Raw genomic sequence first — 72089 nt, 5'->3', positions numbered from 1 at the left:
CTGCATTTGTTTTGAATGTATTTGATTTATTTTTTACAAAAATAGCACGGTTCATTTTGTTTGCAGTTTGTATTTTCAAATCGAACTAAATCAAACCAAATCGCGTTATGTTACAAAATCTGTAGATGCTTTTATGTTGGCTGCATTTTGTGGTAAAACATTCTTGTGTGTATGTGATGTATTGACTAATGTCATGACACACTATGTGTGAAATTGTGTAGGAATGGATGGTTGAGTTAATACATGTTTTGTTTGGATGTCATGCTCGATGTCTTGACATCAGTGTCTAACATCAGTAGCTGTTATATTTTAGCTGTTATGTTTCCTTATTTATCTCAGGCTACAATTTAGGAAACTATATATTTTGTGCTGTATGATTTGCGCTAAAATATCTCGTACTATAGCATATGAGAACACCCTGATGATGTGGAAATTAGGTTAATTTGGTTAACCCTAATTTATATTTGGAAGGCCCAAGGCCCAAGTGCTGCCTATAAGAAGATTGTTAATCCTACTTTCAAAGGCAGAGATTTTGAGCGTGAAGATTATTGTGCTTTCTGTGTATTCACGTGTGTCTTAGTGTTTTCTTGTAATCCAAGCAATTATCACGTTGATGATTGTATTGGAGTAGGGTGTTTTTGAGTTGTAATTGTTTTGTCACTCTAAGCTTTTAAGCACGAGTGGTGTGTCTCTTGATTGAAGCTTTGAAACAAAATCAAGATTTGTTTGAAGTGTGTCTTCATCCTGTTTTATTTGTCGTTGTTGTTATCACTGTTGTGGTTGAGGGGGAGTGAGTAGGGACTCAGATCTAGCACTAGATTGAAATTACATTGGGTAGGTCTTAAGTGAAGAGTTGTACACGAGGGAGTTTAGCTCTGAATTAATACTGCTTATAGTGGATTTTCTCCCTGGCTTGGTAGCCCCCAGAGTAGGTGTTGTTGTACACCGAACTGGGTAAACAATCATCTGTGTTCTTTACTGTTTTTGTTTACTTTATGCATAAATTTTATAATCAGTTCTGAAGTGGATGTCATAACATCCAACACGACATCGATCGTGTGTTGCTAAAATTTTCAATTGGCATTAGAGCAGACACCCTGCCTGTTTATTTCTTGGTGAGATCTAGGGACAATAAATTCTGGTACTATGGACAAGGATGTAATTGTTTTTGGGAATAGACCACCCATTCTAGATGGGTCTAACCATGAATATTGGAAACCTCGTATGGTAGCCGTTCTGAAGTCTATGGACAGCAAGGCCTGGAGAGCTGCGAGCAAAGGATGGGAACATCCTACGAAGAAAGATAAAGATGGAATAACTGTGTTAATACCCGAAGAAGAATGGAGCAAGAACTGGCTTTGGGCAACTCCAAGGCACTAAATGTTTTGTTCAATAATAATATATTCAGACTTGTGCAGCACTGTGAATTGGCCAAAGATGTTTGGGATATTCTCAAAACAACGCATGAAGGTACATCGAAGATGAAGATGTCCAGACTTCAGATGTTAACTACTAAGTTTGAAAATCTTAGGATGAAAGAGGATGAGACCATCCATGACTTTTACATGAATATTCTTGAAATTGCCAATACCTCTGAAGCCTTAGGAGAAAAAATGTCTGAAGAAAAGCTGGTGAGAAAGATCCTCAGATCACTACCTAAGAGATTTTCTATGAAGGTTACTGCCATAGAAGAAGCTCAGGACATCAGCAAAATGAAGGTAGATGAACTCATTGGTTTCCTTCAAACCTTTGAGATGACTATATGTGACAATGTTGAAGAGGACTCAGAAGAAAACAATGGTGGAAGTGATGAAAATCTGCCAGAAGCCATAGCCATGCTTGGAAAATAATTCAACAAATTTATTAAAACATTTAATCAGAAGTTCAGACCCAATGTAAAGAACATCCCCTCTAACAACAGCAGAACCTATGACCCTGGCAGGAAATCAAAAATTGAAGAAAAGCCCAACCAAGGCAAGGGAATGCAATGTCATGAATGTGAAAGGTATGGGCACGTTAGAACTGAATGTCCCACCTATCACCAGAAGCAAAAGAAAGGGCTATCTGTCGCTTGGTTTGATGGAGATTCTGAGAATGATGCTGAAGAGGAATGTGAAAAACAGGTCACAACACTAACCAGTGTATGTGCATCTAATAATGATTCAAGTTTAGATGAGCTCACCCTTGATGAACTTGCTATCTCTTACAAAGAGCTATGTATCAGGAGTGCTGAAGTGTGTAAGCTAGGGGAGAAGCAGAGAAAACTCATAAAAGAGTTGGAAGCTAAGAAGAAAGAACACATTGCAACCATAGACTTACTCACTAGTGAAATCAGTATATTAAACTCCAAACTGGATCAAATGTCGAAATCTATCAGAATGTTGAACAATGGAACTGAATATTTGGAAGACATTCTGCAAGCTGGACAAAGAACAGGAGACATGTCTGGAATAGGATTTGTGGGTAAATCAAAATCAAAGTTAGGGTTCAAAAGGTCAAAGCCTGAAGCTCACATGACTAAATAAATGTCAAGATCAATGTCACAACATCGTGGAAACAGGGAGCTGAACCAGACAAAAAGGAAATTTCAAAGATGGAGATGTCACTACTGTGGAAGATTTGGACACATAAAACCATTCTGCTTCAGACTGAATGATTATACTAATCAGACAACTCCGGAAAACCTAAGCACAATGTCCCTATCAAGAAACAACAATGTGTTTCAAAAGCTTCTGCCTTAATAGCGCACATCTCATTGAGGGTGCAGCCAAAGAAGACTGGTACTTTGATAGTGGCTGCTCAAAACATATGACTGGAATAAAGAACCTGTTGGAAGATATCAAACCTCATTCCACTAGCTATGTGACCTTTGGAGATGGAGCAAAAGGAGAGATCAAAGGGGTTGGAAAACTAGAATGTCCTAGAGTTCCAAAACTGGACAATGTATTGCTAGTAAAAGGGCTGACTGCAAATCTAATCAGCATCAGTCAACTATGTGATCAAGGCTTCAATGTCAGATTTACAAAAGATGAATGTGTAGTCACAAATAAAGACAATATTGAAGTTATGAAGGGATTCAGATCCAAAGAGAATTGCTACTTGTGGGAGCCTAAAACCACAAGTTATCCCTCTGTATGCTCTATGGCAAAAGAAGAAAAAGAGGTCAAACTGTGACATCAAAAACTTGGTCATCTACATCTAAGAGGGATGAAGAAAATCATATCCAAGGAAGCTGTAAGAGGAATCCCTAAGCTACAAATTGTTGAAGGAAAAGTCTGTGGAGAATGTCAGGTTGGCAAGCAAACCAAGATATCACATCCAAAGATCAAGCAACTTACTACTTCCAAAACTTTGGAACTGTTGCATATGGATCTGATGGGACCAATGCAGGTAGAAAGTCTTGGTGGGAAAAAGTATGCCTATGTGGTAGTTGATGATTACTCTAGGTATACCTGGATAAGCTTTATCATAGAAAAATCAGATGTGTTTGAGGTGTTCAAGGACTTATGCACAAGACTTCAAAGAGAGAAGGAAAGTGGTGTGATCAAAATCAGGAGTGATCATGGGAAGGAGTTTTAGAATGCCAAATTTGCTGAATTCTACTCTTCTGAAGGAATCAGACATGAATTTTCCTCACCTATCACTCCTCAGCAAAATGGAGTAGTAGAAAGGAAAAACAGGACCATTCAAGAATCTTTCAGAGCTATGATCCATGCAAAGAAGCTACCTATGTACTTTTGGGCTGAGGCAATGAACACCGCCTGCTATGTCCATAATAGAGTCACATTAAGGAAAGGGACTTCCTCCACTTTATATGAAGTATGGAAAGGAAGGAAACCTACTGTAAAGTACTTTCATGTATTTGGAAGAAAGTTCTATATCTTGACAGATCACGAGCAAAGAAGGAAAATGGACCCCAAAAGTGATGAAGGTATATTTCTGGGATATTCTACTAACAATAGAGCATATAGAGTATTCAACTCCAGAACTCAAGTCTTGATGGAATCCATCAATGTTATTATTGATGATTGTAACACCCTTCTAAACCCCGCGGCAAATTAAATAAGTTTATTCAGAGTACATGAAAAGGGTGTCACAATTCAAAATAAATTAAAAACATCGTTCAGTCATGTCATGCATTCACTGAGGCAATTCTCATTAATTAAAACAATTCATGTCAACACGGCGGAATTAAATCAAACATATTAAGTTTAACATCTTTCAAACTAATCCTTCAAACATCAAAACATAACTAGAGTTATCAAAACTTAAACTCTAAACATTCACGTCCCCAGTGTTACAACTATCAGAGCATGACACCTGACGCTACCTAAACAACTAACTCATGAGCTAATCCTCACCGAGTCGAACAGCCGCTATCCTCAATCTGAAAATGATCAACAGTAAGGGTGAGTCTCATTCACAATTAAACAATGTTATCAGTTCATAAACGACAGAACATCAACAATATAATATTCACCCAACATCAACATATATTCAGGCAAGTTTCATCATCATAAACAACCAACACATCATCAATATTTATAACACTGGAAAACCTCCAATCATGTTATAAAATCATGCATATGAATGCAACTGACACTATGCATGTGGTACCAACATCATCAAATGGGAATAACCCATGACCGATCCAACATCATCAAGATACGGCCCTGCCGGCACAGATTCCACACAATGGGAATCATGCCCTTCACTGATCCAACACACCCTTATGGATACAGTATCACCAATGAACATGAATGAATGCAAACATATATGAACATACTTATACCATCGTCAAGTCTATGAGTAACATCATCTAATACTCATTTCATCATCATCATCATCATCATCATCATCATCAAGTATGTTTATATATATGCATCATTCAATCACAATAACATCATTAGACATCAAAACAATCACCACATGATCACATTATCAATATTATAATGATCTTATCACAACACCGCCACTTCAATCATATGAACAACATTATCATATCTCGACTCATCACACAATGCATACAACAATAATACATTCCACAATTATGTACTAAGTACGTCAAATCCACACAACGACAACATGAGATTTACATCATCATAATACTACGTCTAACACATTCATCACAATTCAACATATTGAATTATCCACCATTGGTATAACATACATTCATCATGTAACAATCACAACAATACATAGAAATTATCATTCTTCAATTCCATGTATCACAATTAGCACATAATACACAATCTCCATACATGTTATTCTTAAATAACATTAATCCATGGCATACACAGATACAATTACATGTCATTTTCAAAATCACACAATAATTAAATTATCTAGTGCTAATTAATTTATTTTAATCATAAAGAGCATTCCGTTAGCTTTCTAACGCTTCGAACGACACCCAAAACGGACTTACGGATCAAAAGTTATGAGTTTTATAAAAATAAGTATTTTTCAAAAACGTACAGCGGTAACCGATTACCCAAACACCAGTAATCGGTTACTGAAGTTCAAAATCCCATATTTGCTGTTTTTACTATGGGTAATCGATTACACCCCTTTCGGTAACCGATTACTTCGTACCTGCAACCCAAAAACCAGTTTTCAGCACCTTGAATCCCCCCAAACATCCCCCAATCGAACCAATACGATTGTATACGAAAAACAGAGGGATTTCACATGCAATATGAGTTATATCATCAATCAAACAACACTTTTAACATCAACAATCACTACCAACAAGTAATTACACAAAGTTCACAAAATTGAACCTAAATACCAAAACCCCAACCTAGAACATATTCTCTATCGAATCAATAGTATATGATTTCAATCCTCACGCCTACGACCCGATAATAGAGGTTAACCGGAAGAGTCCCCCCTTACCTTAGAGTTTGGGATCCTTGAAGCTCTCTTCCTCTTCTTCTCCCCTGTCGCACTTTCACGTTCTCTGTGTTCTCCCAAATGCACTTGTGTTTCCCTTCTTTCAAAAAATCTTGTTTTATGAAAAACACAACATAGCTTTAGTAAAGGCCTTATTTCTTGCACCCCCTTTCTCACTAACTACAACACTGGCCCATTACTACATATTCCAATTTTATCATTTTAATCACCGCATAATTACATAAACCCAATTAATTCCAATAAATAATTTAAATTCTAATTAAATTAATTTAAGGAAAAATACGGATGTTACAACTCTCCCCCACTAAAAGAGTTTTCGTCCTCGAAAACATACTACAAATGAAAAGTTTCGGATATGAGTCCTTCATCTGACTCTCCAGTTCCCAGGTAACATTTCCCTAGTCGATCCTCAAAATTCATCTAACATAAACAACATAAAGCATGTCTCATGCATTCAATCTCAACTCTTACGTCGCATATGACCCTCCAAAAGGTTAACAACAATGGAATAATTGAGGTACAACCCACACAATACGCCCAATGACTGAATAAGACATGAATAGTCAACCAAACGCGTACTCATAGTTGTACACTATCCTTCATCTTACCATCTCAAAATCAAATTCATTTTCAAACCGAAAGAGAAACCAACGTCCACGTCCGCAAGATGTGTAGTATTTATTTAACCTCTCCATCATAGAAATTATACATACGCACTAGGATCCCATCCTAGAAAGCGAGATCAAAACCTCATTTAGGACAAGGATCTTTCCACAATCCTATCCGCCCTTCTCAATATTCCACTACTTAATAGCACTGTCATCATGACATTAACTTATCTGCATCTGTCAATAAGGTCGTCACTCAACACTAATATAGATTTTCGCTACACACGTCTGTGTAATATCATTCCTTATCCATAGCATGATTACACCTGTTCGACACTGCAGTAATGCATTCCATCTACCGAACGTACCATCCTTAAACATACCTTCCCGTCTGAACGATAAAAATTTTCACCAACTGCTTCCTTCAAGAACTCAATAAGCATATCCCTATACCATTTAATTTCCACTATCTGACTCCTCACGAGTCACACCAGCAATTATCTAACCCGTTATAGTCCGCTTTCGCTGCACTACTCTGGTTACTCGTTACAACTATCATTACCAATTAGATTTCTGAGTTTTACCCAATTCCGACTCTCTTTACTCATTCGTTTAAAATCTTCCTTTACCATACATGGTACTAATTTACCACTTAGCAATATTTGCACGCACTCAAAATAAATTCCCGAGTTACTACATCTATTAAAATATTCCAACCATCGGAACGAGCACACACAAGTAGTTATAATTACACTCATCTGCCTCAATATACTGTTGCTTACAAAATAGCTCAAACTGAGTCCCACTCTCTTTTAAGAATCAAATCAACTTCGTCCTTCATAAAGTATAATTCCTCATTATATCTGGAATCTACAATATCACCTCAATAACAGCACAAAATTATTATAGTACCATATAGTATCAACTCACCGTTTTAACTTCGCCGAATACATACTCGTTAACTACGTACAACCACAATAACATACTCATCATCTTGGAAATTATTCAAAAGAGTCATAATCTTCCGGCACGGCATCCTTACATCCACTAGATTCTAAATCCAACATATAGATTAATTCATGTTCTCTACGTAGGCTTTAGACATATTATTTCCTCACTGTCTACTAGTAGTACCCATAACACTACTCCACATCACACTTTCATTGTGCGACTCCGATTACCTGTCTTAAGTCATCGTCCAATATGTCGCACTCTTTCACATTCATTTCTTCATAAGTTCACACAACATGGTGAGTGATTATTCTCACGGCTTAGTATTCATCACAACATATACCATTAAGGTAACAAAACAAGCTTATCTTATCGATATGATTTCTTCTACTATCAACAAGAGATTAAGGGTGATCAAGTCCTCAATTTGTCAATAGATAGCCGACAACCATATGTAAGCATAAACCGTCGTTACTACATAATAGTGTCCTTTTCGAGTTTGCACTCAAACTCATTAACATCGTCATAGTTCAATAATTCACTTTGAGTCTTTACAACTCGTGCACTTCCCTCTTATTAGATCTTATCGGTGAGACACCGACGTCCAAAAATTTAACACAATCCGCTTCACAGTCACTTAGCATCACACACTTGTTAAGTACTTCCAAACTTCATAATCACTAATATACTTGTACATTACTATTCATCTCGTTCCAAATCAAAATCCTCCTCTTAGCAAAAGACCGCGACAAAATTCATAACTCGTGGTTTTACTCTAAATTCCATGACATCTTTCGCGCCCAATGTCATTCCACTCGACATCTCAACAAAGTCTTCCTCACATCAATAGGTGTTAAAAGTTCTCTACAATTCTTCTTTTATACTTGTCGTTACTTTGGCCTCCCAAATACGACTCCAAGAGTTCTAAAGTTTATTTTATCTTTACTACTAAGTCTCTTCTCACTAAAATCCATCGGCACTCAAATCATCTTTATTACCGAACATCTCATCAACTTATTCATCAACCATGTTCCACTCAACTTCGTTTCAAATGATTGCGGTAGTAGGCATTCCTATTCAACAAGTTTCACTCTTCCTTAACCGACTTCACAATATCTCCTTATAGGATCAATCTACTGTATTTATAACTCTCCCATAAGGTAGAACATAATTTCACCTCTTCGTAGGTTCAAACGACACATTAATCCGACACTCGGAACTCAAGATATGAATTTTCCAATCGTTATCCAAAAATGCAACATCGACATCATGCAGCGACGCTCTATACGGTATTCCCAAAACTTTTCAAATGGTACATTCAATTCTAAAAATTAATTCTCAACAAACCTTCTAATTATTCCTTCAATCCGTTCCACTCTGACACTGACATCCCGTGCAGTACCAATAAACAAATCTAGTTATAAGAACAAGAGTAACCGTAACTTCACCTCTTTCCAACTTCATCCCGTCACAATTAATTATGTTACAGCTGCTGCAACTATTTTTATAACAAAGTTCATCTCGTTAGCTTTCCTTCGCTTCAAACGGAACTCAAATCGGATGTCCAGAACTCCAGTTATGAATTTTCGAAGTTATGCAGCTATTCAACAATTTTCCTGCGTTTTGCTTACGAAAATCTCACTTCAAAACTCATCCTCTTCAACTCAATCACGTTCCAAACAGTCCCTTATCATATCTCTTCACTTCCAAACATTCTTATAACTTGAGCAACACATCACATCGCCGAAGTGCGATTTCCGGAACATTAAGACAGCAATCCTCTTTGCAAACTTGCAGCTGAACCTCTTCCGAGTCGTACGGCTACTCAACTGACAACTTTGCAGTACACCAGCAGAGCTGATACATTGCAACTTTCTAATTTCCTCTCCTACAAATAATCATCAATTACCTCTAATCATCTTCCTTCAGGATGTTCCAACTCGATTATCAGTCAAGTCTTAATTTTAAGTCACCTTCGATTCGGGAAACAACAACTCCAACAACGCTTGCATTATTGCCCATAACAATCTACTGAACCAATCATATTACAACTGAAACGTAACCGAGAAGTGAATCCTCTCCCCCACTTGTTTCAATCCAACACCTGCAACAAACAACCAAGTACCAACAGTGATTCACTCACATGTCGCGTACCAAGGGATAATATGCCGACAGTATTCAACTGTCGCGCAACTCAACTGACTCGACAATTGGCCGGACGGACCGACCTGCTCTGATACCACTATTGTAACACCCTTCTAAACCCCGCGGCAAATTAAATAAGTTTATTCAGAGTACATGAAAAGGGTGTCACAATTCAAAATAAATTAAAAACATCGTTCAGTCATGTCATGCATTCACTGAGGCAATTCTCATTAATTAAAACAATTCATGTCAACACAGCGGAATTAAATCAAACAGATTAAGTTTAACATCTTTCAAACTAATCCTTCAAACATCAAAACATAACTAGAGTTATCAAAACTTAAACTCTAAACATTCACGTCCCCAGTGTTACAACTATCAGAGCATGACACCTGACGCTACCTAAACAACTGACTCATGAGCTAATCCTCACCGAGTCGAACAGCCGCTATCCTCAATCTGAAAATGATCAACAGTAAGGGTGAGTCTCATTCACAATTAAACAATGTTATCAGTTCATAAACGACAGAACATCAACAATATAATATTCACCCAACATCAACATATATTCAGGCAAGTTTCATCATCATAAACAACCAACACATCATCAATATTTATAACACTGGAAAACCTCCAATCATGTTATAAAATCATGCATATGAATGCAACTGACACTATGCATGTGGTACCAACATCATCAAATGGGAATAACCCATGACCGATCCAACATCATCAAGATATGGCCCTGCCGGCACAGATTCCACACAATGGGAATCATGCCCTTCACTGATCCAACACACCCTTATGGATACAGTATCACCAATGAACATGAATGAATGCAAACATATATGAACATACTTATACCATCGTTAACATCATCTAATACTCATTTCATCATCATCATCATCATCATCATCATCATCATCAAGTATGTTTATATATATGCATCATTCAATCACAATAACATCATTAGACATCAAAACAATCACCACATGATCACATTATCAATATTATAATGATCTTATCACAACATCGCCACTTCAATCATATGAACAACATTATCATATCTCGACTCATCACACAATGCATACAACAATAATACATTCCACAATTATGTACTAAGTACGTCAAACCCACACAACGACAACATGAGATTTACATCATCATAATACTACGTCTAACACATTCATCACAATTCAACATATTGAATTATCCACCATTGGTATAACATACATTCATCATGTAACAATCACAACAATACATAGAAATTATCATTCTTCAATTCCATGTATCACAATTAGCACATAATACACAATCTCCATACATGTTATTCTTAAATAACATTAATCCATGGCATACACAGATACAATTACATGTCATTTTCAAAATCACACAATAATTAAATTATCTAGTGCTAATTAATTTATTTTAATCATAAAGAGCATTCCGTTAGCTTTCTAACGCTTCGAACGGCACCCAAAACGGACTTACGGATCAAAAGTTATGAGTTTTATAAAAATAAGTATTTTTCAAAAATGTACAGCGGTAACCGATTACCCAAACACCAGTAATCGGTTACTGAAGTTCAAAATCCCATATTTGCTGTTTTTACTATGGGTAATCGATTACACCCCTTTCGGTAACCGATTACTTCGTACCTGCAACCCCAAAACCAGTTTTCAGCACCTTGAATCCCCCTAAACATCCCCCAATCGAACCAATACGATTGTATACGAAAAACAGAGGGATTTCACATGCAATATGAGTTATATCATCAATCAAACAACACTTTTAACATCAACAATCACTACCAACAAGTAATTACACAAAGTTCACAAAATTGAACCTAAATACCAAAACCCCAACCTAGAACATATTCTCTATCGAATCAATAGTATATGATTTCAATCCTAACGCCTACGACCCGATAATAGAGGTTAACCGGAAGAGTCCCCCCTTACCTTAGAGTTTGGGATCCTTGAAGCTCTCTTCCTCTTCTTCTCCTCTGTCGCACTTTCACGTTCTCTGTGTTCTCCCAAATGCACTTGTGTTTCCCTTCTTTCAAAAAATCTTGTTTTATGAAAAACACAACATAGCTTTAGTAAAGGCCTTATTTCTTGCACCCCCTTTCTCACTAACTACAACACTGGCCCATTACTACATATTCCAATTTTATCATTTTAATCACCGCATAATTACATAAACCCAATTAATTCCAATAAATAATTTAAATTCTAATTAAATTAATTTAAGGAAAAATACTGATGTTACAATGATCAACATGAAGACTTCAATGTCACAGAGGATGTTGGAACATTCTTTGAAACTCAAGCTGAAGGATCAGGCATAACTGAAAACAGAAATGACTCTCCACCAGAATCTGAACCTGAAAAAATCAACAAAGATCCCTCTATTAGAATTCAGAAAGATCATCCCAAAGAACTTATCATAGGAGATCCCAGGAGTGGTGTAATTACTAAATCTAGAGAGGTTAGTGCCAACTCATGTTTTGTATCCAAAATTGAACCAAAAAATGTGAAGGAAGCTTTGACAGATGAGTTTTGGATCAATGCCATGCAAGATGAACTGGAACAGTTCAAAAGAAATGAAGTATGGGAATTGGTCCCTAGGCCTGAAGGAACAAACATTATTGGTACCAAGTGGATATTACAAGAACAAGTCTGATGAAAAGGAAGTTATAACTAGAAACAAAGCAAGGCTGGTGGCTCATGGATATACTCAAATTGAAGGGGTATATTTTGATAAAAATTTTGCACCTATTGCAAGACTTGAGTCAATCAGATTACTGTTAGGAGTAGTCTGCATCTTAAAGTTCAAGATATGCCAGATGGATGTAAAAAGTGTCTTTCTGAATGGTTACTTAAATGAGGAAGTGTATGTGGAACAACCTAAAGGCTTTGCTGATTCAAATCTCCCTAACCATGTCTACAATTTAAAAAAGGCTCTATATGGATTAAAACAATCCCCTAGAGCTTGGTATGAGAGATTGACTGAGTTATTGACCACAAATGGCTATAGAAAAGGGGGGATAGACAAAACCCTCTTTGTGATGAAGGTGGAAAAATCATGATTGCTCATATATATGTGGATGATATAGTATTTGGTGGGATGTCAGACCTGATGGTTAAACACTTTGTCAATCAAATGCAAACGGAGTTTGAAATGAGTATGGATATAGAATTGACATATTTTCTTGGGCTACAAATTAAACAAATGGAATACTCCATCTTCCTCTCTCAAAGCAAATATGCTAAGAATATTGTAAAAAAGTTTGGAATGGATAATTCTAGTCACAAAAGAACCCCTGCACCTAGTCATTTAAAGTTATCAAAAGATGAAGGTGGCACTAGTGTTGACCAGAGTTTGTACAAAAGCATGATTGGAAGTCTGCTATATATAACAGCTAGTAGACCAGATATTGCCTTTGCAGTTGGAGTGTGTGCTAGATATCAAGCAGAACCCAAAGTAAGTCAAATAAATCAAGTCAAGAGAATTCTCAAATATGTGAATGGAACTTGCGACTATGGTATATTGTAATTTCATGAGTGTGAACCTATCTTATCTGGGTATTGTGATGCTGATTGGGTTGGGAGTGATAATGATAGAAAAAGCACATCAGGAGGGTGCTTTTTCTTGGGAAACAATGTCATATCATGGTTCAGCGAGAAACAAAATTGTGTCTCTTTATCTACTGCTGAAGCTGAGTACATAGCAGGTGGTAGCAGCTGTTCTCAATTAATGTGGATGAAGCAAATGCTAATTGAATACAATGTCACTCAGAATGTCATGACATTGTACTATGATAATCTCAATTCTATCAACATATCCAAGAATCCTATTCAGCATAGCAGATCCAAGCATATTGATATCAGACATCACTTCATAAGAGAACTTGTAGAAGACAAAGTGATTTGCTTGGAACATGTATCAACTGAACTTCAGCTAGCAGACATATTTTCCAAAGCTCTTGATGCTACACAATTTGAAAACTTGAGAAGCAAGTTAGGAATATGTATCCATGAGGAAGTATAACAATCAAAGCAGCTGGGAAATAAGGGGTTGGTCAAGACAAACTTAGTGACGTGGATGCTGAGTGGGAAAGACTTTAAATTCCCTCCTCATTTGCAAATTCACCTCTACAGTTTCTGTGTTCATCACAAGTTCAAATCTTACTCTCTCACTTGTTTCATCTCCTCTGCTCTCAACCACTTTCAAGGAACTCATGTTCCTGACATTGTCATAACATCTGCTGAGAAACCCCATGGGAGCTCTAAAGCCAGTAAGTCAAAGATTATAGCTGTGCTAAAAGAAACCTGTAAAGAGCTTGAAGCAAGGAAGCTGAGCCTAGAGAAATTGATCAGCTCTCTTGAATCTGATGCTGAGCTTGTAGACAATACTAATGAAGAAGATGTAGATGGATCTGAGGAAGGAGGAGATGTTGAACCTGAAGGGGAAGAGGATGAAGATGCCAGTCCTAATGATGGCACTGAGGAAGAAGAAGAGGATGCTGCTGAAGGCTCTGAGTCAGATGACTAGAGTTCTGTTTGTCTTTTGATATCATTTATTTTGATTTGTCTTGAATATGGGCCTGTACTTACAATGTGTTGATATGTTGCTTTGGCAACATTTATGGCTAAATAGGGGGAGTAGAACTGTCACCCCAGAACTAAATGTCTTTTGTTTAATGATCAAGCCAGTTGCTGCCTATTTATGTGTGCTTGAGTAGTGTAGCTATCATGTGGAGTTCTGAAATATGTGCTTGAGTAGTGTAGATTTCTGAGATGAGTGTGCTGGCTGCATGTTGTGCAGACTTAGTATGTGGTGTTGTTCCTGCCTCTACTTTTTATGTGTGTCAGTATTAGCCATTCTGCTTCTCTGGTTGTATGCTAGTTATTTTCTGTTGCTGTGTTTCTCTGATTGTGACCAGATTGTTTTAGCCAAAAATTTTCCAAAGGGGGAATTTGTAGATGCTTTTATGTTGGCTGCATTTTATAGTAAAACAATCCTATGTGTATGTGATGTATTGACTAATGTCATGACACACTATGTGTGGAATTGTGCATGATTGTATGGTTGAGCTAATACAGGTTTTGTTTGGATGTCATGCTCGATGTCATGATATCAGTGTCTGACAGCAATAGCTGTTATATTTTAGTTGCTATGTTTCCTTATTTATCTCAGGCTACAATTTAGGAAACTATATATTATGTGCTGTATGATTTGCGCTAAAATATCTCGTACTACAGTATATGAGAACACCTCGATGATGTGGAAATTAGGTTAACTTGGTTAACCCTAATTTATGTTTGGAAGGCCCAAGGCGAAAGTGCTGCCTATAAGAAGATTGCTAATCCTACTTTCAGAGGTAGAGATTTTGAGTGTGAAGATTATTGTGCTTTCTGTGTATTCACGTGTGTCTTAGTGTTTTCTTGTAATCCAAGCAATTATCACGTTGATTATTGTATTGGAGTAGGGTGTTTTTGAGTTGTAATTGTTTTGTCACTCTAAGCTTTTAAGCATGAGTGATGTGTCTCTTGATTGAAGCTTAGAAACAAAATTAAGATTTGTTTGAAGTATGTCTTCATCCTGTTTTACTTGTCGTTGTTGTTATCACTGATGTGATTGAGGGGGAGTGAGTAGGGACTCAGGTCTAGCACTAGATTGAAATTGCATTGGGTAGGTCTTAAGTGAAGAGTTGTAAACGGGGGAGTTTAGCTCTAAATTAATACTGCTTATAGTGGATTTCCTCCCTGACTTGGTAGCCCCCAAAGTAGGTGTTGTAACACCCCATTTCTGCCCAGCAATTATAATGCGGAAAGTATCAGAGTATTTAAAATTTTCTCGACAAATAAATGAGGCGTCACATATTCATTTAACAATAAATCACATCATTGCATTTAGCGGATACATAGCACTTTCTTTAATCAATCAAACAAATACTCAACATATAATACTTTTCAAAACAGAACAACTTCTTTCATTAGAACAAGGCGGAATCATAGTTCTCAATCTTTAAAATCAATAACATCTTATTCAGCTCAGATAAAATAATAAACAACAACAATCATAAACATCATAAATCATCCCCCCCGAGTGCTACGTATCAGAGCGACAACCGACTCAAATAACATCAACTAAATCTTCATACTCGAACACATGCACATTACCAATATAAAGGCAACGGCGAACAAGAGAAAAGGGTGAGATATCAAATCATATAAGTGAGCGCATGATAAATTGTATATTACGATCCAGGCATATATAGTTATCATATCACCAGTGTTAATATTGCTATATACTTCATACTTCCACTAACACACAAATCTCACATACTTCTCATTGCATCATAAGTCACACTACTTCACATTCGCATCAATTATATATAAACATATCAGTCATTCACTTGCAAGTAAAATCATGATACATCGCGAGTATAAATCACAATTTTAGTCTCAAAACATCACAGCATATAAGTCACTCATCTAGTCACAAAACATCACATATACATTTAATTACAAAACATCACATATACGGCTAAACACAAAACATCACATATAAGTCACACCAGACATATTCTGTTAATTGCATTCACAAACATCGATATCATCATACTATTCACAAAATCATCAATTCACATCTTCACATACTTCCATCATTTAACAAGTCACAATATACAGTCATGATGTAGTCACAAAACGTCACAACTATGAATCACATAAGACACATGGGACATGACTCATGTATATGCATGTGGTACCAATCGGAGCTTCAGCCCCCGTCACCAATTGCCCGAATCTGAGGCACAAGGCATAAGCCTTCGTCACTAATTTGCCAATCCAGGCCGTCACAGAGTATGCATATGAAATGTGACTCGACAAACAAAACATACACAACATACTCATCACAATCACTAGGCACACGCCCACGTCACTTATAATTACCAATTATTAGAGGTAATTCAACGTCACAATTAATCATTCATCTTCACTTAGTCACAAAATTATCATCACAAATATATACAACATCACATATTATCAATCATCACAAACATCGTCATATTTCGACACATCGTCGCAATTATACAACTTCTTATATAAACAAGATCATAACAACATCATCATGTTTCGGTATATCACAACAATTCGACACATTGAGTCAATTCACATTAGTCTCATAATTCTCTATAAATTAGTCGTTTAATCAACTCACTAACCCACTATCAACTAATCAAAATTATTCACAAAGCATACTTCAATTAATTGTGCAAATTTCGCATCGCTACCGGTTATCTAATTTTCGGTTATATTCTTAATATTCATGACTTTATGAGTCTTCGGGTTACACTTCCAAGTCACCAAAAACACAAATCAACCGGTTAATTTGAATACAATTCTATTCTCTACCGGTTACTCGATTCGTTCGGTTAAACTCTCAAGATACGATTATTTACCGACAAACCGAATAATTAATCTAAGTCTAAGTGTTTTTTTTCCAATTAAATAGACTAATGGAGATTAATTCAACCATTAATTTAATCGACCGATTAACATCACAATTTAGACAAAAGAACACTACCACGTTAATGTACTAATTAAACTTAGCTACCACATAAATTTTCATCAAATTCCGGACAACTAATTATATCGCTTAATTCGACTATTTCGATCAAACGGGACTGTTTGTATTTTATTAGTCCTATAACTGTGCTACTGTAAACCACCAAGTATATAATTTCCATTCTTATAATCAATCATGTTAAGTTATAATTCTCAATTTCTAATAGTTCACTTATATTGTATCATTATATATACATGTATCTTAAAGAACAATAAGCATGCATGGAACAATATATCATCACACATATAAGAACAAAACAGAATAACAGAACAAATAGGAACACCTTTACATTATCCTAATGTATGCCCCGTTTTTATTTTTCATTAGATTCCTAATATATGAACAAAACAGAATTTGTGCATTAAACAGTAGAATAAATATTTATGGACTTCACATGATATCTTTATCAAACTTTATGTCATATCTCACCAAACATTCTATCCAAAACATGAGTTATTTATGTACTAGTATATAGCATACTGCGTTGGATTTAGCAAGTGCCAAATGGGTGCCGCCTGTGACATTGTGGGAGGTGGGTGAGACGCCCTTCATGGGCTAAGTACAAGTGACAACCGTCACTGTCTATTGCCACCCGATATAGCACCACATTTCCTTATTTCTTCCTTCGAGCAGCATTAACATAATCAAAGCAACGGCAAAATACATAATTCCAGGTTTCAAAATAATTTAAAACAGCAACCACAAAAACTAAATCCCTAATTTCCAGCAATAATTAGCACAAGCAAATGCAATAAATCTACACACCCAATTTCATCACATACAATTGTTCATGAGCCCTATTATAGGAAGAGAACCCCACCCTTACCTTATTCAATGGATGCAACTCAATGGGTCTCCGATTCACACTTCCGATTGGGCACCATAGATGGAAATCTTCAAGCTTTGTTCATCTTCTTCAAAACTTGCCTTTCTCTTCTATTCTTGTTTTCTCCAAAATGACAACTACTCATTCTCATCTCTAAAACCCTAATTTTATCATTCTAATTGGGCTTAGTCTTTCACTTCTTTTTCACAAACTAATTTAGGCCCAATAAGAATAATAACTCAAATAATCAATTATATGACCTTTAATTAATATTCCAACAATATAATAATTCCGACTTATAAATAATATTGTTCTTAATATTATTTTCCGACTTCAATTTAATAATTCTAAATGTGCCCTTAAATAACACCGACAATCCAAATTCGACTAAATCGAATATTTCCGGTCTAATCTTAATTACTCAGAAAATTCCCAAAACTTCAAATATTATTCCAATAATATTTCTAATACTGAAAATATCAAAACTCTTGATTAAATATCAATCCGCTATCCAGAATTAATACCGACTAAATCGTCTCAAAATACGAAAACTTCACTAAACACTCTGAACGTCTAGATTAAGCGAATAATCGAATTTCCGGGCGTTACAGGTGTTGTTGTACACCGAACTGGGTAAACAATCATCTGTGTTCTTTACTGTTTTTGTTTACTTTCTGCATAAATTTTATAATCAGTTCTGAAGTGAATGTCATAACATCCGACACGACATCGATCGTGTGTTGCTAGAATTTTCAAAATCTTAGAAACCATTATATATTTTAAATTTTTAGATGAATCAATGAGTACTATGTGTATATTTCATTGTATTCGTTGTATGATATTTATTTTAATTTATATATTAACCTAAAAAAACAAAATATTATATATTTATAAATACTAATATTAATTTTATTTGAAATGAAATTTCTATATATTTTATTTGTCTTATTTTTAATTTGTTCACGTTGATAAGAATAAAATTAAAAGAAAAATTTTAATTTAGATTTCTTTTATATCTCTTTTTTAATAAAATATTGATGGTAAAAAAAATAGTTTATAGTGTTATCAAGATATCATAGTCACATGCATGCACTATTTATAACTACACAACATCGTATTTTAAATTTATTTAAGAATGCAATTTCATATATATAGACACAAGATGAAATTGTAAGACACAATTTATATTTATTCATCAAATTATAAATTTATTTTAAAAATTATAAGCTTAATTTATGGTAATGTATGAATGACTAAACACAAAGTTATGTTCTCCTTTATATGTATTGGCTCAATAATTCTTTTAAAAAAAAACCAAACCAATCCAATCCACATTAGTTTAGTTTGATTTGGTTCGGTTTTATTTCAAAAAGTCAACCGAACCAAACCAAACCACACACTTTTTTTTTATTACGGTTCAGATGACTTTGTTAGAGTAAAAACCTCTCAAAATGCACAATGAACACCCCCACCTAAGAGTGTATTTTTTGGAAGTTGAGAAATCTAGATTTGCATTCACTACAACAAAATAAATATTACTAACGAGTTTTTAACTCAATTGAATATTGAGTCGAGGTGAAAATAGTAGGGGTAGCTTATCCCTTTGGTTGGATTTGAAACCGATAGGAAAAGCCTTTCGGTGATGTGTTTTGATTCTTAACTACTACACTTTTAAATTTTATTTTTTAAAAAATTACTTATTCTCTCGGTTGGAAAAAAAACCAATGGAAAATCTATTTCAATTGAATCCTTAATTAATACCACTTTTTCTCCAGTAAAGTAGGTGATTTTCGCTTTACCTCCTTACATTATATTTTTTTTTATTACCCCCTATAATATATATTTTTTGAATTACCCCATAAACGTACAAATTAAACACTGAATCTGGAGGGTAAATAAAAAAAATATTACACGGGTAACTTGTGCACTTAGGGGGCAAAAGACATAGATTTTATTTCAGAGGGTCATCAATTTTTTTTACAGGAGATAAAACGAATTTCGCCTATATAACAGAAGCGTATTGTATATTTAACCATTTTTTAATTATTAAAAAAAACCATCTTGCCCCTCAATTGGGCTAGAAACCGATGGGAAAGTCCCATCTATTCCCTCAGTTGAGTCACCTAATCGATAAGAAAACCCGTAACGTTTAACATTTTCTCTAGGTTGTCTGTCTAATTGATAGAAAAACTTTGTTCCAACTTATTTTCACAACAGAACGTTATTCATTTCATTCAGTTTTGCACAATCAAAATTGAATGAGCCCTAGACAAAACTTCCTCTTTTCCCTCAAAACTTCATCTTCCATAAACAAAAGTGTATTTCTCCACAAAACGAAACTTAAAAAATCATTTATTCAATAAATGAAACTCGAAAAACATCATTTCTTCGATAAACGAGCTTTAGAACTTCATATTCTCTTCTCCAACTCCTACAAAATAAGAAAAATAACAAAGCAAGCAAATGAAAATCAAACAAAACAAGGAAACTCAAATGAAGCAATAAAACTTATTTCTTCGTTTTCTTCATCATGTTTTATGTAAGTAGATGCTTTTTCTTTGCATGTAATTTGACAATGTTAGTTTTAATCTTGAGATTAAAGGCTTAACGATTTTATTGAGTTTATTAAGTAGAAGAATTTTGAAAATACTTATTAAATTATGACATATCAAAGTCTTTACATCCTTCTTAAAGGGGTGGAGAAATTTTAATTGAATCTGAATTGTTAAAATTGTGCAATTCTAATTTTTAAGAAAAAAATATATAGTATACCTCTTTAGCAACAATTAAAAAAGAAAAAAAGAGAAGATAATAAGATTGTATTATACTTTTCAAAGTCTCATTCATAATGATATACAGATGCTTCCAAAGGAAGGGTAGTGTTTTAAGTTACAAAGTGACCAAGTGTTATTTCAAGCGACTTAGGGCCAATTTGTTTTGGCTTTAAAAAATGGATTTTTTATTTGTATTTTTGAAAATAGATTTTTGAAAATATTACAAGTTTTTTTATATTCGTTTTTTCTAAAATGAAATACTCATTTTGACATCCTATAACATAAACGTAGTCAAAATCTCAATTTTTTCAAAAAGTTGTATTTCAAAAATGATTTTTATGAAAATTTATTTGAAATAGTTTCAAAATTAAGTGATTTTTTTGAAATTTTGATATCTAATTTTTTTTCCATAAATAGATGAAATACCTAAAATCAAATTTTAAGAATAACTATTCAAACTAAATTTTCATTTAAAGCTTTCATAAAAAAATAAAAAAAATTTATACAAAATTTTGTAACACTATAAAAATTATTTTTTAAAAAATCCAAAACAACCGGGCCCTTAGTTGTTTCAAACACTTCATGCAAAGTATTTTGGATCTTATTCTAATTTTTCAAACAACATGGATGATAAATACTTTATATATTTTTTTTACATTAATTCAACTTGAAAAAGTTAAATTGTGTGCTATGTAGCCTCATTTTAATAAATTCATTATTAAGGTATATTAGTATTTATATATTACATTTCAATTTTGATAATATTATTTTAATGTTTATTGTGTTATACATTAGCCTTTAAGGCTTCTACTTGTAAGAAATTTATATCAAATTTAAAAAGTATAATGTTTATTAAAAATAAATTATAATACTAAAAACTCTCTTTCATGTATAGAAAAAATAAAGAAAAAGATTAGATTTAAATTTAAAATAAAATATTGTATGTCCGTGTTGTTCAAGTCATATTCTGATTTTAATTATTGTTTGAACATAATTGTCCATTTTGTATTGTTTTTTAATGATGTTTTTTTAGACTTAAAGACAAGTTTGATTAGAGTTTCAAAATCTGTATTTCGATTTTTTAAAATTTAAAAACTAAATAAACTTATTTGAAACACCAATTTTAAAACATAAAAATTACTTTTCAATATCTGTTTTCAGAAACTCTGAAAGAGAAAGAGCTATTTAGACTCCCATATCTTTTTCTGAAAATTGACAAAGACGACGAAGGCGTAGTTTTCATTATTGACAATAATTTGTAAGTTGGTGAGTTTTCATTTGGGTTTGAATTTTGAAGCGTCCATTTTGGCCGTAGCAGTGGAAAAAGACAATAGTGACAGTAACAACACTTATAGAACATGAGTGGAAGAACATGGTTAAATATAATAATATATATTATATTTATCTATTTTTTTAATTATAAATAACTTTGGAAAAATTTTATATTAAATGAAAGATACCAAAAAGTTATTTATATTATTTTTTTATTATTTCCGTAAGTATATATAATTTATTTTTAAAATTAATTATTTATGTCAGTAATGAAAGACATTTTTTATAATTATTCTTTTTTAGAAAATAATGATTATACTTTTCATAAATAAAACAAATGATACACTCATAAAAAATTAAATATATGTTAACTCACTCCAAAAATAACTTGATAGTGATTTTTATTTATTTTTGTGTCTTATCCCTTCGAATACAATTCAGTTAAACCTTTTATAAGTGAAATATATATATATATATATATATATATATATATATATATATATATATATATATATATATATATATATATATATATAAGCCTTTATTATATGAACAAATGGAATTCTTACTTTATATAATTTATTTTATTATTTAAATATTGTGAATAATATTAAAAGAGAATAATAATAAAAAAATTATCAAACTATTTTTTTTAGGTTTTCAATCTATATTTCAAATAAAATTTATCAATTTTATTTTTATTTTTTTATGTTTAGAACAATTTTCAAAACTAAATTTTATTTTATTTTTTGTGAAAAGTGTTATTCAATTTAAAAAAAAAAATTCAATCAAACGAATTCTAAATCATTCTTGTTTTTTATAATGAAATTAAATTAAAAAAATTCTCATGATTTTAAGTCAATCTTAAAATTATTTTTAAAGACCGAAATTTGTTTTAACTCTCAATTTACCTTTACATCTAATTTATAGATTAGGCATAGGTCGTGGCAATTTCATTTTGTTTCTCTAGTGCGTACAATTAACTTCTTTTCTCTTCCTCTTCATTTTCTCGTTACAAAGGTGTGATCTGTCCCCATCTCTTAGTCACCAATAACTTGGAAGAAGAAGAAGATATCAACAAATTGAAACTATTGCAGAAAACACTTTTTACATTGGGCGAAAAGTACATTTTACCTCGGGTCTGGGTCCGATGTAAATCCAAGCGATGTAGTAAATCCAGGACATTTTACATCGGGCAACAAGCCGATGTGAAAAATCAGATACCACATCGGTTGAAATTATGTGTGATGTGAAACAAAATCCAATATTTTTTTTAAAAAAATATATGCAATATTTAACTTCGGGTTCGTAATAGGCCGATTTAAAATGTATGTTTTCACATCGGTTTCCATGATAGCCCGATGTAAAATGTATTTTTTTACATCTGTTTCGTATTTGGCCCGATGTAATATGTCCAGTAATTTTTTCATGGATTAATCAGTTTCACCTTTTTCCTTTAACTTTCATATTTTGCCTATATCACGCAGACCACATTCACCTATAGCTGATAGACAAAGCTCATAACTTATAAAAAAATGAGACTGAACATGTTGACTTGAATCATCACTTGGTGCATCAAGACAAACATAGAACCTTCAAAACAATGATGTTAAATTTGGAACAGGGACTAAATTGACTAACATTCAATTTATGAGACAAAATTGCTATTTCAGAAATCTGAGGAACTAAATAAACCGACACATGTGTTGTACCCCAAAATTTGCCCTTATATATTTGCAAATGTCATTTTTTTCCGAATAAGTGACATAGCATAGTTGGTAAGAATTTGAGAGTAAAAGGTAAAAGAACGAGAGGTCCCGAGTTCGAATCTCACTTACAAACATTTTTCCTTTTATTTGTTACTAACCTTACTTTTAATTTTATTTTCATAAAAAATAAGTTTTTTATATATTTTAATATTAATTTCGTATTTATTTATTTATTATTTTTTAAAATATATTTGTTTTTTCACTTTTTCCATTTTATTCATAAAAAATGTCAAAAATCATAAAAAATAAAAATAATAAAAAGATTTTTTTAATGTTGCATTTTAGGATAGTTTCTACTTTTAGGAAAAAATCTTCTAATTAATTAAATATATCAACATCAAATCAAACTTGGTTTAAATGATTGATTATATTAGTTAATAGGTTGATTAATTTCTTTTCTATTTTAACCTAAAAATCAATATAAATAAGGAGCTAACAATTAACCCGAAGGACGAATCTTTTCTCACATACAGTTTCTAACCCTTACCACTCTTTCACAAATTTTTACGTACAACTTCCAAAAACTTTTCTCACACTCCTAATTTTTCCAACCATCATAATACACATATCAGAACAGTCCCGAGCGAGAAGACGCCACGCCGGAAAAGCCACAGACACAATACCTCCGTCCATAAAACCGCCGCGAAGACAACACCAAATCTCCGACCGCTCAGCCATTGAGCATCTTTCCGACGAAGCCGCTCCGACGCACGCTTCTGGACGCTTCCGTTCAATCACCGTGAGATCCGCACAAGCAGCCCTTTCATCGCCGTCCTCGCCGGATCTATTGTCGTCATCGTCTTTAGTTGCGGTAACTTTTTCCCTTTGATTCGTACTTGTTTTGTTTTGATTCATTATTGTGTAATTGAATGTTTAATATTTGGTTGTGAATATTTGGTTTTTTTTTTCATTCATATCTCTATTCATTATTGTATTGTGCATTGTGTGTGAGAAAGAAAAGTGGTAAACTTTGTCATGAATGAATAATAGAGATGTGTGGTTTAGATTTGTGTAAAAAGGTGACATTATCTTTATTTCACAGAGAAAAAAAATTGAATTGTTTTTTTATATAAAATAAATGGTGTTCTGGGCCCCACGAAAATTGTTAGTAAATGGAATGCACTGCGTTTAGTCTACGTAGGTTATGTCTCAAACTTTTTATTTTCTTTTTTTCTTTTCAATTTTTATTGTTTAATATCATTACCTATTTTTCTTTAAATTATGGTTTTAATATTTGTTTTTTTAAGCTTAGAATGAGTTTTAGAACGACATGTACGTAGCTCTAACTGAAAATCACTAATAATACAATGTAAAACACCAAAAATATTTATTTTCTTTAATTATAAAAAAATACAAAAAAATAGTTTGATTAATTTTAATTTTTTTTTTATAGAATTTAATATGCTTAGTTGACATTTTCTTTTGTTAATTATAATTAATATTTATTAGCAACAATTTTTACCATTTTATTCATGCATCACTTTATATATATCCGTACTAACATTTTGTGTTTTTGTGAGGTACTATGGACTCGAGGCATTTCATGTGGACATTTGCAAGTCACTAATTTTGTATCTTTAATTATTTTAGTTTAGCTTTGATTTTTATTTGGGTTGTATCAAGTTATAGCGTTTCATCCCCATTTGGCAAATTATATCCCCTCCCCAAAGCTATGTAATAGCGTAGGATTTTATTTTCCGCACTTTACTTTCCGCACACTATAAACTGGTGATATTAACTGCTTAGATGTATGGCTAATAGGATTGCATGATAAGATTAAAATCAATCGATAGATCACTAACTTCCAAGATTAAAATATCTGAAATTAACACACTTCTATTACTTGTGCACACACGCACCTTTAGGGTTTCCCCTCTTACGCTGCCTTTCGGAAAATAATGGTCAAGTCCCTCGAAAGTAGGGATGTCTTAGCAAGGTTGCCTCCGATTAACATCATCATAGTCCCTTCGATAAAAAGATCATAGTCCTCGATGACTCTTTGATGTTGCCTACAAAATATGATCTAGTCCCTCGAGTTGCCTACGAAAATGATGATAGTCCCTTCAAGTACTAAGACATCCTTACATGTTGCCTTCTATGACCATTCGATGACCCGCACATCCAATGTATAGGACTACCTACCCTTATATGGTATGGATAGTACTATCGCTCAAGGAAAGTCTTAGAATAGGAAAGACCTTATGAATCTAGGGTAGGTTACTCTTAAGTGCTTGCTCACAACAATTCAAATCAAATGCTTTTTCACACCCCGTTTTCTAACGCTGTCTTTTTAGACATTCTCAAAACAAAAGTGTTTTTCTAAACACACACTACTCCTTCAAACATTTCAAACAAATCAAAAGTGAGCTAGGCAACTAAGAGCCCGTAGATAACTACGGATGAAAAGGGTGCTTACACCTTCCCTTTTCATAACCTACCCCCCGAACTCAATCTCTTTTTAAAGAAGGTCTTTCCTGTTCTTTTATACCTTTCCTAATTGGATAAAATAAAAGTCGGTGGCGACTCTTGCTCATCGCAACATTGTTTGCTTAAAAATAAAAAGTCGGTTCACCGTATTACAGAACTGGCGACTCTGCTGGGGATAAATGAAAAGAGGGGTTACCTTAGAGATTAGATCACTTAATAATTGTTTGTTTGTTTGCTTTACTTTTCAAGGTTGCTTTGGGTATTGAACGGAAGATGAGTCCTACACCCGGATTCGAGTGCACCTTAAGATAGGAGCGGCATAGTCATGGAGACCTCCCTTGTGCATGCTTGGGATTGGTCAATATGAAGTTCGCGCTTGAGTTAGGCCTCCACTGGTTATTGTGTACCTCTTTTGCATGAGAGAGGTTTACGCATGTATCTTTGGGTGCGTCGGAGCTCAAGGAACTTTAGTCACCTTTAACCCATCTTAACTTTTAGGAACGTAGTGGGAGAGCTATTCTTGGTGCATGCCAAGTCATGGTCGCGACCCGATACTACAGCTCAGATAGGTTTCTTCCTAGAGTATCATTGCGTGGTATGCATGTACCATGTTCGAGGGTGCTTTAGAAGGGGCTGACAATTCTGAGTAACCTGGTAGAACCCTGTTGCTGAAATCTCTTTACCTTTAGAAGTACCTTTGGGGAAGGGTAATCACCTGGTCATACTCCATTCAAGCCGTAAACTTAAGGAATCTTGTGTGACATGTTTGTTATCTAACCACTTGATCTCCTTGCAGGTTTTTGTTTGTAGGACTTACTTGTCTGTACTACCCTATGCTTTTACATAACGTGCTGACTAACCTTTTCAGGGATCTTAAGTATTTAGGATGCATAATTCCTAGGCATTGTTATGGAAGGACTATCAAGAGCCTTAATTCATATCAAGGGGCAAGAGGATTTATTTTCCTCCAGCCAGATGCTTTCCAAACTCGAAAGTAGAATAAACTTCTGTCAATGGGCAAGAGGATTTATTTTCTTCTAGCCAGATACCTTCAAATTCAAAGGTACAATTCCTATCAAGGGGCAAGAGGATTTATTTTCCTTTAGCCATATGTCATCAAACTCAAAAGTACCGTACCCCGAATCAGAGGCTATGACCCACTGGATATGGTGAGCTTGATTCTTATAGAGGGCCGTCCAAAGATGAAAAGTCAAAGTCCTTCAGGCGAAGCTGCTACCAACAGACAAGCTTCTCATCTTACTATTTTATTCTCCCTGGAACTGCATACTTGCAACTCTCGTGTGACTTCGTCAGAATCTTCTTCCTAGAAGTAATCTGCAGTTTCAGATACTAACACTTGGTTTGCCTCCCGCTCTGGGGCACTTGACCATTCGATCAATGACTGTCATCTATTTCGAAACAATGTTCAAGACCTGATTGACGCAAAGGCTATCATCATTCATACCTGAAGGCCAAATTTGAAGTTCTCCTCTGACTCAATGGATCTTCTGAAGCAATAAGTCCATACGGAGAAAATCTCCTCAATGTTGGCAATTCGTAATTTCATGCATGTTCATGCGTAATCTTTCTTGTTTTTGTTCAATACTGTTTATATGCAATATTTGTTTGTTTTTGAACTATAACAATAATGCATTGTATATGTTTGTCTTGAAATAACCCATTCGCTCTCGCTCTTATATGTTTTTCTTTGCTTGTGATACCAAACTCTCGGTGATAAAGCATAATAACTCCGAAGGGAGAATGACGAACACATAATACCAATAATCTCAAATGGTATGCTTTCGAGTAAAACCCTGTTGATGATGTACAGGCATTGTTTCAAATTCCCAAACACTGGAGATATAAGGAAGTTAATCCCTTGCCAACCCCTTTGAGCCTTGAAGTAGGAGTTTCTTTTCTATACGAAAAAACCCCGCATTTAACCCAGGGGCAGGGTAGTGTTCAGTTAATCTGATCGAGCATTCAAAATTCATCAGGAGTGCACATCTAAGGATAGAACAATGGTTATCCTTCAAAAGGTTGAGGACAGTAAAAAACAAAATGGTTATCCCTCGCAATAGAAGGTCAAAATATGACGATACAACAACGGTTCCCTCGTCGACCAAGAAATGAGGTAGTCACAATCTTTCCAACGAATCGAAGATGTCCAAGGATCATACGACTTGTTCAAAAAAAAAAAGAATTAAAAAAAAAGCCCGCAAAGTCAACAACTGGAAAACAAGTGACTTAGGCAAGAATTAGAGCATCCCGCTGGACATCAAAATCATGATTCAAAAGAATTTGTCCAGGCAAAAGTTAGGGAAACAAAAAGGAGATCCTCAATAAAAGGGCAAAGTCATGTGACTATAAATTCAAAGAACAAGATCGTGTGACCAGACAACAAATATAAAAGGTAAAGTGACTGCCATGTCCAAACACCTCATCGATTCCTCAATCGTCTCAAATTCCTTTTGAAGGACGAATGCTCGCATCAAGTTAACTGAACTTAGGTTGAAGAACATCACGAAGGGGGTGGGCACCAATAAAAAATTTGAGCCTAAAAATCCTTTTTTTTCTAAAAACCGTGAACCTGGCCACGTTACAACCCTCAAAAGTCCTAATTGAAGCAAGGTTAATTCGAAAGCATGCTGTAACGAGAATACGGTAAATCGACTCCTAGGAGTTTTGCTAAAACACTTGAGTTGGTATCACACTACCTTTCACGAAAAAATCGATGTTTTGACATCCTTTCAAAAGTTTTTAAAACTTCAAGACAAACATGAACTTTGCATTAGAATTATATTTCTCATACTAAACATTCTTTGCATATGAACAAGTATTTGACACCAGGAAAGCTTCCATCATGAGCTGCTGATGAAAGGTTTAATCCTTTCAAGGGACAAGTTGTCTTCAGAACTTCGTTGAGTTCGAGCAAGAATATCTTAAATTCTGATCACCCTGAGGGGGCACAAAAGCAGTCGAAATACTCTGTTGAGAAAGCATTCACATATCCAGGGGAAATCAGGTCAAGACTCGGAAACTCCCTCAGAAGTGTTGATCAATCAGGGGCGTTATTTCTAAACTCATGATACTGGGGTAAGTTGCTTATAACAGCACAAATCTCAGGAAGCCCTCCCAACAGGCATGCTTCATAAGTGCTCCGAAGGTTAGAAATATTTCGTATGCTTGACTCAACTGGCTAAAGGCCAATATACACAAGGGGCATGACATGGTATTATCCCGTTCATCTGGGGCAGTCAAATCGCGATTCGCAGAATCTCTCAAATGCGTTGAACAACCAGAGAAGCAAGTCTATCACTAGGGGCATTTTGCATCAGTCACAAATCTCAACAAGAGCTGTTTAGCTACTAGTACCAGAGGGTGTCAGTATCTGTCTCTCCCTCGAAGTTCTAAATTTCAGTAACATCAAGCATCAGGCGTACCAGGTTACTGAATCCAGGGGCAGATAAACTCCCACAGGCGAAGGACCAAATATGTTTAAACATTGTTTTCCAACAGCAAGTACTCAAAGACATGGGGCAATGAAAAGGTGAAATCCCTAGAAATCTTCCCCACATAGTTGTTTTCACAACTATATCCCCACAGATTAAATCCTCGAGGAGTTATCTTCAAGTAATCTCTTCCCAACAGAGACTCGGATCCCCAATACTACAGGCTCTCCGATACAATCTTCTTCTCCAACAGGGTTTATTCAAACTCACTGTTCCCAGTAAAGTTGGCACTCATAGTGGAAACTTGGTCAGTTATCCATCTCTCTTATCCCTAGTCAGGGCACATCAGGATCAAATCACTCAAGCTACTTTCATCCCCAAGCGGTAATAAAAATCCCCAGCTGGATATCCTCGAACTGAAGACAGGAATTCTCAACACAATCACCTTGTCTTCATCTCCAGCAGCATACAGAGATTTATTTTCTCAACCAGCAATTGCTATACAAAATTACCAATATGCTTCGACTATATAGTCCATCCATGCATCATTCACAATACATACATAACATACAACATTCTCGTTTATTTCGAGAACCTCATTCACATTACATACATAACATACAACATTCTCGTTTATTTCGAGAACCTCATTACACAATACATGCATCATGACATTGCATAAAACTTATTTTACCTTTTCAGGTCATTTCACAATTAAAAGAACGTTATCATCCAAGTACAGTGCAAAGACGATCGTGTCAACGATTCAATCTTAACGCTCATTCAAGACACAAATACAATTCAAAAGCTTCATTCTGGGTCTTTCCTCAAAGATAATTCAGAAACAATCAACGAAATTCTCATCCTTTCTAGGAGCCTTTCTAGGTAGTCTTTTCTAAGACGTTTATTAGCCTTTCTAGGTAGTCTTTTCTAAGACGTTTATTAGCCTTTCTAGGTAGTCTTTTCTAAGACGTTTATCAACCTTTCTAGGTAGTCTTTTCTAAGACGTTTATCAACCTTTTTAGGTAGTCTTTTCTAAGACGTTTATCAACCTTTCTAGGTAGTCTTTTCTAAGACGTTTATCAACCTTTCTAGGTAGTCTTTTCTAAGACGTTTCATATCCTTTCTAGGTAGTCTTCTTTAAGACATCTCTATCCTTTCTAGGAACCTTTCTAGGTAGTCTTCTTTAAGACATCTCTATCCTTTCTAGGAACCTTTTTAGGTAGTATTCTTTAAGACACATCTCTAACCTTTCTAGGTAATCTTCTTTAAGACATGTCCGATCCTTTCTAGGAAACTTTTTAGGTAGTCTTCTTTAAGACATTTTCTCCCAAGCTTTGTTTAAAGCATAGTCTTCCTTAAGATATTCCTTCCCGAGCTTTGTTTAAAGCATAGTCTTCTTTAAGACATTTCTTCCCGAGTTTTGTTTAAAGCACAATCTTCTTTAAGACCTGCTTCTGTAAGACTTTATTCCATTATGATAAATCTCTCCTTCAGATACAGTCTAGCGTACGACTCATTCTGAATACTCAACAAATTACTATCCATCAGATACGATCAAAGCATATGATTCATTCTGAAAAGCATGTGCTTCAGACAGACATTTGGAAGAAGTATCTACTTTGGATGGCATCTTTATGCCCATCTCCGACAACACTCTGTCAACATCTGGGTGGCGTCTTAAAGCCCATCTCCAATGACACTGCTACCAGCACCGGAGAGTGCAAATTTTAGGGCACTTAAGTGTTCAATCATCTTCTACCTTCAGATCACGATAGGCAAACATACCAATCTACCTCTTCAGGTTTAAGAAGATTGAACAGGGGCAGCTGTTGTACCCCAAAATTTGCCCTTATATATTTGCAAATGTCATTTTTTTTCCGAATAAGTGACATAGCATAGTTGGTAAGAATTTGAGAGTAAAAGGTAAAAGAACGAGAGGTCCCGAGTTCGAATCTCACTTACAAACATTTTTCCTTTTATTTGTTACTAACCTTACTTTTAATTTTATTTTCATAAAAAAATAAGTTTTTTATATATTTTAATATTAATTTCGTATTTATTTATTTATTATTTTTTAAAATATATTTGTTTTTTCACTTTTTCCATTTTATTCATAAAAAATGTCAAAAATCATAAAAAATAAAAATAATAAAAAGATTTTTTTAATGTTGCATTTTAGGATAGTTTCTACTTTTAGGAAAAAATCTTCTAATTAATTAAATATATCAACATCAAATCAAACTTGGTTTAAATGATTGATTATATTAGTTAATAGGTTGATTAATTTCTTTTCTATTTTAACCTAAAAATCAATATAAATAAGGAGCTAACAATTAACCCGAAGGACGAATCTTTTCTCACATACAGTTTCTAACCCTTACCACTCTTTCACAAATTTTTACGTACAACTTCCAAAAACTTTTCTCACACTCCTAATTTTTCCAACCATCATAATACACATATCAGAACAGTCCCGAGCGAGAAGACGCCACGCCGGAAAAGCCACAGACACAATACCTCCGTCCATAAAACCGCCGCGAAGACAACACCAAATCTCCGACCGCTCAGCCATTGAGCATCTTTCCGACGAAGCCGCTCCGACGCACGCTTCTGGACGCTTCCGTTCAATCACCGTGAGATCCGCACAAGCAGCCCTTTCATCGCCGTCCTCGCCGGATCTATTGTCGTCATCGTCTTTAGTTGCGGTAACTTTTTCCCTTTGATTCGTACTTGTTTTGTTTTGATTCATTATTGTGTAATTGAATGTTTAATATTTGGTTGTGAATATTTGGTTTTTTTTTTCATTCATATCTCTATTCATTATTGTATTGTGCATTGTGTGTGAGAAAGAAAAGTGGTAAACTTTGTCATGAATGAATAATAGAGATGTGTGGTTTAGATTTGTGTAAAAAGGTGACATTATCTTTATTTCACAGAGAAAAAAAATTGAATTGTTTTTTTATATAAAATAAATGGTGTTCTGGGCCCCACGAAAATTGTTAGTAAATGGAATGCACTGCGTTTAGTCTACGTAGGTTATGTCTCAAACTTTTTATTTTCTTTTTTTCTTTTCAATTTTTATTGTTTAATATCATTACCTATTTTTCTTTAAATTATGGTTTTAATATTTGTTTTTTTAAGCTTAGAATGAGTTTTAGAACGACATGTACGTAGCTCTAACTGAAAATCACTAATAATACAATATAAAACACCAAAAATATTTATTTTCTTTAATTATAAAAAAATACAAAAAAATAGTTTGATTAATTTTAATTTTTTTTTTTTATAGAATTTAATATGCTTAGTTGACATTTTCTTTTGTTAATTATAATTAATATTTATCAGCAACAATTTTTACCATTTTATTCATGCATCACTTTATATATATCCGTACTAACATTTTGTGTTTTTGTGAGGTACTATGGACTCGAGGCATTTCATGTGGACATTTGCAAGTCACTAATTTTGTATCTTTAATTATTTTAGTTTAGCTTTGATTTTTATTTGGGTTGTATCAAGTTATAGCGTTTCATCCCCATTTGGCAAATTATATCCCCTCCCCAAAGCCATGTAATAGCGTAGGATTTTATTTTCCGCACTTTACTTTCCGCACACTATAAACTGGTGATATTAACTGCTTAGATGTATGGCTAATAGGATTGCATGATAAGATTAAAATCAATCGATAGATCACTAACTTCCAAGATTAAAATATCTGAAATTAACACACTTCTATTACTTGTGCACACACGCACCTTTAGGGTTTCCCCTCTTACGCTGCCTTTCGGAAAATAATGGTCAAGTCCCTCGAAAGTAGGGATGTCTTAGCAAGGTTGCCTCCGATTAACATCATCATAGTCCCTTCGATAAAAAGATCATAGTCCTCGATGACTCTTTGATGTTGCCTACAAAATATGATCTAGTCCCTCGAGTTGCCTACGAAAATGATGATAGTCCCTTCAAGTACTAAGACATCCTTACATGTTGCCTTCTATGACCATTCGATGACCCGCACATCCAATGTATAGGACTACCTACCCTTATATGGTATGGATAGTACTATCGCTCAAGGAAAGTCTTAGAATAGGAAAGACCTTATGAATCTAGGGTAGGTTACTCTTAAGTGCTTGCTCACAACAATTCAAATCAAATGCTTTTTCACACCCCGTTTTCTAACGCTGTCTTTTTAGACATTCTCAAAACAAAAGTGTTTTTCTAAACACACACTACTCCTTCAAACATTTCAAACAAATCAAAAGTGAGCTAGGCAACTAAGAGCCCGTAGATAACTACGGATGAAAAGGGTGCTTACACCTTCCCTTTTCATAACCTACCCCCCGAACTCAATCTCTTTTTAAAGAAGGTCTTTCCTGTTCTTTTATACCTTTCCTAATTGGATAAAATAAAAGTCGGTGGCGACTCTTGCTCATCGCAACATTGTTTGCTTAAAAATAAAAAGTCGGTTCACCGTATTACAACATGCAATTTCAAGGACTAAAATATTGATTTACTCAAGAAAATGCACAAAACTATGAGACTTGCTAGGAAAATGAATAAAACTCAATTCGTTGAAATTAAATGGAAATATACAAATTGATAAGACGACTGTTCAAGGCCTTGCATTCTTGGATTACTTCCTCCTCATCTAGAAGCTCTTCTAAAGTGAAATTATCCTTGTCTAATATAGCCTCCACCTGCACAACACAAGCAACGTAAAAGAAAAACACTTAACATCAATAAAAAGAGGAAACAGTGAAATAATAAAATAAGCTATGCAAGTTTTGAGCTAATTCAGAGTTAAGACATTGATTCTCAAGTAACCTACCCTCATCCTCATAAACTTTCAGACATTAGTTTCAATGCGAATTCCATTCCTAACTTACATCTTTAATGAGAAGTGTAAAAAACAAATACTGAAATCATAAAATTGATTCAATCTGTTATCATAAATCCAAATTTGGCCAAGAACTACACGACACTAGCTTCTGCCCAAACCACTTAAATCTCAAGGGCTTTTCATTGCTCAATATGCACATTACAATTGTAATACTCCATTAAATATGCCATGTTACAGTATTCATTACCAAAAAACTATAAAGTTCAGACACCGGAAACATGACCCTGACACCAACACGTCAATATCGGTAACAATTTTAAAAAATTATAAATTAACTGTTTCTGACACTCACAGACACACTTTTTTTCGTCGGTGCTACATAGCTGAAAAACCAATACAAAATAGCTAAATTGCATAAGCAAAAACAAAATCAATTAACTCAATTAAGTGGATCAATATTTCCTAATTGTGACTAAACATAAAACATACATGTGGAACAGATCAATTGAACAATGGCAGTCATTTTTCATTTTAATAAGGCCTGCTCAATTGAATCTTGAAAAGTTCACAATTTGATACCACTCTTTAAAATATCTTCCAAGGTGCTGTTACTGCAATTCTATAAAATTTAAATAGAAATTAATGGAACCAACTCTTGAAAGACACTACCAATGAGTTTATTTGGATAGTAATTGGATACGTTGTAGTAACCTAGGTTGTTAATCTCAGATAGCGGCGCGTAGCGCCGGACCTCCCAAATGCTATAGCGGCATAGCGGATAGCGGGATGACCGCTATTGTGAGCTTTTAAAAATCAAGCTAAATATTTAATATGAAAACATAAATACTAAAATAGGTTCCAACAACATACATAAATAATAAAAATAGGTTCCAACAACATTCATAATGACTTGAAAACAAAAGTTGCAACATACATAAACCAAAAGTTGCAACATACATAAACTAAACATAATGACTCAAATTAGGAATGTACTCAAAATGTCTAAATCAAATTCTAAATGTAAACAAAATGACTAAATCACATCCGCCTCATCTTCACTTCTAAGTTCCACCACATTAATATCATCTTGCTCATCACTTGATTCAATTTCAAACACTTCTTCTTCTACCTCCAACTCCTCATCTCCATTAGATACTAATGTAGCAAGTCTATGCCTAGTAACTCTTGTTGGTTCATGCCTAGATACTAATGTAGCAAGTTTATGCCTAGATACTAATGGAACGTTGAAACTAGGGCAGAATGGAACGGCTGCTGGCTGCTGTTTTTCAGTGAAGAAAGAGAATATTTATGACCTAATGCTCACTTTTAGCTTTTATAGTAGTTAAATAAAAGGGAAAAATACAAATTTGCCCTTAAAAAAATTCAAACTTACAGTTCTGACCGTATCTTCACAATAGCGGTCTGAATAGCGCTACAGAACCGCTATTGTGCCGCTATTCCACCGCTACGGCACATGAAATCGCGGCCGCTATTTCAGATAGCGGTAAACAGCCCAATAGCGTCGCGGCGAGGGCCTCAACCACTACGCTATACCGCTATAGCGCGCTATTGACAACCTAGGTACTAACATCTTAAAATTATAAATACAAAGGAAACAAACACTCACAATGAATATGGATAAAGTAGATGCTTGTCTCAGTGAGATTAGTAGCTGAACCGAAGGCTGCAATTTTGTGAAGATTACCGATATTGATTTTCTAATAATTTTATAGCTGATAAAATACATAATTTAGGAAAAAGGTAATACAAAAGTGACCTAAATTTAGTATTTAAGAACATTCATTATCACATCTCACCTCCATAAGAAGCGTTGGCTTGTAATCCTGTCAATACCATGCCAATCTAATATATAGTTTACCAACTAAATGTGTAGGACCACCATAATGGTACAGGACCATCCAAAAAGCAGCTTTGGGCTCGCCATGTTTTTTGTTTCTTTTTCTTCCCCCTTTTATTTTTATGAATGAAAAATTCAATGGAATATAACCTTTATCTACTGTAAATAAATAAGAAAAGGTATAAAAACAATAGATATAAATGATGTTTAATAGCCCTTCATAGAAAATCCCCAACCATACAACTACAAGACTAAGGACCATAAAATTTTCTTTTTAAAACAAAACTTGATACAAGAATCTTACTTTCCAGCAACAAAGGGAGTTCCTTTCCTGAATTTTCCAGGAATATCTCCTTGCAGACCAAGTATAATTTCAGTCATGGTTCGAACAATCCGAGGATCCTCACTGTAAGCTTAAAAGGGACAATATTTATTTTCACCCTCTCTGCAGTGTCTGCTGACATTGCTAATTCCAAAAGTTCCAATAATTTTTCATCTGAAACAACTCCGACCTGTTGCAGGTGATACAAAAGAGCATATTTGTAAATGATATACTCATATAACCAAAAGAAAAACTTCTGTGGAAGACAAAAGCATGGTCAAAACCATTACATTTCAAAGAAAAATAGTCACAGCAAACTCACAAGTTCGTTGACAAGAGAAGTAATGATTCTTTTTCCCAGCAAACTAAGCTGTTCTAACATTGATCCTATCCAATCCTTCAAAGTATCCAATCCTTCTGCAATCATGTCCAAACCTTGATCCTAAAAAGTTAACATCCAATTATATTTTGAAGCTGAACTAGTAAGTATAGTAATTATATTGCATCCTGTCTGTTGACATACCTCATCAGTTGGCAAATAAGAAGCTATATAACATGACCAAGATGTCTAAATTTCAATTAACAGCTTGCTATAAATGACTACCTAGTGCCTGCACCCTATAGAGCTTTGTCAGTCCAAGCAAGAGTAAAACAAAATCTTTAAAATAAAATTCCATTTTAGGGTTAAGGAACAAAGTCTAAGCTTCATCACTAATCCATAATTGTTAAAAGAACAACTACTCGCACTTGCATATAGCACATCATTGTTCTGAAACTTATAAATCTAACAATTCTCCAATCTAATGGACTAATACATTAGAAGCAACTAACAAACTAACCCAATCATTGGTTCTTCTGTATTTCTTAACGCCACAGTGAGTAATGCTGAAAACTCCAGCTACAAGTCCTATAATACAAAATCAAAACACATTAATTCTAAAAAACATAATGAATGCATGCTTCATCAGATATCAAAATCATACATACAGCAGAGTGAAATTAAAATTTTAAAAAAAATGTAATTCCAATGTACAACAATAACTACAACTTCACATTCAGCAGAGTGAGATTAAAATTAAAAATAATAATAATAAATGTGGTTTTTTTATTGTTTATTTTTTTTGTAACTAATTAACAATCTCTATAAACAGAAGAATCTACCACCGACGAACAAATTTGCTTCTTCATAACAGAATTAAAATCATGATTACCATTACCGCGTTGAATTATTGCATAATTGTGTTCACGGAGTGAACTCGCTTCCGGAATCAACTCGATCAAAGCAATTAACTGAACATTCTTCTCAAAAGAAACTCGTTACCCGTGATTCAGAAACCGAGTTCTTATTCTTCCTAACTGAGTCGCAGCACGTACGATCTCCACCATTACCGCATTAGACAACCGTCGAACCTCGCGAGCTCCGCCTATAATGACAGCAGGTAGAACTGCGCACTAAGTTGATTGAGTCTTCTTGCAGTGCTCGTCGTGGGTGGTTTCGTCTGAGACTTGGGATATGAGGAGATCAGACATGGGTATGGTTCCACGGAGGTAGAGGGTACCCATTTTCTGGAGGGCGAAGTGGTGGTTATGGTTGGTGGTTTTGTGGTTGTGGAGGAGGAAACGGCGTCGTGTAGGGGATGGTGGAGAGGTGTTGGGGAGAGTGGAGAGGGTGAAGTGAAGAGCGCAGATTGAGATTGTGGATTGAGCTTTGGAGATTGTGAGAGATTTTGATGATGGTGAAGGTGAAGATGGGCATGAAGGGTGAACAGGATTTCAAGGAGAGAGACCATGGATACCCTTCATCGCTTGGATTTACATCGGACTCAGACCCGAGGTAAAATGTACTTTTCGCCCGATGTAAAAAGTTTTTTCTGCACTAGTGAATCAACAACATAGTTATTAACACAGATGCAGAATAAACTATAGAAGGAGATTGGATTACGAGAGCGATTTATAAGAACGAAAACAATGAGATTATAGTCGAGGCTACTTGGAACTAAAGAGGTTACCATAACCCGATGCGAGTAAAAGTCGATGTATTCTTCATGCTCTTGATTTTGCGAAGAAGATGAAAATTAATAATTTAGTTATGATAAATGATTGCAAAACCATTGTTACTAAGGTTACAAAGAAGAAAGATACAATGCTTCTAGGATTACGAAGAAGAAGGAAAACACAATATGAAAGATATAACTGATATTTAGAGAATGATAGATACTATTCACACTATAATTATGAGATGTTCTATCAAACAAGTCTTGAAGAAAAGAATATGTTTTGTAAGGCAAAAGTGGGGGTAGCGGCAGCACCGGGGCTCGCTTATGGAGTCAAGCAGGGTTTGATTGAAGAGGGTATTTTCACGGTGAAAGCTACGCCGTTAGGGCCAAATCTGTGTCTACTAGAAGAGGTGGTTGCCGGAGATCTCGATATGTTCTTAGTTGAGGGAGGGGAATGGATCAAGAGGTGGTTCAAAGAGGTGAGGGAATGGAAACCTTCTGACGTTGAATGTGCTAGAGCGGTGTGGATATCGGCATATGGCATTCCTTGCCACGTGAGGAATAAGCGGTTCATTGACACATTATTCTCCGATATTGGAACAGTGGCGAACTATGAATGGATTCAGCATGCTTCAAGCAGACTAGATGTGGTAAAAATCATGGTGTTCTCTAAAGAGGCCGAAATAATCAGAAACAAAGTCTCAGTTTGTTTAGATGGTATGTGGACGAATATTCTTCTAATAGAAGAAGCTCAGTGGTCAACGGGTGAAGAGGGGTGTGCAAGTGGCTTTGATTCTAGTTCATCCGACGGTTCAGTCAAGGGGAGCTCTTCGGCGTCGGGAAGTGGGAGGGAAGAAGAAGAAGAGTTGATAGCTGCTTTTTCTGAATCAGAGTACTTGGGGAATGATGAAAGGGATGGGTCAACTCAAAGGAGACAGCAAGAGGGTTTTGCAGACAAGATAGAGAAATTGAGGATGGAGAAAATGGGGAGTAGTGAGGGCATTAAATGTTCTTACATGAAAGAGGATAAAGGTCAAGCTAGGGAAGAGAAAGGCTGTACAGAAGATAGCATTTCATCCACATCTTTTAGCAAAGTCTTGCGCAGCCTAGAAGCGGTTTCCTCTCCCAAAAAAGAGGATGACGTGGCAAGTGTAGTGGGGCCTGCGGGAGTTTTTGTTAATTACCCAAAAGTAGGAGATATCTCTGCTGGGCCCAAATTGCACCAAACTGATTATTTTTTTTTTGGGCCTTTGCGAAAGGATACGGGTGGACCGGTTGTTAGCAAATTAGTGGACACGAGCATAGGGAATCAGGGTAGTAATGCTAGCGGTTCTGCTGGAATGGAGGTACGGAGAAAAGTTCCGACGAATGAGGAAGGAAAAAATACCAAGATTCTGAACACAAAGAAGGTTAGAAAGAAGATGAGGGAAGTTCTCAATCTTGGTTTGAAGGTGGAAAACTACTGCTATCCAGCGGAGGAGTGCGGCCCACCGAGATTAGAATTTCCAGAGCTTCAACCAGGTTCTTTTCCAATTCTCTGTAATAAGAGTAATTCTTTGGGTGGGTTATCTTTGTCTGCCGAATCATTGACACATTCTGATGTGAAAATGTGCAACTCAAGAATTACTAATGGGGCTTTAGGAAAAGCAACCATAGGTCTGTGGAATTCCATTAATAAGCTGGGAATTATAAACAGAGCTTGTGATTTTGATCCAATTGCCAAACTAGAAGAGATAGAAAACCGGGATAGGAAAAGGGAATCAGGGGAGAAGGGGAAATTATCAAACTGTGAAAAATGATAGTGGTCTCTTTGAACATGAGAGGGGGAGGAAGCAGGGCAAAGAGGAAGAGAGTGGCGCTTACTATTCAAAAAGGGGAAGCAGAAGTCTGTTTCATTCAAGAGACAAAGCTTAGTAGTTTAAACAGTAGGGTGATAAAGGAATTGTGGGGAGATGCAAATGTTGAATGGTCGGTTTCGGATTCGGTAGGGGCGTCGGGAGGTATCTTAACTATGTGGAAGAAAGGTTTTTTCGAGCTGCTGTACAGTTTCAGAGGGGAAGGCTTTCTTGGCCTTTGCGTTGAAAAAATGGGAAATCTCATTTATTTCGTTAACATCTACGCTTCTTGTGATAGGAGCATTAGAAGAAGGACTTGGGAGAGGCTAATCGAGATAAAAGATAAAAACAAGGAAGGTTCTTGGTGCATAGGAGGGGATTTCAACTCCGTGACCTCTAGTGATGAACGGGTAGGAAGTTCTAAAAGCAACAACAAAAAAGAGATGGAGTTATTCAATGGCTTCATTGAGAAGATGGAGGTGGTGGATGTTCCTACCATAGGAGGCAAATTCACTTGGTTTAATAGCAATGGCAAATCTATGAGTCGGATCGATAGGTTTTTGTTGTCGGACAAATTAATAGTAGAGTGGAAAGTGGATGGTCAAAGAATTGGAAAGAGAGACATTTCCGATCACGCACCGATTTGGATTCAAAACAATAGGAAAGATTGGGGGCCGAAACCGTTTAGATTCAATAACCTTTGGTTCAACCACGAAGGCTTTATTCCGTTCGTGACCAAAGAGTGGGCGAATATTCCGTCCGTAATCCTAGGTGATACCTCTTGTGACAATCTTTGGAACTTGAAAGTGATCTTGCGAGGCTTTGAGCTTGTTTCGGGAATGAAAATTAATTTCGTGAAAAGCAATGTTATAGGGGTGCATGCCGGTGATTGGTTTATGAACAAGGCAGCTTGGTTCCTCTCTTGTAAGAAAAGTTCTGCTCCTTTCAAATTCCTAGGTGTTATGGTGGGAGTTTGCCCTAGGAACATCAAGGCTTGGAAGGAGGTCCTGAGTAACATAAAGGCTAGATTGTCGGCTTGGAAAGGTAGAAACATTTCTTTTGGAGGCCGGATCACGCTAATCAATGCGGTGTTAAATGCATTACCAACGTTTACTCTTTCTTTCTACAAAGCACCGACAAAAATCATAAAAGAAATAAGAAGTATTCAAAGTAATTTCTTGTGGAGCGGAAACGTCAACAAAAGGAGTATTCATTGGGTGAGATGGGAGATAGCCTGCAAACCCAAAGAGAAGGGAGGTTTGGGGATTAGGGATGTCCGTGAGGTGAATAGAGCTCTTCTTTTAAAATGGAAATGGCGCATTTTAACCGAAAATGATTCAATATGGAGTAAGTTCATCGAATTGAGGTATTTAAACCCCAAGCTCAAGGTTCAAGTAACGGGAGAGGTTGTTACAACTTCGGAGGACTCCATTTGGTGGAGGGATATTATCAACAACGACTTGTGTTTGACATCCTTTGAGCAAGGGTTCTCCGGTTGCATTAAGTGCACTCCAAAAAGCGGTAAAAATATTCTGTTTTGGCATAGTAACTGGATGGGAAGTCAATCTCTGTGCGTCCTTTTTCCAGATCTGTACGCTTTTGCGGCCAACAAATTATGCTCTCTCAAGGATGTAATTACTTGGCATAACGGGGAGGCTCGGTGGAATAATTTACTTATGCTGTCTGAGGAGTTTTTCCATGTTGTTGCCATTGAAGGAGCAGCGCCTGCTGCTAACGGTTCTGCTGCAAGAAGATGGAGCAGCTTTCACGATTTTCTCCAGCTTCCGGTTTTGAACAGCAGCGAGGATGACGGTTTCACTTGGCTGCTGAACAGTGAGGGCGCTTTTTCGGTCAGCAGCATATCTTGTTTAGAGGCTGACAGCAAGGATATGGCGTGGTCGGATGCTACGGTTAGTCATATGAATGTCGTTTGGAATTTAAGCTTACCGTTACGGATAAAGGTGTTCGCTTGGAGATTATTCTCGAACAAATTGCCGGTGAAAGAACAATTGTCTTTTAGAAATGTTCAGAATTTAAATTCGGTGGATTGCGTGTTTTGCCAAGCCCGTGAGGAGAATTTGTGTCATTTGTTTTTTGAGTGTGTAGTCACTAGAAGAATTTGGAGTAGTATTCTGTGTTGGATTGGGGTTGATTCCAAAATGTCCTTAGATGAGTTGCTGGATTTTGGTTACATTCAAGACAAAATCAAGGATGTGAAGAGCAAAATCAAGACCAACACGATTTGGGTGGCGACCGTTTGGAGCATTTGGCTCATGCGAAACGCAATTATCTTTGAGAATAAGCCTTATAGCTTTGATGTGGTGTTCTCTAATGTCATTTTCCTCTCTTGGAGATGGATGACTCTATGTCATTCTTCGTACCATAATAGTTTCTACGAGTGGTACAAATTACCGTTTTCTTGTAATCTCTCAGTTTAGTCTTTGTTTTTGTAAGGGTTGCACCCCTAGTGCGATATCTTATAAAATTGCGTATTGAAAAAAAAAAAAAAAAACCTAAGAGGAGGGTGAATTAAGTTTTATAAATTTTTCTCGTTCTTAAGTGATGATTCTTTCCTTTTTATTTTCCAGAATTATGATGAAGAACTTAGAACAAGAATGCAGAAAAATAAAATAAGGAAAGTAAATATGACACGAGAATTATACTAGTTTCCATGTCCCTTCACATCATGTGAAGGATTTTCACTATGTTAGATCTTTGTTCGGCCTCACATCAAGACTCTCCTATAACCTTCTAACATAAACACCAAACCTATGGTGGACTTTAAATCAACCAAATTCAAAGGATCTTTTCACAAACATCAACACTATGATAGACTTTGAATCTCCCTAAATCAAACAACCATTTACAACATGAACAAAAAATATACCACTTTCTATTAGCACAAGCTAATAGAAAATACACACACTTTCTTTACAAACTAAATCACTACACACTTGGTGATCAACTACAATAGTTGAACAAATTTAAATATATGAAGTTGTTCTTGAATAAATTTCAAAAAATAATTGATCTTCTCTTTCAATGTACTATTCAATAAGATAAGAATGCATAAGCTTTGGTTAGATGATGAACATCTTCACACACAAAACCTAATAGATTTTAGAAATGGACCCATATGTCATAATCAGAGTGGTAATGATAGGATGGCTAAAAAATTTATCCTGCCACCCTTCCAATTAAACCTGACACCCCCTAATTTTTCATATTGACTAAAATGTCCCTCTTATTTTTTTAACTAACAAGGTGTTGAAAATTTTCTTTCTCGCGTGAAAAATCTAGTATGCATTTTTACTAGAATTTTTTAAAAATCAGGTAAAACCATGCTAATTTTTGGATTTTTAAAAATTCTTATAGTTCATATAGAATATACATATAAAAACAAAGTTAGGACTTTCGTAGTTTTTGATAAATCCGATATGTTTGTAATTATTTATATCTTTCAAAAGTTTAATAGTTCATATTCGATAGGCCATTAAAAAACAAAGTTAATACTACCATTTTATTGATAATTTTGATATAAAATAAAAAAATGTGTTTCAAAATAGGTATAAAAAATACGAATTTATACCGGATTTTAGAAAAAAGCAATATAAAATCATAGATTTTTTAAAACAAATTATGAAATTACACCTCTTTTTAAAACACACAGGTGTAAAATCTATGACTAATATAATGCTTTTTTTGAAAAAAAATGGCAAATATTCAAAATTTTGGGATAAACAAAAAAAAAAAACAGACACCAAAAATTTCGTAAAAATCAGATATATTAATCCAAAATTCAAGAAAATCATAGTTGTTTAAAAATTTTACATATTTTTGTCAAGAAAATTTTGATAAAATTATACATAGTAGAGGGTCCTAGGTCAAAATAAAATGATAACATAATAAATTTTCGGATGGCTCATATGCTGGCCCATAAAACAATTCATAATAAAAATAAAGAGAATATTTCAATCCACTCCTTGATACTTTTAGGCACTTAGCGTAATTCTATTTATGTCTTCTGCTTCCGGAGATATGCATTAGGAAACACCTTTTTATTGGGTCCAAATTTGGGTTTTTCGAGAGCTACATCTACAGAAGTAATTTAAATTGGTAAATGCTGGAAAAAACTTCAAAATAATTAAGTTAAGAGAAGGTTCCGTAGATGAACCTACGGAACAAATCAACGTTGACTTAAAAAAAGGTACTTCCGATAATACACCTCCGAAAACACATAATATTTTAGAAAATGCACATAGTTCGTAAGAACCTGGGATGGGATAAGAGATTCTCAAATAAAATTTGGATTGACAATGTAATAAGGCCCAATCTTGAGAATGACTACATTTAATATAATCACTTTTGGTTAAAAAAAAATACAAATACAATGGAATCTATGATAAAAAAAAAAAAAACTTATTTTGTACATAGATTTAATTGTATTTGTTGCACAATAAAATTCAAAACCTAATTTAAAATATCTAAAAGAGAATCAAATTCACAAAGACTAGAATCCCAATAACAATCACCTACATTAATGGGACCTTCAATAAAATAGTTTTCAATATTTTGCCACTCTAAAATGGAATTTTTCTCCTCTTGTAATAAAGGGCATGGGCCAATTTTGTCATTGCTCTCAATCAACAAACTTTCCCACCACATGGCTGAGAGTGTAGAGTTTCCAAGAGATGGGGGTGCAGCAGAGTCTCCATCACCATTAATTGGTACTATAGTACTCTCTATGTTACTATCTGGAGCAACACTAGCATCTTTAGTTGAAAATGTCACCATTGGTTTTACAAAAGTATGTTTCCCATTCAACCAAGGTGAATGAGATGAAAAAGTTCGAGGTTGAGGTTTTATAACTTCATGAGCTTTCATGGTTTCCTTAGGTTTCTCTTTTGCTTTATTTTCTTCTAATTTTCTTGAAATCATCTTCTTCCGCAAGTGTGTATGCCAATAATTCTTCACATCATTAGAAGTTCTACCAGGAAGTCTTGCAGCAATTAATGCCCATCTATATTATGAGCCATATACATCAGTTAGTAAATCAGCTAAAATACTTATATAAGAAAAGAAGAATAAAAAAATATTACTTTCTTCGTATTGATTAATTTGATCACAAAGATTAAAAAATACAAATAAAATAATATATTTTATTAAATTATTCTTATCAAATATTTAATGTTTATCATTATATGATAAATATAAAGATATTGAAATTTAACTGACGCAAGTATAGTCTAATTTTAGAAAATAAAATTAGAAAAAAAATGTAGCATTAAAAATTTAAGAATACATTATTTCAAATCAATTTTACATTACCATAACTATCATATTTTTGCACATAGTATTTGACAAAATTTTATAAAAAATATATAATTAAATTACAATTTAGTCTTGGCAACATAGTTACCTGTTTCCTAAGAGTTTGTGTAACCTTAGAATCATATCAACTTCATCCTCAGAAAAACTTTCTCTATTGATGGAAGGGTTTAAATAATTTAACCATCTCAATCTACAACTTTTCCTGCACCTATTCAATCCTGCCAAATGCATGTAATCAATATTTTAACAAAATAATATAAAAAAATTAAACTAAATAATACTATATAGTTTTTGTTCTTGAAAAGGAAAATATATTAAATTAAAAATACAAATAACCCAAAATACAAGATATGCTAAATATATATAATAATCAACATTATTGTATACCTGCTCTTTGTGGAACTAAATGCCATTTTCCTTCACCATGCTTGTCAATACAAGCTTTAAGTAACTTGTCTTCTTCATATGTCCATGCACCTTTTCTAACACCTATGCTCTTACTTTTCTCCATTTGTACTTGGTAGCTATACGCTTTCCCTTTATTGTCCACAGAAAAATAAAGGCATTAGGCTTCTCTATCTGTGCTTTAAAGGGAATTTTGTGTAGAAGAGACAAAGAGTGAGATACTCCTTATCATTTTCTTTCATTTTCATCCAAAAAAGTGTATTCATTAACATGTGAATATTGTTGTTACACGTAATACTCAAATTCATCTCTAAGATTTTTCTATCTCTTCCTTTTATTTCTTAATAATCTAATTTTTTTTCTTCATTTTTGTCTCTCTTTTCCACTCTTTGTGTGTAAAAAGTCATTTTAGCTTTAATACGTTGTCGGTATGCAATATTTGTTTGTTTGTTTTAACTCTTACTTATTTTTGGGTTTAATAAGTGATTCTTGTAATATTTATTTGGTTTAATTTAGTGTGTTCTATTAAATTGCATAATAATGGATATTCCATCAATACAAAATCAAAAACTCTATGCATACTGCAAGTATCAGAGAAAGTATCAGTTGTGCTCCTGCGAAACTTTTTTTATTTTTTATTTTATTTTAGACCTACAAACCTTATATTTAAATCATCTCTATATATAATTTTGAAATGATTGATAAGAAACTATATCCCACAACTAGTCTAAAAAAAATCACATTGTTTCTTCGTCAACCATATCACCCAAACCGCCATAACACTACTATAAAACGCGTAGACAATAATGCCAAAGTTACAATGGTTCGCCCCAAAACCGTGATGACACTTCTAAACTTATGTGTTAATAATGGTTTTTTATAATTAAAAATTTTAAGGTTATAATTACGGTTAATTACCTAATTGTAGTGATATAACCCAGCTTTCTAAGGTTCGACCCCCAAGTTCTTTAAATAGTTAATTCATTTTACATTAATACGCGCCTATTCAATTTTATTTATATTTAATTAAAAAATAATAGGTAAATCACTATGGCTCCTTTATAAAACTGTTGTTACACATTGGCGTTTCTTTATATATGTTAAACACTAAGTATCCATTTTTCAACTAAAAAAGAAACAAACTCTTACATCAACGCCGTCGACATCGTCAGGAAGAAGACAAGAACACCCATACTCATTGTTATTCAATTTCGTTTCAAATGTCGCATTTGAAGACAAACTCATCCAAAGGTTTTACTATGTCTTCTTCCACTGTAAAATTAAGATCTGGAAATTTTTATGGTTGTGATAGTCGTATGATTTCGTACCAATGCAAGAAGGGACAAAATAAATGAAGGCTTTTTTAGAGATGTCCATTTTGGAGGAGTGATGAAACATGCAATTTGTTCATATGGGATGAATACATGAGAGAAAAATTGGGAAATGAAGATGAGAGTAATATGAAGTCAGAGTTTGAAGTTGTGGGCTATTTGAAGGTTACGTATGAAGATTAAAAAAAGAAGAACAAGAATTTAAAGAACAAATTGAACTCAGAGAGATTTTCTGAAAATTTGAAGTTGTTCTATTTTCTTATCTCCTACATGTTTAATATTTACTTTGTTATGAAATACAATAGTTGAAGTAGGGTTTGAAATTTGAAAATTTTACAATGATTCTTATCTGCTTTATGTTTAATATTTACTTTGTTATGAAATGTAGTAGTTGAAGATGCAGTGACTTGACAGGAATACAACTAAAAGACGGTTTCTTACGAGTAAGTTCATTGCAAAGTGTTGAATTTTTAATTACAATTATTTGTTTGTTAGTTTATCCAATTGGTAGTTTAAGCTGATAGTTTAAGTTGATAGTTTAAGTTGATAACCTTAAGACAATTAAACAGAAAGATTAAAACTTCATTAAAAAAACTTTCATTATATAATAAAAAACCATTATCATATCTAAACCATCTCGCTGAGATAAAATTCGATCAATCATAGTGGGCCTCATCATCAGAATCAGAATAAAAAAATCAATTATTTGCCTCAACCTTCTTTTTCTTCTTTTTCTTCTTCTTCTCACCCTGAGATCAACATCTTGAGGTTCATGTTGGTTTTGCACCACAACATCCTCTACAACAACATTTGGATTCTCAGTATTGTTGGTAGCTTGAGCAGAATAACACATGTGGATTCCTTTGAATGGAGTTGTTTTTATGTTTTGGTTCTTCCGCTTTTATATTGTTCCTTCTGATTCTTCATCTTCTTCTCTTGAAAATTTAAAAACCAAAGATGCTCATTATTGTTTCTTTAATTCTATACTTTTTCCATTCTCTTTGGAAGTTGGAAAGATTGCATAGCTCGAGCTATTCAAATTTATTGTGTATACTTATAATACAAGTTTTGATAACAATTCAAAAACGATGTAGTGGTGATTCTGGTATGATACGATTGATATTTATTCACATATAATATCACAATGGTTATTAGGAATAACTGTTGTTAAAGAGCGTGCACTTTCCTATTTACTACTACACGCTATATAACAACGTCTGGTCCTGCGGGATTATATATGTTTCTCAACCGTTTTAAATGCATTTCCTGCAGTAGTTTAACCAAGACAATATATTTTAGCCTATTATATTTCTTCTTTAATTCTAGGGAAAAATCGTTTGATTTGAGAGGAATTTAAGAAGTCTTATTTTCATTTTTTTATTTTTGAATTTTGAGTGTTTTTTTTAATAAGTTCATAATATTAAAAAAAACACAAAGAGAGAGGGGGTTAAACCAAAACCCTCTCAAGAAGAACTAAATTTAAAGAAAGACAAATCAAGCCAATTCTTTATAAAATATGTCCTTATAAACTAAGGTGTAGAGGTAAAATGAGTAGTATTAGTCAAAGTTAATCTTAAATTAGTAAGAGTATCTGCACAACTATTCTCTTTTATGAAAATACGAGAAACTACAAAATTCTACTGAGAGACTAAATTAATACAATTAATCCATTCATTTATAATCAACCAATGAACTATATATCACTACTACAAATAACACTTTTTATGACATTACTTTCTCCTTGAACATGATAAAAACCAAGAGTATAGGTTCTGGAAGCGTAATGTTTGATTTTTTTAAGAAAATAAACAACATATTCCCTCAGTTTTCTTAAAAACCTAATTAATATAGCTATAATTGAGCACCATCTTTTATACATAAAAATAAATAAATCTCTTATCTCGTACTTTTAAAAAAGTGAGAGAATGTACCTATAAAGGATCTCGTTTCAAATTCCTATTCGTTCATTTAAAGTTTTTTCAACGGTATCTCACTTGACACCTTTCATGATTCTATGTTTTTCTTTGTTAATTAGTAATGCTCAAAATCTTTGTTATATAAATAAACAAGAGTGGACAATAATAGAGAAGGAAATATTTGATTGATAATAAAAAAACAGGAAAGCAAATAACTATTCCATATATTCAAACTTCTGACTCCATTCAACTTCAACATTATCCCTATTAATTATCTTTAACTGAGTGAAAATTTTGGAAAGAACTCTTCAATATGGTATGAGGAAAGTCATTTCCTCCCAAGAGATGATTATCATTTCCTTTAAGAAGTTAAAAATGGTAAGAAGAAGATTAACTCTAACTATCCGGGTAAGGAAGTACAAGAGATGTTTTTCATCCCAAGTAACTGTTTCTAGTAGTCTTGCTCTTGGACGGAGATTTGACAATAGAAGTTGAAACCAAACTTTTGCAATTGGGAGTAGAGTAGCAGGACTGGTGGGCTTATCTTTGTTGGCATAAATTAGGTGAAGGTGGATTGAGTAGACATGGTTGAATCTATAATGTTCAACACAACTACATTCCTCTTCATAGTTTATTGTCTGAGCAATAAGTGATGGAGTAATGGTGATAGGAGAGCCATTGACAAAGGACAAAATACCTCGACAACATTACTAGTTGGCACAACATAGGCTTTTACCCAGAACTCTTTAACGAGATTAATATAGACGGGGCTATGAAGAATGTCAATGTAACCATTCAACTTATTTTCTGGAAATAGTTTTCCTTAGATTAAAACCTTTGCTTTCAACTCATCTAAATCAACAAAATTTTCATTGATAACGAACAAATTTTTTTATCCATTTTGAAGATAAGAAAAGACTTTAAAACTAGGTTTGAAGACACAAAGAGTTGGAAATGAGACGTTGAAAATAAGTATATTGTTTAAATAGCTTAAAATCCTCCTTGAAAATCCAAAAGAAGGATATGGATGATCATTGCTATTCTAGTGATATGATTCCAAAGCACGCCATGTTTTAGAAATAAATCCACAACTTACCTCGAATTTTCTTAAAACCGCGAGGGAAAAAAACTTAGGAATATTTCTTTTTATTATTTTATTTATTTGTAAACTTAATGATCTATTACGTCATTTTTCTTAATAACCGAGGGATAAAATAATCAAATTTTACTATAAAACACTCCTTAAATCGATTTTACCCTAATCCTAACTCGTATACATTATTCTTTGGGATGAATTGCAAAATAATGAAACCTTGAAACTTAAGAAGCTTGATAAAGTTCTCTATGATGGATTGCAAGTGCAGACAAATATTTTCTAATGGTTGAAAGACATATCTCCTTTAGAAGTTGGATGCATTCCATCCATATAGCATTTTCCAATGTTTGGAACATATAACTCCTTATAGCAAATATTTGTTCTCCAAGAATCTGAATTTGTTGTAATATTTTCTTTTAATATTATTTGTAAACAATGTAATGTAAAAAAAAAAAACTTTTTCACCTCGATTTATAACAAAACCGAGGGGATAATTTAGAATTATAATTAAGGATATTGATCATTGTCCTTAAACAAATCCTTGTCGTCCATTTCATGACTATCAATACTCGAGACACTATCATTAGTGATCCGCGTGAAACATAAAAAACTTCCATTAAAAAAGCATTATGAATATCAAAAATTGATAATGAAACATCTTGAAGTGCTTGAAACTATCTACATCCTCCACTTTAAGGTTTGCAATATTATTTGCAATGAAGAGTTCTCTATGATGGATTGCAAGAGTAGAAAAATATTTGGGTTTAAGATTTGTGTTCTTAAATATTTATTTGAACATAAAATCATTTACTTATCTAACTCTTTTTTTTTATATCAGAAACAAATGCATGGAAAAGCAATAGAAAATATTTTGGCACCCAACATTTGATCTAGCCCAGAATATCAAGGATTTGAAGATCCAATATATGATCTTCATGGACAAATTAATTTTTTTTATTGTTCTATGTAAACAATGTAGTATTCTGGGCAAACATTTTAGTTTGTAAACAAATTATTTTATTAATTTTCTATTTAAACAATGTAACGAGTTTTAATTAAAAAAAACAATCTAACATACACCTCAGTTTTATTGACAAACCGATATATATAAGGCGTTAGTTTTGTAAATAATAACGGTGCAGATGATGGGGTTCGAACCCATGCGCAAATAAATTTATCCCTCGGTGTTTTAAAAATCGGGGTAATAAGTCGTTACTTTTCATGACTCCCTTTGTTACCTCGCTTCTTTAGCCGAGGTAAAATGTATTTCACGTTCCAGGTTGAAAGCGCTTTTGTAGTAGTGTACAGGGGATTGAATGTTTTAACCACCATTGTCGAGTCCGTTTCAAACCAAACATTGTGTCAATTCTTCTCAAAAGTGAATTCAATTGCTAGCATAGCGCGCACCTGAAAGTTCGACAATGAGAGAATTCAAGACACCTAAAAAAGCTCCTAAAAAACAACTGCCATTGTCTCATTCAATGGCCCCACTGGCTTAGAATCTCGAAGGAGAGGTGGAAGCTCCATCACAATTTAACTTTATCTAATTCCTTGGAGGAGGCTGCCATATTACCTTAAAAATATTTGGAGCTCTCAAGGGCCGGAATATAACCTTAAATCTCTTAAGAATCACAAAATTGTGCATACTAAGATGGGAACCAATACACACTGTATTACCAGCAGTAGAGACATCAAACATAATAAAAAAATTAAAGAAGAAATAAGCGTTAAAGTTACATTAAATATAATCATGTTTCGAGCCTTCCAAATCGAGTGGAAAATGAAAATGATTGCTACTTTAGAAATCACTTTGCAATGATCAACACCTTCTTTGCATAAAATGTTCCAAATATCTGACCAACTAAGAATAGAGGAAGAGATATTGTGTATATTCTTCAACCGACTCCAAAGCTTCGAAGCATAACGATTGTCAAAGAACAAATGGATTTCCATTCCCTCAACTAAACCACAAAGATCGTATCTAGAAGGGAACGAGAACCTTCTTCTTTTCCATTGGTCATCCGTAGGAAACTTGTTATGAAGAAGCCTCCAAACAGTAAAAGACTTGACGGAAGAATTTACTTGGTCCAAATCTAGCTCCACCACTCCTTTCGAATGCCACTATGATATTTAAAGTCGTAAGCAATCTTAAGGGATAAATCACCATTAGTAGAGAGGTTCCAACATCTCTGTTCTGGATGAAGATTGAAAGGGATGTGACAATTACTAATACACACTTGAATAGAGAGGGGAATATTGGTAGAAGACTTAGAAAAATCCCAAGTACTATTGACAATAATGTTGTTGGGAGTTAGTTTTGACTAGGAAGTTGTAATCACATTTTGAGTTTATTAGGTTTCTATGTACTACGTGTCATACCTCAATTTTTGACCCTAAGATCATACATCATTTACATTTCAATCATCAATCAAGATCATAATCTTGAGGTATCATTTTGTCTTTGAAGGGATCCACCAAACATTTATATTTGTCTAATTTTTTTTATACTAACCAAAATCCAAAAAAAAAATATGTATTTTGTCTCTTTTGTTTATATTTTACAGGTAAAAGTTCGGGCAAAAATCAAAGCAGTGTAAGAAGAAAAACTTTTGAAAATTTGAAGATGGAAATCGATTTACCCATAGGGGAAATCGATTTCCTTGGGGCGAAATTCAAAAATAATAATAATAAGAAGGGAAGTGTGACATCATTTTGGCACCTATTTTCTTTGATCATTTTTGTCATTTTACCAATTTTCCACCTCACCAAATTAATTCCCTTCGTTAAACCCACTTAAACCCCATTTTACCATTTTACCATTTAAATACCATTTAAACACCAATTAAACACAAGTTAATTAACCAAAAGCAAAAAGACCAAATTGCCACTAATCTTGCTCCCATCCTATAAATAGAGGTCTCTACACCCTCATTTCTCAAGCTTGGAGAGCCAAAAAAGTTCTTGCAAATTCATTTCTCACCCTTTCCAAAACCCTCACCCAAAGTTCATTTTCATAGAATTAGTGAGATTCACATTGAATCTTACTAGTTTTGAACTAAACCTCCTACATTTCACTCTTTTCTTTGTTTGTTCATCTCCAATTTTGAATGATCTACTTATTTTGTGCTTGTTCTTGAAGCTACTCCAACATTTTGTTCAAGAAGTGGTAAAATTCTAAACTCTAAGATGTAGATCTTTGTTGCTTGTGTTCAATGCATCTTTGATGCTATATTGGTCCTATTTGATGGTGAATTGATGGAAAATTTGTGCTCCAATGGATATGTGATCATAAGGTGTTTGTATGTTTGTCTAAATTAAGTTTTATAGTTCATAATGCTGTTTTTTTGAAAACTGTGCGCAGGAAATTGATTTCCTCCAGAGGAAAATCGATTTCCACTCTATTTTTGCGCCTGATTTTGAAGTCTCCAGGCAGGAAATCGATTTCCTACAGAGGGAAATCGATTTCAGTAAGGCAGAATGCTTGTTTTGTGGTTTTTGACTTGTTTTTGGTTCTAACTCTTCTTCTACTCCATTCTTTTGATATTTTCTTTGAATCACAATCTCTCTAATTTCAATGGACTTAGGGCGTCGTAGGATGAGAATCCAAATCCGCAATATTAAGTGATTGAAATTATGGATGAAATGAGCTTTTGAATGTGGTTCCATCTTTTATTTCTTTTTATTTTGATCGATGAAAGTCTTAATGCCTTGAGAATTCTTATGGATTCTTGGTAAAGACTAGATCGATCCCTATTTTTATTTTCGTGCGGTATTGCTTTCGGAGAGTGATCTACATATCGCTTCTCTCGCATGCATTAGCACATAAAGTTTTGACCGACCTCGCTGTAGGGTGATTTCTACATAAATCACTTGGTGATCTGCTTAACATAGCACAATATTTCGTGTCCCGAATCAAAAAATATCAAACATGGAAGAGAATTGTATGCGGTTGATTTAAGACTTATGGAGGTTTATCGTGTAGTCGCTATGATTTTATCAAGCTTCTGATAAATGTCCATTGAATTTAAATCCGAGAACATCCTTCACTCACCATCGATCTTTATTACTAACTTTGATAACATACTTGACAAGTTTCAAGATGGTTATCTTTAACATCTAACAATTGACTTTAATTTCCGCATTTTATTATATTGCTCTTTATATTTCTCGCTTTATCGCTTTATTTTATCATTTCATCATGTTTATGTTTCCGCCATTTTCTCTTTGTCCATTTGGACATTTATATTCCGCTATTTTTTCTTTGTCCATTTGGACGTATTGTTTATGTTTCTGCTATTTTCTTTTAGTCCACTTGGACCATACTTTATTTTTATGCTAAAACACTAATAAACAACCAAAATCTAAAAAACTCTTAAGGTTCTCTCTTGGACTATCGGTTACTATCCTGAGCATTTTGGAGATTCGGACTTATGGACTTAGTACCTCTGGACCCTGTTATGATATTGTTACTCTGTTGTTATTCTGTCTGTCTGGCATTGGATTGTTGTCCGTTTGTGTATGCAGGTATTTCCTTGAAAGTCCTTGATGGTTAGTTCCAAGGCATTGATATAAGGATTTTACCCGAAAACAGCCGTTACTCTGCCCGATTTTCGTCAGAATTTTAATGTGCTTAAAACAAAGTGGTGCTAAAGATAATAAGTTCATCTGGATCCCCAAGTAATGTGTTGGTTACATGTCGATATTCCAAAGGATGGGAAATCTACCTTGGCTCTTAATGTCAAGTGTTGGCTTTTTTTCCGGTTAGACCGTTCTTTTCCTTAGCTTTTATTTTACGCACTAGGGTAGCCTCTTCGTCTCTTGCCCCATTCTTAGATTTTCAAAATCTTCTCCCTTTTTACAAAACCTTCTTATGTTTGCAACTTTTTTAAAACCTTTCTATAAAAATATCTTTTGCCCTTAGTGGCCTTTTCTTCAAAAGTTTAGACATGACTAATTGTTGAAACGAGTGGAGATACCCCACGATTTTGAAATTGATTGATATAACAGGATCTTTTCCGCGTAAGAGAGCTAGTGGCATACTCGTTGATTTCTGTCCGAGTTGGAGCCCTTCTTTCATTTGCGATGCAAAGAACTCATTTGTTCTCATGCTCAAGATCAATGGCTGAGTATTTCTCTCCGACGACGATAAAGTGTTTATCCCTTTTAAGCGGAACTACATTAGCTCTGACTTCTCCATTGCACCGAGGAGGTATGTAGGCACAAGGCTTAATGCTTTGCCGAGCTTATTTTAAAAATAAAACAAACCCTTTTTTAGCACGCACACCACACAGATTTTCAAAAAGGTTCCTGTGGAGTACCACAAATATGAGGGGTGCTTAAAACCTTCCCCTTGTATAATCAACATCCGTACCTAAGATCTCTTCTTTTTGTTTTAAAAACAAACTTTGGGTTTTCTTCGTTCTTTTCCCTTTTCCTTTGGAAAAACTAAAGCGCGGTGGCGACTTTCACTGAAATATTGAATCGAGTCAATCCTATGGCTTCGATCTCAGATTTTCCCCGCTACACTACGTTCAAAATTAGAGTTGTTTTAACCTTGATCTCACACTTTATGTTGTAAGCGCGAAAATCCTAAAATAACATTACTTTCTTACATTTGATATCTACTATAGAGGAACTGACAAGTAGAGTTATTTTTTGTCTTTATAATGGAATGGAACCAATGCCGTAAGACAGGAATGTGGAAGTTGCTTGCGTAAAAATATCCTTCAAATTAATGCCTATAAGTTTGCTATAGAAAAAGTTCACACGTAAGCCTTAAACCAGCTCAAAACCACGCGAAATCTCCTTGATGCTCCATAGATTTTTCCCCGATCGCCCGCCCATTAATATAATGTGGTAAGCAAATTATAATAGTTCAAAAAGTTGACATCCTCAGTAACTTTGAACAATTAGAACTATCCCAATTGAATAGAATTGTACACTAGTATTGCCAAACCTTCAACTGTAGGGAGAAAATGGAATGGTAACATGGGGTTTCCCTAGCACAAACCTCTCAAAGCTTGAAAATCTATTGTTAGACTACCATTAACTATAACATGCTACTTGAACGCTTCCATCCACCCCTCCCATCTATAACTAAATCTCATTCTTCTCTAGATGTATACAAGGTAGTCTCACACACACACTCGTATGCCTTCTCGAAGTCCACCTTTAGTAACATACATTATTATTCCTTCTAGCAAAATCCACTTTTTCATTGATGACTAGCACCCCATCAAACATTTTCCTCTTTAGTGTGAAGGCAGATTGACATGATGATATAAGTGTTCTTTTATCTTCTTCAATTTCGTCGCCAACATCTTTGATATAATTAAGTATTCGTTTTAATATGGAAATCAATACAATTAATCATTATTTTGAAAATGAAAAAAATTTAAAACATATGTCTTATATAAAATATTAGTAGATTATTCTTATTAAAGTTGTTTCAAACTTTTCAAGAGTCATGTGTAAGAATATGAAGTTAACTTTAGTTTAGTCGTAAAATACGTTTATGAATTAAGGTTTTTTTTCTTCTATTATTTAATTATGTAGAAGTTTTTGAAAAGTCATGTGTAAGAATATGAAGTTAACTTTAGTTTAGTTGTAGAATACGTGTATGAATTAAAGTTTTTTTTTACCATTATTAACTAATTAAGTAAAAGTGTATGCCTCCTATTACCCTTGCATATTCCGTTTAAAGTTGGAAAAGTCCAATGTTAAACCTCTCTAATATGCTCAATAAAAACTACAAATGAACACTTTTAAGATTTTTTTTTTTTAATCTTGCTTTTTCACTTGGAGATGAAAATAAATTTGAATCACGTGTCAAATTGCTTCGGAAGCCCTCAACGTGTATGTCTATTATCCACATAATTTATTCATACAGATCCATGCATCCTTTGACTTCTATTTGTAGAAATTCCAACGAAAATGACTGGTAATATTATATTATATTACTAATAATGAAATCAATCATTTATGCAACATTAATGATGATTGTTTATACATGAGATGTGATGATATGTGGGACTTGCATGATTGATGAACATAAATGCTAACTTGGGAGGGTCTACCTGTGTACACGTATTCGGTTTCTACATGCTTCTTCGTTTTTGGATGCAGTGAAAATACAACTGTCATAATTACACGCTTAATAAACAACGACACATGGACCAATCTATGTCTATTTCGTTTTCATATATTTTCTTGTGATACTTTTGTTTTATGTTCACTGAGTCACTATATTATTGTGTAGAGAAATATTGAGTCACTATTGTGTAGAAAAATATTGAGTCACTATTGTGTAGAGAAAATGCCCTTTTCTCTTAGAACATGAATATCCCTAGTTTCTTAAGTATTTTTTCACAAATTTGAAAATTTTGCCTTATGTACCGTTCATTGTTTTAGAATAGTTCATATGCCTGCAATGCTCTTCATTTTTTAGAAATTATCCAAAATACAAGAGGAAAAGAAAGTGGGTGGATAGTTCAGTTTGGTACTATTACAAAAATAAAAAAATGGTTAGAAATTATAAGGTTAAAAAATTGTTATTTTTTTTGGTTTAATTTAAATATAAAAAGTTTTGCATAATTTTAACTTTTAACAAATAATCGAGATATGTTATCTTCTAATTCCAATCTCGGTTGTGTTTTTTGTGATGATTACTTAGAATCTCCCGCCCATCTTTTCTTCTTGTGTCGTAAGACGGATGAGGTATGGAAATAAGTGGCTTTTTGGATTGGAATGTCTAATTATAAAGAGGTGGATTTTAAGGAGAGTTTTTGGAGATGGAGTTCTTTTTCTAAATCCAAGAAAGTTAGTAAAGAAAAGGTGGGGTGTTTGGTTGGCAATTATTTGGAGTATACGGCTCTTTAAGAACGGTATTATTTTTAAGAACTTAGTGTGAAATTCTCGCGATGTTGTGTGGAATCGTAAAACTCTCATTTGGAGGTGGTTTTTTATTGAAAATATTCTCCATACCAGTTACAACTTTTATGAGTTTGACAAAAACCGTTTATTTTACTTAAGTTAGGTTTCAATTGGTGGTTAATTTCCTCCCGGAACTTTAGCCTCTTTTGTAATCTTGTTTCGTGAATTTTTGTTCTCATCAATATAAGTTGCTTAAAAAAAAAAATAAAATAAAATTAATGAAGATTGTTTAGGTTATTTTGTCAATCTATAAACATATTTTCTTTAATTTTACATTTTTTTCCTTTCATTTTACTTTTTCTTATACTAAACAATTTTACTTTTTCTTATACTAAACAATTAAAAAATTCTTTCACTTTCCACTATCTTTTTCTTCTTAGAGTTTCTTTTTTTTTTTCACCTTCTTTTTACCTCCTTTCTTTTGTGATCCCAACAAACCTTTAAACTTAAATTTGGGTATATAAATAAAAGAGCGGTATATTTTTTCAAAGAATAAGTGTCTAAGAGCTACTCTATATCTTAATCATTGATTTTTATTAATCTAATGATTTTAATTAATTATTTAATAAAATTATTTTTAGAAATATTTTTTTATTAAAAAAATTAATTAAAATCGTTAGATTAAAGAAAATCAAAGGTTAAGATTTGGAGTTATTCTTCTACACTTACAGTCTTGAAGTAAAAATATCCCTTCTCATATATATATATATATATATATATATATATATATATATATATATATATATATATAATATTCAAATCACTTAAGTCTATTTTTCATCATTTTTCTACTCAAATCACCTAAGTCCAATAATTTTTAATAAATGAATCATAAAAAATAAAATTATTCTTAATACCACCAAACTTTTTAAATTTTTAGTAATTGAATACGCAAAAACTTTTTTAAATTAAATAAAAATAATAATTTAAAATTATATAAAAAAGGATAAATTCTTTGGTATATATCAATATTTTTAGTATAAATTCTTTTATAATTTTAATTTATTTTAAAATAAAATAAAAATAAAAAGGGATGTAACATTAAATTATACTAAGTGACTAATAGAAAATATGGATATCCAACTAAATTGAAGAGTACTTGAGTGTTCACATAAAAAATTATCGTAAAAAATCTCCTAAAATATTTTGAAATCTCAATTAAATACATTTTATTAAAATTGAAATTTTGAGGTGGAACTTTCAAATTAGATTAACAATAATTATAGTGATGATTAATATTTTTATTGAAAAGCCTTGCGTTAGACTTTAAAAAAAATTAATGATGATTAATTAGTCCAAGGTAATCCAAATAAAAATCAAATTAAGATAATAAGCGCAAAAGTGAAAAAGTGCATGCACAAATATGAAGTATACGTTCATTTTAATGATAATTGAAGTAAGAGTATTTTAATAATGATACACTGTTTTCTTCTATGGTGTCTCTTATTCAATTGGCCCATGTTCATATAATAATTGTTCAAATTTCAGATCCTGTCAGTGCCCAAAAACTTCCAATATCTTTGCTGTTTTCTTGTTATTTCCAATTGAAGGAAAACAACACAACTTTCATGTCTTTTTCCTTTTTACCACTTGCCATTTCCCTACTAATACTATATAGGATGAATTTTATGAATGCATTGCTATTTATGAAGTTGTCAGTTAATGTTTTCTAACAACCGAATTAATCATGTCAGCATCAATAAGTTTGCATATTAGTATTTAGAGAGGAATGGACTTGATGTTGATGAAAAACCAAAAGAATTTTTTCATACCTTTTTAATTTTTCATAAGTCCTTCAAAAATGTAAAAATACTTTTCAAATTTTATAATTCCAACATTTAAAAAACAGAAATGCTATTCTTACACAGAACGCTGTATGTACGGACGACACTGTTCATGTACGGACGACATTATTCATGTACGGACGAATACTATTTATGTACGGACGAATACTATTCATGTACGGACGTTTATTTTTAATACCTCAACGTGCATTAACCAACTTCATTACTGCATTAACCAAGTTTTTACATTGCATTATCCAAATTTGATGACTGCTAAAAATTATTTTTAATACTTGGATGTTGCATTAACCAACCTTATTACTGCATTAACCAAGTTTTTACACTGCATTAACCAAGTTTGGTGATTGCTAAAAATTATTTTTAATACCTGGATGTTGCATTAACCAACTTCATTACAACATTAACCAAGTTTTTACACTGTATTAACCAAATTTGGTGACTACTAATATTGTTCATGAATAGTAACGTGAATAGTTTCATCCGTACATGAATAATAGACGCTCGAAGTACAATCACTACCTAATAATGTGATTAATGAACTTAATCCAAACGAGATTGTGCGTGATCCGGGTCTTAGGAAACAAATGAATGAGTATGCTCCGGATATTCAATGAATTTGCGGTATTTAAATTTTTGCCCAGGCTTTACAACTTTTCCGGCTTCGCCACTGATGCAATTGTGGTGTTTAACGTGTCTGTCAGTCCTGGTAGAAAATGTGTACACTCAAAATCAATATTGTAGTATGAAACATAAATTTGGAGAATAATATCCTGATGTTTTATGAAATTTGAATTAAAACGATGTCTTGAAATCGAATGGTTTGAACAAGGAGCACATAAAATTCCCAGTTAGGGAGAGGAGTGCTGGCATATAGAATAAGGGATGGGAAAGATAAATGAATGTGTGGGTTATATGAAATTTTCGAATTGGTGAATGAATGTATGAAACGGCTCATAGGAGCATCTCCCCATAATGGTTAGAATAAAGATTTTGAGGTCGGTTCTTGGTCTCACTTTTATATTCGTCCAAATTGACGATAACACGACAGAACACTAAATACTGGAGGTAATCTATCCAATTATGCGGAGAACGAACTCGTCAAATGCCTTAAAGGCAATGCTAATATGTTTGTTGCTTCCTCTAAGGATATGTTAGATATGGATCCTAGTTTTACTTGTGACTAACTGCATATTAACCCCTTCTGTTAGTATGCCGTCTAAAGAAGACGTCGTAAGTCACTAGAAAAGCATGAAGCTACCATAAACACTATCAATAGATTCCTATAGAAACCTTTTATATTAAAGTTGAAGTATACTGATTGGATATCTAACGAGTTGTTAGTCAATAAATCATCTATTAAATGAGGTATATATGTGCGTCGATTATACTAAATTCATCACGGCATGCCCCAAAGATTCATACCATCTTCCTAGCATTGAAAAAATGTTGAACAACTTTGCAGGGTACAAGTTGTTATCGTTAATGGATGGTTACTCCAGACATATTATATTTCCATGCATGAGAAAAATCAAGAAGACAACCTTCGTGAAATAGGCCAAATACAAGTACAATATGATGTCTTTTAGTTTGACAAATGCAGGTGCAACATGTCATAGGATGGTGAAAAAATATTCGAGGAAGAGATTGACGATGTTGGAGATATATATGAAGGGCATGATAGTCAATTAAGTGAAAAACAGATACATGAAAGCCATATTACCAACTTATTCAAATACTTCCAATTGTACAATATAAAATATAAGGCTCAATATGGAGAATTTGACCTTCAGAGTGAAAGCTCAAAATTTCCTAGGATTCTACCTCACATATATAAAGATAAATTGAGGCTAACCTAGATAAGTGTGATTTGATAGTCAATATGGACACTCCCTTCATGAAGAAAAGGATAATGAACCCGAATGGGATGTTTAACGTTGTCAGCAAGTTCATCTCAAGATCTTACTATCACATACTTTAGTTCTACACACTCTTGAGGAAGGAGATACCATTCAAGTGGACAATGGAAAGAAACAAAGCCTTCACACAACAAAAGTTTGCCCTCTCCAAACCCTAGACATGTCACACCCATGACTAGGGAAAATTTATTCATCTATCTAGATGTTAATAGAAGAAGTGAGTGACGTCCTTGTCAAAGAGGGAAACATTAATTATAATCTAATACTATAATTTATTTCCATGGCTTTAGTTAGTCCTGTGACCCGCTACCAAGAGATTGAAAATATTACACTTCTTTAGTATTGTATTTGTGAATGTTGAGGCATTATTTCCTTGCACATACCATAATTGATATTATACGATAAAACAATTTCTTTTCAAACCTAATTTGGTAAAAAGGATGACTAAGTGGTCCATGAATGATATCAAGGAGTTGGGAGACAATTGTTTTACACTTGTTGAAAGAACCAATAGTGATGAAATATTTTTATTTTTAAAATATATATTTTTTATTTTACAAAAATCTCATTATTATAACCTATATATTTGTGAATCAGAACAGATCAGAAACATTATAATAATACATTTATGAGTCAAAACCAAATTGACAACTATTATGTACCAAAAATATGTATTACATCAAAACCAAAAAATGTCACCAAAATGACATACATTTAATACATCAATCAATAAAACAACCAACATACAAAATTATTGAGCACTATATTCATTATTTTAAAGTAAACAAGATATTTAATGTGACAAGTCGTATTCGGGTGACAAACAATAAATTATGAATAAACAATAAATTTTTTTCTTATTAGTTTTCTCATATGCCTTCTTCGTGATCATAACGAATAGCTTGCACATCATTTGTATCAACTTCTTCATATGAAGTAAGCACATGTATTACAAACGAAGGAGTTTCAAAAATATCAAAATCTAAATATTGATTTCCATCACTATGAGAAATGTGTTTTTCGTGGAGAATAATTGACTATCTTTTGTTACAAGAGTTAGTGACATAAAACACTTGTTTTTCTTGGGATGCCATGATGAATATTCAGTCATATAAGTTGCCTTGCCAAGGTCAACGGGTGTGAATCCTAAATAATCAGTTTGTACACCAATGTTACTACCGATTACTTGCATTTAAATAAAAAAACTTTGAATATAACATAATCAATCTCCCAAATCTTCTCAATGACCCCAAAATACAATCTAGATGCCAAAATAGGATTCTTATATTTGGAACTATATAAGTACATGAATTTGACCTCAACCATAACCTCACTATTTTTCATTGTACTAAGTCATCTTTTGATTTTTTATAAAAGGAAAGTTTACAAATGTTGTATTCAGTCCAATTTACGAAATTAAATTTAGTCAGGTATACTATCCATTTAATTTTCTCGGATGCACTACCATTATTAAAAATATTTTCATTAAACCAATTTATGAAATTCTTGTTATGCTCTTTCAACAACCACTTGTCACTCATTCGGGGGTATTTTTCCTTGGTGTCTTTTGTGAGAAAATAAGTAAGGTTGAACTTCATCAACATTATTCAATATATACAAATGTGCTTGAAGAACAACATCCTGAGTCATTAAGTTAACATTTAAACCTTGAGTACCCCTACCATCATATCTGCCATCATGACGAGACTTTGGAATTCTCATAAAGTCTTCTTCTGACAAATAGTTTAAACAGAACTCAACAGCTTCTCTTGTTATGCACCTTTAAACGATTGAAACTTACAAATAGTGATGAGAAGGAGACACATGATGACATTCATAAGAATATTGATAATCTCCCATTCATGTACAAAAATAAACGTATTTCATCTAAGATCACAAATAAACACCTCATCAATCCAAATCCCAACCTCTGAGGAGATATAGAGAGTTCAACTCTAGAAGAGTGATGCATGTTGAGGAAACATAAACACACCACCATCTTTCATGTCTCAAACACAATTCAAAAAGGTCCTGTAAGGGGGACACATAATAAATTACAATCTAAAGATTATTAACCTTCTCGAGCTCATAAAAAAATACCTCATCTATCTAAGATCTTAAATAAACATCACATTTACCTAAATCCCAACCTCAACAATAGTCCTACCATCCTAACTATAGATATTGAAAAGCTTAAGGAATCAAACACTAAAAATGGTAGTTCCGTCCCAAAAAGAGTTCAGGAGATCATTTCCCACTTTCTTCCAAAACCCTTTCACAATCTAGTCTAAAAATCACTAACATTTGAAGCTAAAAGGTTGACATCTTTCCACTTGGTGGAGGATATATGATAGGTGTGGGATCTACCCCTAAGTAAGAAATAATGGGGGATCCATATATGGTTGATAAATAATTCCCTTACACATCTGTGTCATGCGATTTCATTTTATTAGTCAACAACATCAATCTTAAAAAGAATTATGCAATTTCTTATCTGCTTCAATCAACTTCTTGATATTTTTCCTAAAAGATTGTAGCTTGACCTTCTTCAACTTCTTATCTGCTTCATACAACTTCTTGAATTTATCCCACACACCCTTTGTCATTTCGTACTTAATTATCTTCTCAAAGACGTTTGAACCCACACAGTGATGGATCAAGAATAAGCTTTTCTCATCTTTCATGCTAAATTCACGATAAGCAGTTCTTTGCACCTCAGTATAATTTGTTTCTAATGTCAAGAAACCACCATTCGTGATTTCAAGGACTTCTTAAAATCTAAAAATTACTTCCATTTGTGAACACCATCTATTATAGTGTTCTCCTATGAACAATACTAAATTGTCTAGAAATTGATTGGAAGTTGTCCTTTCATTTGCTATCGATGGAAGCTAAGGATGAAATCAATGTTTTAGATACCAATTTATTAGGTTACTTGACTTTCAAATAATTTTTAAATCGAGGAATTAAAATATCAAAAGTAATAAGTGAGATAATTTTTTTTTTAAAATAATTGAGACATACATTGATAAGGCAAATGAGGTATTTATAGTTAGAAAGTTTGCAACAAACTAACTATATCACTAAGAAAAGATAAAAGAGAAGATAAAAAATTTGCATTATACTTTTAAAATTGTCATTCATAATGATATACACATGCTACTCATGGAAGGGTAGTGTTTTGAGTTACAGAGACTAGGTGTTAATGCAAAATATTTTGAATTTTATTCTAATTTTAATTTTTTAAACAACATGGATTATTAGAATTTTATCTTAGGTTAATTCAATTTGTAAAAACTAAATTTTGTGCTATCTATCCTCATTTTAATAAATCTCATTATTTAAATATATTAACATTTATATATTTTATTTCTATTTTGATAAAATTATTGTGTTGTTTATTGTGTTACACATTAGCCTTTAAGGCTTCTACCTGTATCCTTAGAAGAAATTAATATCAAATTGGAAAAATTTAATATTTATTTAAATTCAATTATAATAATAAAAACTCTCGTTTATATGTAAATAAAAAATAAAGAAAAATGAGATTTAAATTAAAAATTAAATATTTTATGTCCATGTTGTGCAGGTCATATTCTAACTTTAATTATTGTTAAAAGATAATTGTCCATTTTATGATTGTTTTTTATGATGTTGTTGATGTAGAGACTATTAACGACATGTTGGACTGGTGTTTCAAAATCTATATTTCGATTTTTTACAAATAAAAACAAAACAAAAAACTTATTTGAAACGTCAATTTAAAATTTGAAAATTACTTTTAAATATCTGTTTTCTGAAAACCATAAAAGATAAAGAGCTAATTCAAGTTTTGTAACTATGTACGTCGATTGTTGTATTTTTTTTCTTTCTGAAAATTGATAAAACAAGGGAGACGTATTTTTCATTAATGACATTTATATAATAATTGTAAGTTTGTGAGTGGGTTTTCAATTGTCCATCTTGGCCGTAGTCAATGGAAAAAGACAATAGTGACATCGACACACATTGATAGAACATGAGTGGAAGAACAGTGTCAATAAATTAAATAATTTTGCAAAACAAATTATATTAAAGTAAATAATTTTGGAAAACAAATTATATTAAATTAAATAGTAACAATAAATATTATATATTTTTATTATATCTGTAAGTATATACAATAATTTTTCTTTGATTCTTTAAATTTCTTTTTTTGATATCATTAATTAAAAATAATTTTGTAAACTTTTTAAAAATCTTTTATTTTATATAACAATTCTTATATTTTTTTTAATAAGCGAGAAAATATTAAAACTGCTTATAATAAAAGCCATGGAGTATATAACTTCAAAGTGATGTGAATTTTTCTTTGAGTGTTATCCCTCGTAATACAATTGATCTAAACTTTTGGTAAGTAAAAAAACTAAATACATAATATAAGCCTTTATTCTGTAAAATAAAAGGGAATAATAATAAAAAAATTATATCTTTTTTAGTTTTCAAATCATATTACAAAATTAAATTTGTAAAATTTTTTAAATTTTTTTATCTATAAAATGGTTTTGAAAACTAAATTATATTTTATTTTTTTGTGAATAAATAAGTAATATTTGATTTAGAAAATAGTGTCAGTAAATATGAAAGGCGACGAATACAGATGAATATATTATACCAAAAAAAAAAACATATTCACTAATAGAAATAATACATTTAACTTCGATGGGATATGAGTCGTAACATCGGTTTCACAAACGAGATAACGAAAGATGTTATAAAAATTGTGCCACTTTATCTCTCGATTTTAATTTTATCGAGTAAAAAAGATTTCACTTGAAGTTAATTTGATCTCCAACAACTACTAATTCATGTTATTTAAAGGCACCACTCTACCTCTCGATTATTAGAATAATCGGGAAATATATATATATATATATATATATATATATATATATATATATATATATATATATTCTTTATTTTATTATTATACAAAGTTTCTTATTTTACATTGTTTTCTTTTCAATCTATAAATAAAAACATGTAACTAATCTTGAATCGGATTCATCATCATTGTTACTGAAGATCAAATATTAGATCCTTGTTTTATTGAATCTTTTGTTTCATTGAATCTTGGGGAAGAGTAAATTTTATATATTGCATCCACTTGTTCCTGACATAAAACATAAAAAGAGTTAGATAAATAAAATAAATATTTTTTTATATGATAAGAGATTATGAAAGAAAATCAACCTTAAATCAAAATATTATCTTGTTCTTACAATCCATCTATTATAGAGAATTTTTTATGCTTCTTTAATTTTAATATAAATGAACGCTAAAAATATTTTGAGACAAAAACTCACTTACTTTTACCCTATGTTTTGCCTTAAAACCGTGGATAAATGTTGGTTCTTTTTAAATAAAAAATAAACTAAAATAGGGATGTTTCCCTTCGGTTTCTAACCGATCGAGATAATAGATTACATTGCAAAAAAATGTTGAATGAAAAAAAAAAACAAGTATTGTTTCCTTTTTAAATTTTTTTTATATATCATTACATTTCTTTTCGTGTTGCAATAATCGAACAAAGGACTATATTCAAAATAAATTGCAGTGTTAATGAGAATAAATTTTTTAATATTGTCAACCGAAGAAAGTAATATATTACATAATTATTTTTTTGAATGACAACATTGGGGAGTTATTTCAAAATAACAACACAACAACAACAACAACAACATCATTATGTGAGATAGATTGCAAGAACAAAAAGATGATTTGTTAAAGGTTGGTATTAGAAGAACAACAATACATAATCAAATAATTTTGCTATCTAGCAATTCATTCCAAAGAATCATGTTTACATGTATGGAGCAGTTGTATATTTGAGTTAGGTTTATGATAAATCTGAGTGAACAAATCTTTTTATAATAAATTCTAGGTATCATACCCCTTGGTTATTAGAGAAACCGATGGAATAGATTATTTAATATTGCATAAAAATGAAAATAAAAAGAAAGGTGTCACTTTTAAAGAAAGAAAATCAAAATATTTAAGTTACTGAGATTCAAAGTTTGTACCATTATTGTCATACCCCTCGATTTTAGTAGATAGCCGAGGGATTAAATTTTTTTGGGAAAAAAAAGTTACAGCGTGTGTAGGATATTTACCTCGATTTTTTTGTTTGGTAAGAAGCATTGTCATAAAATGTAATATCTGTAGTAGTAATTATTCTATCAAATATAAATAAGAAAATAAAAATTGATTATTTCTAAAATAAAAAAGCATCGATCCAAGATTATGTTTCAAGAAACGCCTAATAATTTATAGTGATTGAGTCTTTTCAGTTGCTTTTTCTTGTGTGGTGGCCCTTCTCCTTTTCTCCCTAAAATTGTTATAGCTTGAGTTAGTGCCATTTTTTATCATGGGTTTCACATGGTTGCTATAATTTGGTTTCTTTGTTGGTTTTTTATTTTTTCGCTCTCTAGCATGTGCAGTTTCTTTTCTCGCCTTCTTCCTCTTCGTGTTCTCGTTACGTAGCGGTGATCTCTCCCCATCACCACATCTTCTTCCTCTATCTCTTATGATTTTTTAGGGCTTGTTCTCCTTCCTCTCCATGGAAGATCAAAGAAGGCTAGCAAAAAGTAAAAGAACTAAATCTAGCATGGATCTCGTTAGGATCTTTTACCCTTCAATCCTTTAAAATACCTATAAACACGCTCATTGGGGGAAATCACTGATGACCAATACCAAAACAAGATCTAGTTAAGGTCACCATAACAATATCAAGAATGAAACATCTAATCAACAAATTGAAGAACACTCCCACTTCTATGTCTGGGATGAAAGTGGCATACAAGAATACTACAAAGACATTTAAAAAATCTGTTATTGGGAAAATCAATGAAAAATATAAGGAGTGTGAAGGAATGGACTACTTGGATTGATTTTATATATAAAAATACTCTCATGTTTTATTTCAACTATGATATAATAGGTCATAGCGAATAGTTCTCCCCTATGGAAAACGATGAAAATTTGGATCCTAAAAAGCTAAAACGCTAACGAACATTAGCTTAGATCGATAGAGTTTGGTAATATAATAAAAATAATAAACGGGAAAAAATTATATTAGCTCGTCGTTTCTAGAAAATTGAACTCATACTAGAAGGATGATAAATAATATTAAAAAAAAAAACCCTAATGGACTTTAAAAACGAATCCATATCCATATTCATAGCGATAGTAATATAATGACTCATATATTGGCCCAAAAAGCAATTCAAGATAAAAATAAAATCTAGATTGACAATCTAATAAGACCTTATATGAGCAAGGCTAAATTACTCCCAGAGTCCTTTAAGTTATTTAATAATAACAGTTTGGTCCTTCATGTTATTTTCACTACAACTAGGTCCTTTATGTTATCAAATTTGTGCACTATTATCCTTTTTTAACAAAGAAAATGTGCTAATTGTGGATGCAATTATTTTGAGTGGTATAAAAATGACGAAGTGCAACCAAAAATGTAACAATCAACATTTCTAAATGTTTAAAATGAGAGAAAAAGAAGGCAGAAATCATCCAAAAGGACCAAATTGTTACAAAAAAAACTTAAAGGACCAACATGTTACAATTAAATAACTTAAAGAACCCTGAGAGTAATTTAGCCTATGAGCGATTTCTAAATTTAATATAATCTCTTTGGTTGGAAAAAAATACAAATACAGATAAATCTAAGATAAATAAATTTATTTGAACAGAAAATTAAGGTTTAATATTTTTTTTGTCTCATATATTCATCCTAAGGTTCATAATTTGATCTATTAACTTAAAAAAATATTCTTATTAGTCCATTAACTCTTCAAAACGTATCATGTTAGTCTTTTTTATCTTATTAACGACAAAAATACTCAATAATCAATCGTAAAATTCGTCACTAATTAGACAAAAAAAGACTAATATTATAATATTTTGAATAGTTATAGAACCAATATTAACTTTTTTTTATGTAAGTGGATTAAAATAAACCTCAAATTTAACATTCGAGATTAAAAATATATTAAACCTAAATTTAATTGTATCGTTGTTGCACAATAAAATTTAAATTCTAATTTAAAAAATCTAAAAGAGAAATTCACAAATATTAGAATCCCAATAACAATCTCCTACATTACTGGGACCTCCAATAAAAAAAATTCTCAATATTTGGTAACTCTAAAATAGAATTTCCCTCTTCTTGTAGTAAAGAGCATGAGCCAATTTTATCATTTCTCAAGTTCAACAAACTTTCCCACCACATAGCATGATCTCCATTATCATTAATTGGCAGCATAGTATCGAAGTTACCATCTTTCGCAACACTTGCATCTTTAGTTGAAACTGCCACTATTGGTTTCTCAATATGTTTACCATTCAACCGAGGTGAATGAGATAAAAATGTTCGTGGTTGAGGTTTAATAATTTCATGAGCTTTCATGGTTTCATTTGGTTTCTTCTTTTCTTTCTTTTCTTCTAATTTTCTTGAAATCATCTTCTTTCGTAAGTGTGTGTGCCAATAATTCTTCACATCATTAGATGTTCTACCAGGAAGCCTTGCAGCAATTAGTGTCCATCTATATTATGAGTCATATATATTACTGTTAGTATAACATCTGAAATACTTATCTAAGAAAAAAAGAATATAAAAATATTTCTTTCTCTTATTGACTCATTGATCATAAAGATTAAATATATAAATATAATGATATTTTATTAAATTATTTTTCTCAAATAATTAATGTTTATCAATATATCATAATTATAAACAGAAAGATATGGAAATTATACTAATACAAGTATAGTGCTTAATATAACTAGGAAAAAAAAGTAATATTTCAAAACAATTTTATAGTAAGCATAAACTATTTATAGTATGATAGAGTAGCATAACTATGATATTCTGGCACATAGAATTTGACTAAATTTTATAAAATATATATAATTAAATTACAATTTGGCCTTGACAACATATTTACCTGTTCCCTAAGAGTTTGTGTAACCTTAGAATCATATCAACTTCATCCTCAGAAAAATTTTCTCTGTTGATGGTGGGGTTTAAATAATTTAACCATCTCAATCTACAACTTTTTCTGCACCTATTCAATCCTGCCAAATGCATGGAATCAATATTTTAACAAAATAATATATAAAAAGATTATACTAAATAATATTATATAGTTTTTGTTTTTTACCAGGAAAATATATTAAATTAAAAATACACATAACCCAAAATACAATATATATGCTAAGTATATATAATAATCAACATTATAGTATACCTGCTCTTTGTGGAACTAAATGCCATTTTCCTTCACCATACTTGTCAATACAAGCTTTGAGAAGTTTGTCTTCTTCATATGTCCATGCACCTTTTCTCACACCTCTACTCTTACTTTTCTCCATATGCATTTAAAGAAAAAATAAATAAAGAATGTGGCTTCTCTCTAGCTATCTGTGCTTTAAAGGAAATTTTGTGTAGAAGAGACAAAGAGTGAGATACTCCTTATCAATTTCTTTCATTTCATCCAAAAAAGTGTATTCATTCATATGTGAATATAGTTGTTACACGTAATACTCAAATTCATCTATACTTATATTTTTCTATCTCTCTCTTTTATTTCCTAATAATCTCATTATCTTTTGTTCATTTTTGTATCTGGCTTTTCCACAATTTGTAATATATTATATATTACAAGTTTTGAAA

The 72089-nt window shown here is 32.9% G+C and overlaps 3 protein-coding genes across 3 annotated transcripts; all 3 read right to left on the bottom strand.

The window, feature by feature from the left end:
- Positions 1-34301: 34301 nt before the first annotated feature.
- LOC131627859 (uncharacterized) lies at positions 34302-38588 on the bottom strand. Its single transcript, XM_058898720.1, has 5 exons — positions 38358-38588; positions 38010-38097; positions 37638-37705; positions 37121-37240; positions 34302-36988 (listed from the first exon to the last, which is right to left on the bottom strand). Exons 1-5 carry the CDS (start codon positions 38586-38588, stop codon positions 36854-36856), a joined length of 642 nt encoding a protein of 213 aa, XP_058754703.1. The 3' UTR covers positions 34302-36853.
- A 6376-nt stretch (positions 38589-44964) lies between these two features.
- On the bottom strand, positions 44965-46551 carry LOC131627867 (transcription factor MYB1-like). The gene is made up of 3 exons (XM_058898728.1): positions 46349-46551; positions 46050-46179; positions 44965-45650 (listed from the first exon to the last, which is right to left on the bottom strand). The coding sequence occupies exons 1-3, from the start codon at positions 46470-46472 to the stop codon at positions 45101-45103; spliced, it is 804 nt and encodes a 267-aa protein (XP_058754711.1). The 5' UTR covers positions 46473-46551; the 3' UTR covers positions 44965-45100.
- A 23966-nt stretch (positions 46552-70517) lies between these two features.
- LOC131627866 (transcription factor MYB1-like) lies at positions 70518-71794 on the bottom strand. Its single transcript, XM_058898727.1, has 3 exons — positions 71665-71794; positions 71362-71491; positions 70518-70959 (listed from the first exon to the last, which is right to left on the bottom strand). Exons 1-3 carry the CDS (start codon positions 71792-71794, stop codon positions 70518-70520), a joined length of 702 nt encoding a protein of 233 aa, XP_058754710.1.
- Positions 71795-72089: the final 295 nt, after the last annotated feature.

This window comes from Vicia villosa, unplaced genomic scaffold, assembly GCF_029867415.1.
Source record: "Vicia villosa cultivar HV-30 ecotype Madison, WI unplaced genomic scaffold, Vvil1.0 ctg.000406F_1_1, whole genome shotgun sequence".
Classification (NCBI taxonomy): Eukaryota; Viridiplantae; Streptophyta; class Magnoliopsida; order Fabales; family Fabaceae; genus Vicia; species Vicia villosa.
Note: the sequence above shows the minus strand (reverse complement) of the source record. Positions and strands in the feature narration are given on the sequence as shown.

Bases quoted from the DNA above. Each gene is read 5' to 3' on its own strand.
- LOC131627859 (XM_058898720.1), bottom strand. From the start codon at position 38,588: ATGGTCTCTCTCCTTGAAATCCTGTTCACCCTTCATGCCCATCTTCAC. The intron at 37,706-38,009 runs GTAATCATGATT...TTTGTATTATAG, and splicing joins AATAATTCAACGCGGTAATG to GACTTGTAGCTGGAGTTTTC. The intron at 37,241-37,637 runs GTTAGTTTGTTA...TTAACTTTTTAG, and splicing joins ACAGAAGAACCAATGATTGG to GATCAAGGTTTGGACATGAT.
- LOC131627867 (XM_058898728.1), bottom strand. From the start codon at position 46,472: ATGGAGAAAAGTAAGAGCATAGGTGTTAGAAAAGGTGCATGGACATAT. The intron at 46,180-46,348 runs GTATACAATAAT...TGCATTTGGCAG, and splicing joins TTTAGTTCCACAAAGAGCAG to GATTGAATAGGTGCAGGAAA. The intron at 45,651-46,049 runs GTAACTATGTTG...CTCATAATATAG, and splicing joins CACAAACTCTTAGGAAACAG to ATGGGCATTAATTGCTGCAA.
- LOC131627866 (XM_058898727.1), bottom strand. From the start codon at position 71,794: ATGCATATGGAGAAAAGTAAGAGTAGAGGTGTGAGAAAAGGTGCATGG. The intron at 71,492-71,664 runs GTATACTATAAT...TGCATTTGGCAG, and splicing joins TTTAGTTCCACAAAGAGCAG to GATTGAATAGGTGCAGAAAA. The intron at 70,960-71,361 runs GTAAATATGTTG...CTCATAATATAG, and splicing joins CACAAACTCTTAGGGAACAG to ATGGACACTAATTGCTGCAA.